The sequence below is a fragment of the Passer montanus genome, unplaced genomic scaffold (genome assembly GCF_014805655.1).
Source record: "Passer montanus isolate IOZ18808 unplaced genomic scaffold, ASM1480565v1 scaffold213, whole genome shotgun sequence".
NCBI classification, from domain to species: Eukaryota; Metazoa; Chordata; class Aves; order Passeriformes; family Passeridae; genus Passer; species Passer montanus.
In genome coordinates, this window is record NW_024366737.1 from 69,880 (window position 1) to 140,160 (window position 70,281).

Sequence of the window (70,281 nt, forward strand, 5' to 3'; positions counted from 1 at the left end):
TCAAAAATTTCTGCTGGGAACAAATCCCATCATGGACAAAATGGACTCAGGCTCAGGCTGATGTTTGGGGAGTCTAGAGAGAGCTTTAAATACAGCTGGAGGGGGAGATTCCCAAAAAGGGGGGGAGTTGTTCACATGGAGATGTGTATTTAGGGAGATTCCATGTGGAATGGAGTCAGAAGTGAGAATGAACAGAGACTGTAAATTCATATCCTATGGGGAATCCAATACTGGCATTTGAAAGCAGTGCTGGGAGGGCGACAGGGACAGGCATTGAAAGTTTCCTTTTCTTCTGCCAGAGGAATGTTTGAAGGAGGTAGAGCATTGGAAGAACTGGGAATTAAGAGCTCTCCCCACTCCTTTCTGCCCCTGGCCAAAATGTGACAGCTCCAAATGTGACAAAGAGAACATCATGGGTCACCTGTGGCTGCACAAGGAGCACCTGGAGGGTGGGAATGGCAGGGATACCTGGGCATTCCCACCTCACCTGGATTTCCTCCTGAGCTTGCCAGGCACATGTTCAGAATAACGAAGAAGCTCAGGCCAGACAACACTGTATTAGAAAACAGGGAAGCAAAGGAAAGGGAAGCAAACCCAGGGAGAGTTTGCATTGTGAACATCAACAGGCAGTAAATTCTCCCTGTCAGCTGCCTGGCAATTACTGCCTGAGCACGGTGGGCTGGGAGCTTGGGAATACCTGTAAACACTTCTGCACAGGCAATTTGTCTTGTAGCAGTACCCAAAACAGCTCCCAGGACTCGCACAGCCCTCATGCCTGGAGGGCACAGGATGAGTTGGGAACCACGGGGAGCTCACAGCTGCCTGAGATGAGGAAGGCCCACAGCAGCACCGGGGCTGGCTGAGCTGCAAGTCCCGCTGAAAAGCGCTGGGAGGAGTTTTCCACTTCCATTCCTGCCCTCAGGATCCGTGGCACCGACTGTGGCAGCCTCCCTGTGCAGGCAGAGCAGAAGAAAATGACCCTGGCTATGGAAAGGGCACAGCTGGGGCACCCAGGGAAGCGTTGAGGCCTCTCTGGGTGGGCTGGGGATGGGATTCCAGTGATATTTCATTAAGGCCTTTTAATCTTGAGATTTGTCGCTTTCTCTGCTTCCCCTTGGGCATGATGGGGCTGCTCAATCTGCAATGGGGCTGCAGGATCGAGCAGTGAGGGCTTCAACAGCTTGGGCAGAAACTTGTCTCTGCCCAAAGCCAGCTTGCTGGGCATCAGTGTGAGGGACAAGTCTGTGGACATGACAAAGAGCACTCAAACAAACCCCCAGGCCCCTCCAACACCTTCTTCAGCGGGAGCAAGTGGTTCAGCTTCCAGCACAGCCCGGCTGGACGCCGGTGTCGGATGTGCTGCAGCTGGAGGGATCCGTGTCGCCGACCTTGGCGGCTGCACGTGAGCACCAAGCGCGTGCCAGGCTGGGAAATGCACGTCCAGAGCCTCCCTCGCTGGGAGGACTCGGGCAGCAAGGCCAGACACACAGCTTTACCTCCATCCTGCTGCTCCTGGGGCCTCCACACCCCGGCACAGCCACCGACTGTGACTGCGGTGCTCTGAGAGTGGGAAAGGACCTCGGAGTGCTTTCAGAATGGGGAATGTCCTGACTGTGCATTGGGGAGTTCTGAGGATGGAGAAGTTCTGGGAGTGCTCTGAGGATGGGGAAGGTGCTGGACCTGCACCGGGGTGCTCTGAGGATGGGGAAGGACCTGGCTGTGCCCTGAAGGACTCTGCAAATGGAGAAAGTCCTGGCTGTGCACTGAGGAGCTCTGCGAACGGGCATGTCCTGTGGGTGCAGAGGTGCCCTGAGGATGAGGAAGGTTCTGGAAGTGAGAGCTGCTCACCCCACGGCTGTGACTGCGGTGCTCTGAGAGTGGGGAAGGACCTCGGAGTGCTTTCAGAATGGGGAATGTCCTGACTGTGCATTGGGGAGTTCTGAGGATGGAGAAGTTCTGGGAGTGCTCTGAGGATGGGGAAGGTGCTGGACCTGCACCGGAGTGCTCTGAGGATGGGGAAGGTGCTGGACCTGCACCGGGGTGCTCTGAGGATGGGGAAGGACCTGGCTGTGCCCTGAAGGACTCTGCAAATGGAGAAAGTCCTGGCTGTGCACTGAGGAGCTCTGCGAACGGGCACGTCCTGTGGGTGCAGAGGTGCCCTGAGGATGAGGAAGGTTCTGGAAGGAGCCAGGTTGGCTGGGATCGAAGCAACCTGGCGCGGTGGAAGGTGTCTGTGCCCACGGCAGCGGGTGGAGTGGGATGATTCCGCACGTCCTGTCCCACCTGAGCTTTTCAGAGCCCCAGTGACACAAGCAGGGTGTCACTGGATGGAGAAGTTCTGGGAGTGCTCTGAGGATGGGGAAGGTGCTGGACCTGCACCGGGGTGCTCTGAGGATGGGGAAGGACCTGGCTGTGCCCTGAAGGACTCTGCAAATGGAGAAAGTCCTGGCTGTGCACTGAGGAGCTCTGCGAACGGGCATGTCCTGTGGGTGCAGAGGTGCCCTGAGGATGAGGAAGGTTCTGGAAGGAGCCAGGTTGGCTGGGATCGAAGCAACCTGGCGCGGTGGAAGGTGTCTGTGCCCACGGCAGCGGGTGGAGTGGGATGATTCCGCACGTCCTGTCCCACCTGAGCTTTTCAGAGCCCCAGTGACACAAGCAGGGTGTCACACAGGCACAGGGTGTCCCTCACGAGCCGGGTGTCCAAGTGACATGCCCGAGGTGTCTCACACAGCTGGGGTGTCCCTCAGGAGCAGGGTGTCCCGCTGACACGCCCACGGTGTCCCTCAGGAGCAGGGTGTCCTGGTGACACACCCGGGGTGTCCCACATGAGCAGGGTGTCCCACATGAGCAAGGTGTCCCACACACCCAGGCTGTCCCACACACCTGCGGTGTCCCACACGAGCGGGGTGTCCCACACACCCCAGGTGTCCCACACGAGCGGGGTGTCCCGCTGACACGCCCGAGGTGTCCCACACGCGTGGGGTGTCCCACACACCTGGGGTGTCCCTCATGAGCAGGGTGTCCCACACACCCGGGCTGTCCCACACACCTGCGGTGTCCCACGCGAGCGGGGTGTTCCTCATGAGCAGTGTGTCCCACACACCTGGGGTGTCCTACATGAGCGGAGTGTCCCACACAAGCGCGGTGTCCCACATGAGCGGGGTGTCCCTCATGAGCAGGGTGTCCCACACCCGGGGTGTCCCACACACCCAGAGTGTCCCTCATGAGCAGGGTGTCCTGGTGACATGCCCGGTGTGTCCCACACGAGCAGGGTGTCCCACATGAGCGGGGTGTCCCTCATGAGCACGGTGACACACCCGGTGTGTCCCACACGAGCAGGGTGTCCATCATGAGCAGGGTGTGCCACACGAGCAGGGTGTCCCACACGAGTGGGGCGTCCCTCATGAGGAGGGTGTCCCACACCCGGGGTGTCCCACACGAGCGGGGTGTCTCGCTGACACGCCCGGGTGTCCCACACGAGTGGTGTGTCCCACACGCCCGGAGTGTCCCGCTGACATTCCCGGGTGTCCCACACGCCCGGGGTGTCCCGCTGACACGCCCGGGTGTCCCACACGCGCGGCGCCCGGCCCGGTCGAGCGTGCGCAGCTCCTGCGCCCTTTAAGCCGCGCCGCCCCTGCCCGTACGGGCGTCTGAGCCGCGGGAGCCGCGCGGGAAGGAGCCGCCACAGCGCCGGGGCGCGCCTTCCTCCACCTCCACCTCCTCCTGTCCCCCCTGCTCCTCCTCTCCGGCCTCGCCGCAGCCCCCTCCTCCCCACCCCGTGCCCCGCTCCTCCCGCCACTGCCAGCTCTAAGATGCCCCGCTATGAACTGGCTTTGATCCTGAAAGCCATGCAGAGGGTGAGTGAGGGAGAGGAGACGGGAGGAAGGGAGGGAGGCAGGTGGGACTGGCAGACCTTCCCCCCATCCTTTGCCCCGCGGTGTCCCCTCGGTGCCCGCTGTCCCCGCCGCACCGCGTGGCCCGGCCGGCCCTGTCGCCCGCAGTGTCGCAGCGTGTCCCGGGCTCCGCGGGGCTTCCCCCGCGCTCCGGCCCCTCGCCCATCGCCCCTTCCCCGCCCGCGCCCGCGGAGGCTTGGCTGAGCCGCTGCCCCCGAGCCGCAGCCCCCTCTCCCCCTCCCCTCCGGTCCGCAGGTAAGCAGATCCCACGCTCTCCGAGCGGCGGAGATGCGGTTTTCCTCGCCCATCCCCTCCCTCCGAGCCTGGAGCAGGTGAAGCCGGCCCTTCCCATGCCCCTGCCAGCGCATCCCCCTCTCCCTCTGCAGCACCAGCGCTCTGCATCCCCCTCCCCGCACCTGCGCTGGCACCTCCTCGGCTCCCCTGGGCTCCGGGAAGCCTCGGGGCGAGGGGAAAAGGGGGAACAGCGAGGATTCGCTCCAGCCAGCTGCCAGGCGCGGGGTGCCAGGGGAGGTGCCAAGGATGGGTTTTGCCCGCAGCAGTTGAGCGGGGCCGATAGGCCGGGCCGTATCGCCCCCGGGAAGGGCCGCTGGGGGTGGCAGCAGCCGTTGCCGCTGTTTTTTGGCAGCGCGGTGATAACGGAGCTCGGTTAGATGATGCTCTTCCCATTCGGCAGGAGCTGAGTCAATACGTGGGGGAAGGGGCGGGGGGGGTGGGAATGGGGGATGTGTGTGCGTAAAAATAATAATAATAAAATAAGGCCATCTCCGTGCGGATGGGAGGTTTATTTGGTAAATAACAGCTGATACCGGCCCTTCTCTAGTACCTTCTATAGCCTTTGTTTATCTGCTGCTTTCCAGCTTAATATGCGGTGCTGGTGTTGGAATGTAGCAGCACTTGCGCTGGGCTGGAGCCCTCCGATCCAGCCCGGCGGGGATACTGTGGGATTTACCCTTCATTCCCACCAGCACCTCTTCCCACCGAGCAGCAGCAGCTCAGCAGCGTGGCCGTGGTTTTTTGGGAATTACGGGAGCACGTCTGGTGTGCCGCATGCACTAGTACATTTCCATTCATTTTACATGGACCATCCACATGTCGGGGCTGGCTTTTCTTTTTTTTTTAATATATTTTTCCCCGTGGTTTAGCTGCAGAAGCTGTAGTAGAGACATCTCACCTGGGTCCTCTAGTGGAGAAACGCAGCAGCAGGGAGAAAGCCGGGTGACATTGCTGCACCAGCTCTCCCGGGCAGAAATACGCTGCTTTTCCACTTGCTTGTCAACATATAATTTTTGTCCGATTTTTTTTTTGTTCTTTTCTACACCTCTCCCCTTGGGTGGATGAGGCAGAGGTGCTTTTTGTAGCCGTGCTGTTGATGTGGGAGATGCTTTAAGCCAGCCAGGCACTCGGAATGCAGGGCAGGACAGCAAGCGTAGCAAATCTGCCGTAATATTGAGGCAGGAATAAACTGACTTCTCTGAAAGGATGCCATGGAGTGCTCTCTGCTGGAAAGGCTCTCTGGTTTCTAGGATCTGACCACGGAGATGCAGGGATAAGCTTTTAGCCGTAAGATGCTTCTAATGAACATCAGTGCACTCAGGATTTAACATCTGCAACCTTTGCCTCTTTGAAGTTGGACTCTCCAGCATGTTCTTTCCACATGGATGTATCTTTAAGGGGTTTTTTTAGCTCTGTGATTATGTCCAAACATTTCAGTTTGTGCTGGTGTTTTTAACCCACCCTTGTTGTAAGTCTAAAATTTAGAGTCTGTCTGCAGGTGCTGCTGTTTTCAGCACACCACATCTAGGTGGTTTCCCAATATTTTGCTGCTCCTGCCTTTCTTGTGCCATGAGAACACTTGGAAATATTTTCTCGAGTGGTTTTATGCTCTGTGGTGCTGCTGGATCTTTGCTGGGAGGTTTCTCTAATGACCCCTGTAATCTGTGCACAATCCTGGCTGTAATACTGAATTAAGTGAGGCAAAATGTGGGCATAATAAGCCGGTCTGAAATAGTGGAATGATTCCATAACTCCTTCCCAGAGGAGAATAAATGACATTGCTTTTCCACGCTGGTGACAGCACCTGGGCAGGTGTTCCCTGTCAGTCCCTCTGTGGTGGCTGCATGTCCTGGTGCTGTCTGAGCAAGTGCTGACTCTTCCTTTGGTGTCTGTGATGTCCTTCCTCACCTGTGGCAGCTCCCCTGTCCTCCAAAAAAACCCCAAACCCTTGTCACTTGGCTTTCCTGTGCTTTAGGGTTGTCCTGAACTTCTCGGGGCTCTCTGGCAGCTTGGTGCAAACCTCAGCCTGGAGACTTTGCTGCCTCTCTTCAGAGGCAAACTTGGTGCTTCTGTGGGGTTTTCCCCACCCACAACTTTCTTTTAATAATTCCCTTGGCATTCTCAGGGATCCAGGCAGAATAAGTCCCTCCAGTTCATTTTTGTTACTTTTAAGCCCTGTTGCTGCCCAGCCCTGCTCGTGTCCAAGTCAGGGATCCTTTCCTGTTCTTTCCCTGCATGTGGCTTCTGTTTGGGGTCTGTTGGGAGGGTCCCATCCATCCTGCCTGATGCTCTCCTCAGGCTTGGCAGGCTCCAGAGCCTCTTCAGCTCTCCTTTTGTGCCTTAAAAATGCAACACCCAAGAGCTTTGGGGATGGGAAAACTTTCACTTTGCGCTGGTTCCACTTACCAGCCTTTGTCTCTGCTTGTCTGCATGTACTTTCCACAAAAAGTCAGGATTTTATTCTGAATTCAAAGCTGAGCAGCTCTTCTCTGCCCTGATTTGTGAGAGGTAATGGACTAAAACCTCTGTATTTTTATATATTAAAACCCAGGATATTTTATATACTCTGTATATGTAGAGAATTTTTCATCAGCAGAGCCTCCAGTTAGTGACTCTTAGGAAAACAATAATAAAAGCCACCGCAAAATGAATAATTCTCCCTACTCTGTGGTGTATTTGGAGGTTGAGAGGTTTGTGTTGCTGCGTGAGTTTATGGAGGGGATGCTTTGGGCAGAGCAAGGTGTGAGCACATGGAGGTGGAATGAATCATTTTGCCCATTGTGTTGCTTTCCACACTGCAGCATGGAAAAAGCAAATGCTGGGGGGAGCTTGGTGGCAGATTTGTTATCTGTTAGCAGTGTCCAGGTGTTTGCAAACCAAACCTCACCTGCCCACAGCAGCCCCAGCCAAGCCCTGCAGCTGTGCTGGAGGGAAAGGTGCAAAATGAAGACACAGCTGTCCATGGCCTGAATTCCCTGTTCACAGCAAAAGCCGAGTTTCTAAGAATTCCTGATTTTTCTCCCATCTTTGGCTCTGAGTGGGGGGATTGTGGTGGAGCAGCACCTTCAGCAGGGAAGGGCAGTGAATCCCCAGGAGTGAATCTGCAGGAATTCTCACTGCCTGGAAGAGCAGGGCTCTGCAGGAGCTCTGAAACTCCCTGGGAAGGAAGGAAGAGCTGGAAATGGTTTCCTGCTCTGAGGCTGTTTGTCAGAGTGACTGAGGGTGGCAATGCCAGACCTCCAAGGGGACTGGGACACAGATGGGAGTCGCACAGTCCTTGAGCTTGGAGAAGACCTCCAGGATGGATCCAGCCTTTGACTGATCCCCACCTTGTCACCCAGAGCAGAGCACAGGGACATCCATCCCCAACAGCAGCCATTTGTATCTGGAACTGATGGGCACTTTGTAAATAACTCAGAGTATTTCACTACAAACGAGGAAATTCATCAATATTTTATTAGCAGTGTGCTCATCTTCACCTGTGACAGAGTTCAGACACACAGAGTCATAATCTAAAACCTAACCACTGTTTTTTTTTACAGCAAATACCTGGACTAGGAGACCTATCCACCCACTTCTGGAATCCCAGAGTGGTTTGGGTTGGAAGGGGTCTTAAAAATCACCTTGTTCCACATGGCAGGGACACCTTCCACTATCCCAGCTTGCTGCAAGCCCTGTCCAGCCTGGCCTTGGACACTTCCAAATAATAATAATAATAATAATCCTGCAGTGAATGTGTGCTCTCATTTCTCCAGCCATGTTCTCACAACACAACTTGTCTTCAGCAGCTGTTTGTTGCTTTTGGAGTGGGTTGCCGTGTTTCCAAAATTCCCTACCTGCCGTGTGGGGATTGTTGGCTATTTTGGGAAAGCCAAAGTAAATGGGCAGTAGTGTTGCTTGACATCTTGACTATTTCACTTAATTGCTGTGTAGGCAGCTGCAGCAACTGGGCTTTTGATGTCTCAGTTGCCAGGAAGGAGGGGGAGAGAATGAAGCAGGAAGATACTGGGTTTATTTATTTTATTTTATTTCCTTTCCGGTGAACCACCTGCTCTTCCAATGGAGTTGTGCATCTTCCCCACCCCTCTTCCCAGCTGAGCAGGTTAAAATTACACAGAAGTTTTTTCCTCTGTTCCCACTGGCATTTTCAGTAGGCTGGAACAGGCTCTTGAGCCTGGCAGGGAGGGATCCTGGAGCTGGGGGTGGTGCTGGGAAGGAGACCAAAGCCTTGGAACTAAAGACAGGATCAGAAAACAGCAAGATCCAGCCCTGACTCTGCTGGAGGAGTCACCTCTTTGTTTTCTGCCTTGAGCATTCCATAAGAAGAACTGGATTTTGGAGAGTGTGGTGCAGACAGCATTTGGGAACGATACCCTCTTGCCTGATATTTGACATTTTCAGTCTTGGAAGAGCTGGAATTTTTGCCAAGTGTGGCATACGTGCCTGGGTCTGAGGGGACATACAGGATTATTCTCTACTGCAGAATAGTTTAAGCCTAATTTCAGTTTCTTGCAGGCCCCTGGTGGGATTTCAGTGGGGTTTGGCCAGTGCCTCTGCAGGGGACAGCAGTGGGGGCTAAGCTTTGAGTTCAGACTTCCCTGGGCTGCCCCTGTTTCCTCCTCAGCAGTGAACTCTGTGCTCCTGGTTAGGTTTTGTTCCTGATGTGTTTTGGCTGCGAACAGGGAGGTGTTGGTAACTTCAGCGTGGAGCAGATTCTGTCCCTGAACTTTTGGGAGAACCCTTTGTGCTGAACAACATTAATGTCTGATTGTTGGAAAGCCCTGAAACGTGACTGACTCCTGTAAAAGTTGTCCACTGTAACACTGAGGGGAAGCTGCTCCTTCAGCTCATGTGTGTTTGTGTTTTCTGTCTCCTAATCTTCCTCAGTTCCATACTTTGGAATGATGGAAGCTCTGCTTTTCTCTGTGAGCTGATTTCTCCAGTTCCCTTGTCCCAGAACCATCGCTGCCACTCAAAAATTGCTTTGGCAGTTGTTAAGTTGTTGTCAAGTAATTTCTCTTCCCTTTTTGTTTCCTTTGCCCAGAGAAGCTGTGGCTGCCCCTGGCTCCCTGGAAGCGCCCAAGTCCAGGCTGGAGCAGCCTGGGACAGTGGAAGGTGTCCCTGCCCATGGCAGAGGTGGCACTGGATGGGCTTTAAGGTCTTTCCAACCCAAACCATTCCAGGATTTTATGATTTGTCAGCTCCATCCATGGCAGACTGATAATTCCTGGAGCCACAGCCACTCCCACCTCCCTGGCTGCAGATTTGGGATCAAGGAAGAGCTGTTTATGTGGAAGCAGTTGCTTGGTAGAGCTTTGTGTCCCACCCTCTGTGTCCCTTATCTGAGGGCAGCAGGAAACTCTGGGCACCAGGTTATTCCCTGGAAAAATTCCTGCCCTATGGAGCAGCAGGGATATCCCCAGTGTGCATTGAGGGGCTGATAAAAAGCTGAAAGCAGGGAAAAATAAAAACACAGAAAGAGGTGCAAAATAGAACTAATTATGGAGAAGTGGAACAGGAAAAATTGGAAGTAAATATGTGGAAAGTAAGGCAAGATGTGAAGACCTATCCTGTGGAGCACTGGTGCAAATGTTGGTGCTGAAAATGAGATTCTAGAGTAAAATTTGTCACCCCTGGTGAGGAGAAGGGCAGGAAGGAAGTGGATGTGTAAAGGGAGGGCCATGAACCCAAGAAATAGCATGGAGGAACTGCAGAAGAACTGTTCTGCTATTTTTTAATCCTGGTTTGTCCACTTACAAACCAATCCTTGTGTTCAGTCCTGCAAATATCTAAGGAATAATAAAAAGCCAGGTCCATGCAGAGGAAGGAATGTGTTCAGTAGAGTTGGTGTTTTAGGAAAATAAATTAATATTCAGTAGCTTTTAATAGAGATATTCTGCATCAAGCTTTGTAATTAGCATTAATTGTTTTAGAACCAACAGAATTTTATTGAACTTTGGCTTTGTTGTCTTTGAAATCTCCAAGAAGGATCACAAGTCTTGAAACAGCCCCCAACTGACTGGGAAGCTTGGAGAGCCTCAAATTCTTGGATTCTGTATGATCCTGAACTTCTGTCTCACTTTTCAATAATCCTGGGGGTGCTTTACATTCTTCCAAAGATTGTGGCAGCCAGAAATGTGATGGCAATTTGGGGAAGTCCTAAAGAAGCTTAATGAGCCTGGCTGGTTTTTTTTTTCTTTTTTTTTTTGTTCTTCCTAGAAATTTGAAGAAGAATTTCCTCCTGGTATCTTGCCCAGTTTCATGGGGACTGACACTTCTCCTTTCTCATTTCCCAAGTAATTTCTGCACTCTCCCAGCCAAAAGCCTCCTCAAATGGGATGAACCAGCACATTTTTTGGGCTGGGATAATCCAGTTCCTGCTGAGTGGTGATCACCACCAGCTGCATCACAGCACTGAACCTCCAGCTGAAGGAAAAGTCATCCTCAGCAGTGGCAGAGATTTTGCAGCATTTCTGATATTGCCTTCTAAAAAGGTGATAACCTTGTCCAGGGAACTGAAGTGTCCCAAATCCACTCCAGAAATCAGATTCTTGGCTGCTGAGGCTTGTTTAACCCCTTCTCTTGCTGCTGCTCTGGTAATCAACTCTTCACCTCCACCATCCCTGCCATGGCTGTGAAATTTTTGTGCTGCTGCCTTTTGGGCTGCCAGAAGAAGGGATTTGAGCCTTGGGACTCAGTGTCTTGCTGCACCTTCCAGTGCAGTGTGCCCTGGCAGGGAGATCTTTCCTGGTGCTGTGTGATGCCAGAACCTTCCAGTTTTTGCCAGCCCCTTGCCACTTCCTTGGAAATGTCTGGCATTTTGCCCTCTGGTGCCCTTGGTTTTGCTGTTGGCCACGTGGCTTCTGGGTTGTCTCTGCCCCTTTTGCTTTCAGTTCCTGTGGAAAAGAACTGTGTCCTGTGGAGGGGGGGATGTCACCTCTCTGTGGTTTCCGTGCTGGGCTGGGCTTTGTGGTGACAAACTGAGCTCAGGAGGGCCCTGCTGGAGCTGCAGCCGGGGCAGGAAAGGTTCTGCAAGGCCCAATTCCTTGGCAGGAATCCTTCACAGAATTCCAGAGCTTGGAAAAGTCCTCCTTGCCCATGGAGTCCCAGCTGTGCCCCATGGCCACCTTGTCCCCAGCCCAGAGCACTCAGTGCCACCTCCAGGCCATCCTTGGGGACTCCAAACCTCCCTGGGCAGCCCCTTCCAGGTCCTTTCCATGAAGAAATTCCTCCAGATAACATTTGTCACCCATGGAAACACTTTGGGCTGACAAGGGGAAAAGGAAGGTATTAACTCCTTTTTTTCTTTAAATTGATAATCGATGGATTAATCTCCTGGGTATGATGGGTGTCCTGTCTAGGTAGGCCTGGAAAAGACAGAATTTCTTTCTGGCATCTCTGTATTTAACAGATAAAAAAGGGACTTTCTGTCTCCTTCCCTCTGTCCCCAGCTTACCCCCCTTGCCCTGTAGGTGTTTGGAGTTTTGGGAAGAACAGTGGAAGCAAATCAGTTCCTTATTCCTGCTGGAGTGCTGGGGACTGGCTCTTGGCAAAGGGAACCAGCCAAGTGTGAATGTCACAGGCAGTGGCATGAAGTGGCTCGGGGAGAGTGTTGCAGATTCTGAAAAAATCCATCTTTTCTTGCTTTGCAAGGCTGGACTTCTCTTGTGTCCACTGACTGCTGCAGTGTCCTTCCTGTGCCTTCTGCCCTTCATTTGTGACTTGGTGGGACACTGGAATAGTTGTATTTGTTTGGGATGAGGGAGGAAAATGGTTAAAAAGCCCCAAAAATGACAGCTAAATGATGTCCTGTCAGTCCCAGTGCCCTTGAGCTCCAGCTGGCCTCACATCACTCCAGTCCCTGCTCTGTAATTGTCCACTGCACATCCCATTTCTGACTGGCACTGACTTCTCTGTGTCTCTTGCTCTGGGGTTACTTATTTCTCTCATGTCTCCCTCAGCAGTTGTGTAGAAAAGAATCCAGAAGAATTTATGCTGGAACAAGCTGCTTTTTTGTGCTGCTGCAGTAAAATGACGACCAGAGCTGGAGTGATTCCTGACCAAAACAAAAGTTCCTTACGTGTTCATAACAACTCCTTTGAGTGAGTGACTTGTTCCTTGCACCTCAAATTGGATTTTTTTTTGGTAGTGGTGGTTTTTCCTGAGCTGTCCAGACCAGCAGGAGGTGGATGTGGTGATGATGCAGAGTGTGACCAACAGGTTCAGCCAGGTGGGCTCAGGTACCCTGGAAATGTGGCCCTTTCCTGCTGCAGCCTCTGGAGCTCAGGGCTGGCCTGGCATCCCCAGCAGCTCCAGTTATTTATTGGGTGCTCCAGGTCAACTTCTGCCTTCCCTGTCTGTCCCAGGGGGGTTCCTGGCACGTTCCTCTGCCCCAGCTCCTGGTTTTCAGGGAAAAGCCTGGAACTGCTGCCCTGGATGCTGAGGGCTCTGTTGAGCAGCTGCCAAGGATAGCCCCTGCTTCCTCAAGGGCATGTGCTACATAATTTATGTATCACTTACTCCATGAAGAGCTTCAGTGCTCCTTTTTTGTGTTCTGGAGTGCTGCAGTAAATGGAACAAAGCTTTTCCTTTTTTTTTTTTTTTGCTTGTAGATTTTTTTCCTTGTGTTTACTGTGGAGCAGTGGACAGATAGGAACTCCCTGGTGTGTCCATGGCCAGGAGTGTGAGGGGTCTGGAAAACACACTCAGGGGGTGGCACATGGTACAGACTCCACTCAGGGCACGAGACTTCTGGTATTTATTAATTTTTTTCTGTGGCAGAGTTAATATTTTCCATGATCCTGGCAATCTGGAGAAATTTCTTCCACACAACAGAGCTGTTCAGTAGGTGAAGTGCTGCAGATCTGATTTCGAATACTCCTGCTTGAAGGTGGAGAGGGAAAATGTTGGTCCTAAGAAATAATCTAAAAACTGCTGTGAAATCTGTGAGCAAAGCACTTAATTTGCTAACAGTGGACCCTCCTATGGGATAGGTGGGCATCTACATCCCCAATTAACCCTTAAAACATCAGGATTGGGGAGGAGGAAAGGAAAGTCAGCTCAGACACTTCCCATCTGCCAAAAAGCCGACGGAGCTGAGAACAAATAGTGGCTTCAGAGCTGGAGCAGTTGGACTCTGGCATGTTTTAAACACCCATTTTATTAGAAAAGCACTGTGGAGAAAGTTTTCCTTTAGAACAGTCGTACAAATTTCTCCTCAAAATCCCACCCTGGGTCTGTTTCACATTATGAAATCTCTCTTCAGGGACTTGCTTGGGATTTTTTTTTTCCCTTAAGGAACAGGCTGGGTGTTGGAGAGACATATGCATTGTTTCACCAGAACTGCAGCCTCTATTTCCAGACAAGAGGGAAGCACATTGTTTTGTGTCTTTGATATGATCCAGCCAGAAAACAGCCTCAGGGAAGAAAATTCCCAGTCCTTGGCAGCAGCACTGTCTTTCTGCCTATTTTTTTTTCCTCCCTCTGTCAGTGCCACAATGTTCACTGTTCTAATAACTCAGGACTAAACTCACATGGGGCATCTCAAAAGTCCTTTGTAAGACTTGAGGTCAGAACTTGCTGAAAGTTCAGAGGAACGAGTCTCATTTTCCTAATGAAGAAAAGTTCCAGGGTTATTTTGGAATTAGGTCTAAGAAACTGGTACAAGAAGCTACTTCAGTGCTGTAATTTAGTGACAGTGCAGCAAATTTGTGGTGGCTGCTGAAAACTTTCCACCTTCCAGCTCAGGCAAACTGAGCCCTGCCAAAAAACCCTCAGGTGTTGGTGACAAAGGGCAGGGTTCAGCTCTCTGAAATTGGATTATTTCAGGTGCATGGTCTGGCTGTATCTTCCTGTTGAAGACACTCCAGGAACTTCACTTGTTTATTTTGGTTGGAATGAGCCCCCTGGAGCTGAAGTGACTTAATTGAGGAATGTCACAATTTATTTGAGGGCAGCTGCATCTAATACTGACACACTTGTCAGAGAGTCTGATCCTGGAATTACAGGAGGTTTGGATTCCCAGGGACCTCAGAGCCCACCCAGTGCCACCCCCAGGGCAGGGGGCACCTTCCATTATCCCATCCAGCCTGGCCTTGGACATTCCCAGGGATCCAGGGGCAGCCACAGCTTCTCTGTTAATATCCTTTTTATAGAAACATTCTGTATGCTTCTGGTATCAAATAGAATTGGTTTTACAGATATTTTTGTGATTTTTCCATATTGCTGTCTAGGATATTTGTGACAGGTCACTGATGAACTTACAGGGAAGATGGTGGGGGGTGAACTCAAGTTAAAATCAAATATTTTTTAGTAATGAGAAGGACAACAGAACATTAAAAATATTAATTATTACAATTTCCTTATCTGGCTGGTTTTCTGGTTTTCTGTACAGAAGATTTACAGGGTGTCATATCTCAGTAAAATCTCTTCTTCCCTTTCTCTTCAAATATTTATAGTTTTGGTATAAACATAATGTAGTTGAAAAATTAGCTGAATATAGCAAAAGACACAACACTATTAAAGTGTTGCTCCAAAGTGCTTAAAACTAAGAATAGTCCATTAAACTTGGCTCTGACTGCGTCATCTGATGTGAAGTGTTTATAATTTTGGGTTGGATTAAGCTATTAGACCATTTAACTACTCCTGTATTTGCGGGTGGGGAGAAATGTGAATTCTTCTGTGGAAGAATTGAAAATACATCTGTGGTTTGAGGCTTCTGAGGAATGATAAATTTAGCCCAGTGCTGTAATCAGTCCGTTTTGTGCCATTCTCCTTAGTCTCTCATTATTGGCTGTAATTCCAGCAGAAGGAATATCTCTATTCTCAAGTGGGTTTGTGGTACTGGGGGGGAACCCTTATTATTTTTATTTTTATTTTTTAAATTTTTCTCCTGAAAAACAGCTGGACCATACAAATGACACAGTGGTGGATTTCTCCTTAAGGCTGAAGTTGTGGCTTGCAGAGAGCTAATTTTAAAATCTATGAGGAGTTGCATGTTTTTACCTCAGCACCATTGCTGCCTTTAACACAACGTGTGCATTTTCAACCTTAACTCTCTTGGAATTTGAAATTATTTTATTGACCCTTTAAACAAACCCAATATATGGCAGGGATACTCAACAAGAAACCAACCAAATATTAGAATATGCTATCAGGCTGTTTGTATTAATGATTAAATAATGGGGAAATGGGAGCTTCAGCCTCGTGCCAGAGAAAGAGCTGGAAGGGGATGCCTGGAGCTGATGCTTGTAGGACTTGTGAGATTTTATGGCCAGAAAAAAGACCCAGAGTTGGTTTTCTTGTGCTTTTACCAGTGGGTGGGAAAGAGGAGTGGAGTCAGACCCTGTTCCTCACCTTCTGTAATAATCTCATTATTGCTACTGAAGGTTTGTGTTTTGATCTTTAGACTAAACCTGTTCTTTGCTTTGGTCTTTGGTGTAGGAAATGGAAGAATCCCGTGTCTAGCTCTCTCTAAACCCATTAGAAGCCTTTGGGCTGGTAGAGGGTGGGCAGGGCTGGCACAGGGTGCCCAGAGCAGCTGGGGCTGCCCCTGGATCCCTGGCAGTGCCCAAGGCCAGGCTGGGCACTGGGGCTGGAACAGCCTGGCACAGTGGAAGGTGTCCCTGCCCTGGCAGAGGTGGCACTGGGTGGGCTTTCAGATTCCTGCATCCCAAACCATTCCATGATTCCCTCCCAAGGCATAAATAGGAGATGGGAGCACATCCCAAATCCATGAGGGAGCCACCATGCAGCTCTTTAATGCCCCTTCTTCTGCCACCACGTCTTCATTGTCCTCTTCCCTCCACTTCCAGCGCTTCAGTCCTGCTTGCCAAAAAGGGTTTTGTTTCCTGACGTGTTTGGGAGCTGTCAGGTGGGATTGGGAATTTGGGAAAGCTTTGCCTCCCTACCTTCCAGCTCTCCATGCTGCGATGGGAATGGATGCTGGAAGGGCATTTCCTGGCATCCTTGCAGCTGTGACTGCTGCCAGAACCCGCCCGGTGTTCCCTCCTGTGCCTCTGGTGTTCCCAAAAAACCCCAGGTGAGGGTATCCAAAGGCACTGGCCCTAAAGTGGGATGTCAGGTGGAATTTTGTTTCTGCCACTTGCTGGAATGGGATGTTTTCTCCCCTTGGATGACGTGGATGTGTATGGAGAGCTTTCCCAGTGAAAAATAACCCTGTGATTATCTGACCCCAGACAGGAGCAAACTCACCTCAAAACCTGCGGAATAACCTTGATTCTCCAGCTGATGTGAAATGGATGTTGATTTTTGACAGCGCTGTGACCTCACTTTGATTTTTCTAGCAGCCAACTGGTGTCTCAGGTGCTTTCCTGTGGTGCCAGGATCTCCCAGGATTTGGAGGGGTGCAGTGCAGGAAATGCTGAGCCAGGTTTGGGCTCCTTAGCCATTGTTATTTGTTGGGCTATTTGAATTTTATTTTCCTAAGATTGCTTGGAAGAGGAAGATCTGGTTAGTGGCTTGAGAAGGAGACTTGTGAGACACCAGAGCAAAGAAAAAGAAAATGTATTTTTGTTGCTTGCTGTGTTCTGGGGAATTTGGGTCGCTCAGTCCTCTTGAATCGCTGCGTCTCTGAAGGTACCTGTAACCACTGAAGCTGACTTGTGAAAGGCTTTTACCACTTAGCCCTACAAATACTGAATGATGTCTGTTATGGATTGCAGAAAATATAAAGGGGGAAAAATCTGTGGTGTTCAGTGATTTGTTTTACTACACTTCAAATTTTTTCTCATTACTTCGTGAAATTCCTCTCTAATTCAATCTTTGTCTTTTGTCTTTGCTGCCTTGCAGGGTTGGTACAGTAGGCCTCACTAAACTTAGCTGCAACTAAGAATTTCTCCTACATCAACTGAGTTAAGGCTGATGCTCTTGTGGAATGTGGATTAAAAGTGCGTGCTAAGTTCCCAAATTTGAGAAGCGGAGAAAAGTAAATGTACCACTGCCACCAGCATCAGGACAGCAAACCAAGGGACAAAGAATTTGACCCGCTGTGTTGATTTTGGTTAAAACTGGTTCACGTGGTGCTTAAGAGACGTTGGCTGGGGGGCGAGAAGTGGACGTCAGCGAAGGCTTTTTGGTTACAAAATGAGGGCTTCTTTGGAGCCAGCAGACATTGCCATTGTGGCCCTGTACTTCGTGCTTGTAATGTGCATAGGTTTCTTTGCCATGTGGAAAAACAATCGGAGCACCGTGAGTGGCTACTTTTTGGCAGGGCGTTCTATGACCTGGGTAGCTATCGGGGCCTCGTTGTTTGTGAGCAATATTGGAAGTGAACATTTCATTGGGCTCGCAGGATCTGGAGCGGCGAGCGGATTCGCCGTAGGCGCGTGGGAGTTCAACGCCTTAATGCTTTTGCAGCTTTTGGGATGGGTCTTCGTGCCAGTCTACATCCGGTCGGGAGTGTACACCATGCCCGAATACTTGTCCAAGCGGTTCGGAGGGCATAGGATTCAAATCTATTTTGCAGCGTTGTCTCTACTTCTTTATATCTTCACCAAACTCTCGGTTGACTTGTATTCAGGGGCGCTTTTTATCCAAGAGTCCCTAGGGTGGAACCTCTACCTGTCGGTGATCCTGCTGATCGGAATGACGGCGCTGCTGACTGTGACCGGAGGGCTGGTGGCCGTCATCTACACGGACACCCTCCAGGCGCTGCTTATGATCATCGGGGCCCTCACACTCATGATCATAAGCCTCATGGAGGTCGGTGGGTTTGAAGAAGTGAAAAGGAGGTACATGTTGGCGTCACCAAACATCACCTCCATCCTCCTAACCTACAACATCTCCAACACCAACTCCTGCAACGTCAGTCCAAAGCCCGACTCTCTCAAAATGCTGCGCGAGCCGACGGATGAAGACATTCCCTGGCCTGGATTTCTGCTGGGACAGACCCCGGCCTCAGTGTGGTACTGGTGCGCTGACCAAGTCATAGTGCAGAGAGTTCTGGCCGCCAAAAACATCGCTCATGCCAAAGGTTCCACCCTCATGGCCGGCTTCTTGAAGCTGCTGCCCATGTTTATCATCGTGGTGCCGGGGATGATCTCCCGCATCCTGTTTGTGGATGACATCGCCTGCATCAACCCCGAGCACTGCTTCCAGGTGTGCGGGAGCAGGGCCGGCTGCTCCAACATCGCCTACCCGCGCCTGGTGATGAACCTGGTGCCCGTGGGGCTGCGTGGGCTCATGATGGCCGTGATGATCGCCGCCCTGATGAGCGACCTGGACTCCATCTTCAACAGCGCCAGCACCATCTTCACGCTCGACGTCTACAAGCTCATCCGGAAGAGCGCGACCTCCCGGGAGCTCATGATTGTGGGCAGAGTCTTTGTGGCCTTCATGGTGGTGATCAGCATCGCCTGGGTGCCCATCATTGTGGAGATGCAGGGTGGGCAGATGTACCTGTACATCCAGGAGGTCGCGGATTACCTGACCCCGCCGGTGGCCGCCCTGTTCCTCATGGCCATCTTCTGGAAGCGCTGCAACGAGCAGGGCGCTTTCTACGGCGGCATGGCCGGGTTTGTCCTGGGCGCCATCCGGCTGATCCTGGCCTTCTTCTACCGCGCTCCCGAGTGCGACCAGCCGGACACCAGGCCCAGCTTCATCAAGAACATCCATTACATGTACGTGGCCACGGCCCTGTTCTGGATCACCGGGGCCGTGACGGTCGTGGTGAGCCTGCTCACGCCGCCGCCCACCAAGGAGCAGGTCCGGACCACCACGTTCTGGGCCCTGTGGAAGCGCGGCGTGCCGGAGAGCGCCGGCAAGGGGGAGATGTACCAGGCGCAGGAGAAGAGCATCCTGAAGTGCAACGAGAACGCCAACCACATCATTCCCAACGGGAAGTCGGAGGAGAACATTAAAAACGTGAAGCCGGAGGACATCAACCTCCTGGTGACGTGCAGGGATGACAGCAACCCGGTGATCTCGGTGAGCCACTCCGAGGTGGAGACGCCCGTGGATTGTTATTCCAACGGACAGGCCGCCCTGATGGGGGAGAAAAAGCACGAGGAGGAGGAGGAGGGGACTGACAACAGGGCGAGACATTTGAAATTCATAGATTGGTTCTGTGGCTTTAAAAGTAAAAACGTAAACAAGAGAGTGGTTCGGGAGGTCGAGGAGGAGACTGTTTGTTTACAAATGCTGGAAGAGACTCCAAAAGTTAAACTATTACTAAATACTGGACTGGTCTGTGTCTGTTCGCTTGGAATCTTCATGTTTGTCTACTTCTCTTTGTGAGTGAATAGTGAACTTTTAAGGGTATGGCTTAAACATACAGAAGTTGATACAGGTCTCTGGAGATTTTTGGTTTTTCCTTTCTTTTCTTTTCAAACAACATAACCACAACCCAGGCATTGTTTACGCTATAATTGTAAGATCAACTCAGCTTTAGCCTATTTCGAGACCATTTGAGATGTGTTGTCCTCCCTCTGCTGAAAGCAGAACCTGTCCTGTGGTGGCTTTTTCTTTTTTCCCTTTTGTGGTTTTTTTTTCCATTTGCAGCACTAACCTTTTGTTTTTCTGTGTATAAATATACCAAAGGCAGGCAGGTGGCTGTGTTTGAAGTCAGGCAGTTACAGCTCAGTCAGCATTAAGTGAAGATAACAGGTAATCAGTTACCAGTGTGTAAAATCTGAGTGATTAAAGCTGTGTCAAAAGATTTTTAAACGCGGAGCTGTGATGCACATTTATAAAATAGCTGTATTACCTTGGCCAACTTAGCACTTTTTAATTGCACTCACTGCTTTTTTTTCTTTTTTCAGTTTCTCATTTTTCTTCTGGCAACAACAGGAAGCTGTTTTGTCTCATTTTATAGCACTTAAAACATGATGGCTCTTATCAGCTTTCTGCCTTTTTTTTTTACTCTTTGTAAGGAAATTCTTGTCTTTTGATTTTTATCCACTGTAAATTCCATTACTGAAAAGTTTCTGTATTAAAAAAAAGAAAAAAAGAGTAAAAACTAAAACAAAAATAAGCCTGGAGATGACAAACTGTCAATGGAGGAGGACAAAAAAGAAATTTTCTTTCTGTGGGATTTTGTAGTATATTGAAATCGAAGAATCACAGAATTCTTGGGGTGGGTTTAGGATGTCTCTGGGCAGATGTTCCAGGGTTCTGTGACCTCCATGGAAAGAAATTTTTCCTCAGGTTTGGGTGGAATTTCTTGAGTTTCAGTAAATGGCCAAAAAGATTCATTCAGCCTCTCCACAGTCTGAACCTTTAGGACATTGTTAGGATTGGCTTCCTTTTAGGGAAAAATCTGTTTGCAGGTTCTACCATGTGGGAAAAAGAGAACCATGAGGCTTTGCATGTCTTGAAATACTGTTCTTCACCCTGCAGAAAGGTTTTCCTCTGCTGTGTCTGGGAGGAATCCCAGAGGAGGAAGAGGAGGAAGCCCCGATACTGCAGGGGAGAACAACTGGGAAGGCAAGGAAGGGGAAATGGGAGAGAGAGGTGAAAGTGCTCCTTGTTTTCCAGAGTCCTTTTGCCCCACGTCTTCTCCCACTTCCCCTTTCACCCTGTCAAACTTCCTTTTTGTATTTTGAGGAATCCCAGAATCCCTGAGCTTGGAAAAGCCCTCCCTGGTCATTGAGTTCCGGCTGTGCCCAAGCCTCACCTCGTCACCCAGCCCGGAGCACCACATTCCTTGGACACCTCCAGGGGCTGGGCACTCCACCAGCTCCCTGGGCTGCCCCTTGCCATGAGTGACCTTTGTGTGAAGAAATTCCCTCCTTCCCTCCCTCCCTCCTCAGAAGGATCCTGAGGGATGCGGTGTCAGGAGACGGGGAGCGCGTGCAGCCACAAATCTGTGTCGGCAATTGAGGTCTGTCCTGTGCTCAGGATTTTTCCAAAAACCTGAATTCCTCCCAGGCAGTCACAGCTATTTGTAGGTCTCCAGAATCCAGAGGATGTTTCCTCCTGAAGGATGGGTGCCCAGGCAGGGATGAGCAGTTCCCAGGTGTGGAGGATGTGTGTGCGGCAGCTTGGTGCTCTCATCCTTCCCCAAGCCAAGCTGGGTGCTGCTTTTGGGAGCAGAGCCCACCAGTGTTGAACTCCTTCCCTCTCCAGGACAGAGTGGTCATATCCAGGCTTTCCATGGAAATAATTCCTCCAGATGTCTTTGCTCCTGAGCTCGTTCAGGAGAGCACGAACTGGCTGGGCCAAAATCAGGCTGAGGGACCATTGTGAGCGTTCACCAAAACCACTTCAGGGGTCCAGCACCATTTCCGTGGCACACAAAGAACCAATTCCTATGGGGAAAACCATTTTGTAGAGATGAGATTTGGGTCAATCCTGCCTTTGCCTGCTGGAAGAAGTTTGTTTTTCCAGTGGTGCCATCCACATGGCTTCTAGCAGATAATTCTCAACACGTATTTTCAGATAAAATGATTCACTTCTATTTTTGGGGTGGTTTTGTTTGTTTTGGTGGTGTTTTAATATCACTTGAATCTCATTCATTCCAAAACTTTGACCAGAGGCTGAGCTGTGCCCCACTTTTCTCCACATGGTTTAGTTGTTGCTGCTAGGAAGTAGAACTATTCCAAAGTGGAAAACTTGGAGTGTTGTTGCAATATTTGTAGAGAGGAGTCACCATACGTGGTGTTGATTTTGCTACCAATGGGACAAGACATGTTTTCTTATGATTTGTGTGACCACAGCTTGGGAAAACATTTTAAATCCTATTTAAGGGTGAAATCCAGGTGTGTGAAATTAATGGCATCTCAAGTTGCTTCATTAGTGGGCTGAGCTGTGAAGGATGCTTTGATGTAAGAACGGAGGGAATTGTTTCCATACAGGATAAAATCATTTAGGGCAATGTTTGATCGTATTGGGATGAAAAATAAATTGTAGAAGATAAAGATAATTCTCAGTCCAACACTCCTGAGAAGGCTGGGATGTGGCTCCAACACCTAGGTTGGCCCAGGGAAGGAGACTCGTGTCCGTTCGGAGCTTGGCACGATTTTAGAGCAGCTCTGGCACTGGATTTTCCAGGCTGCTCCTCGATGCCCGGCGCTTTGCCACCGCCTGGGATGCCAGGTTAGCTCAGGGACCCTCTGGCTGGGCTGCATCGCCCCCCTGTGCTGTCCCCAGGGTGCCTTACGCGGGCGGGCGGCCCCAGGCGCGGCTGGAGGAGGCGCTTCCCGCGCTCTTCCAACGGCTTCTCCCTGCTGCTTCCATCCCTCCGCCCCTCCCCGAGCCATTTGCTCCTCCAAGAGGACACTTGGAAGAGTCAGCAGGCACAATTCCAGTGTCCTGCTCGGTCAGATCCGTGAGGAGCTCCTCCTTGGCCGTGGAAGGGAGTCAAGTCCTTCAGGAGCCCGAGGTGCTCCATCTCCCACTTGGTTTGTTCTCCCTTTTGCTGCACTAACGAGCTGCCACATTAATCACACTGCTAATTGGCAGGCAGGATCATCATGGATTATTAATCTGTCTCCCCACCCCATCTTCTGGTATTGTGAAGCTTTTAAGCAGATTTTTTTCTCCAGTGCTTTTTCTCTTCAGGTGTTTCCCAGGTGTTTTGTGTGCTCCTCTTCAGCCTCATTGTGTCGTAGAGATCCTGGAAGTTGCTGATGCTCTTTGCTGCATAAAACCACTTAATAAAAGGCCTTTATTAATAAATAAAGATATTCCTAAGGTTCCAAGCAAGCTGCCTGCTGGCAAGAAGGGCCTTGTGTAGGAGAAGGGATTTTTTATAGCGTAAACAAGCCTTTACTGAGGGGGGAAGTTGATAAATTTGGGGTTAAAAACCCATTTTTTGGTCCAGCAGAACCACAGAGTGTTTCCCACAATGGAATTTTGTTGCCTGGCCCCCTCCCCCTGAGCGGGGCTGGTTGTGCTTCTGTCTTGCAGCAATGGGTTTATTTATTATTGCCTTGAGCTTAGGATGACAGGTCTTGGAAAACTGAGTTTGGAATGACAGCTTTTTTTCTTGTTTTTATTTCCCTTAACTTATTTTTTTTTCTGGTAAGATATTTGAATTTTACTCCTGGAAATGGTAGAAGCCTTTTATTTAAAAATAAAATAAATAAAATGAATTTAAAAAAGAGGCTTCTTGAGAGTTTAATAGTGCATTTTGGGAGACTGTTTCTATTTAAGTTTTTTTAAATGGCTGATTTGATGCTATTCTCTGCCAAAGTTTAGAGGCTTTTTTTGTTGTTTAATTTTTTTTAAATAATTTTTCCTGTTTAGCTTTTAGAGAAAGGAATCCGTGCGAGATTGTAAGAAATAAAAATGGCCTTCAGTATATTCCTTATATTGTGTATTTTTTACTTCTCCACTTGTGTTTTTCCTGATCCCAGAAGGGCCAGGATGAGACTTCTGATGAGAGTCATGAGCCCTGTAACCGAGGAGAGAAAAGGATTTATTTCCACGAGGTTACAGTGGAGGGGGCAGAGCCACCCAGGGAGCTCTGCCAGCACTTAAAAGATGCTTACAACTTTAAAACAGCTTTATTTTTTTTATATATCTATTTTTTTAAATCCTGAGATAGAGGAGGTGTTGGGAATTGCTCCCTTTCAGAGAACAGAGACATGGAAGAAGCTGGAGTTGCCAAGCTCCAGCTTTCTCAAGGAAATCTTTGGATTTAGCATGTACAGAGAAGCAAAATTACTCATCTGTTAATTTGGTATTCTGTATGTTCTGTGCCCTTAAATGTAATTGTTTTGAAAATAAAACTAACCTTGTTATGTGATGTTAAAAGCAGACTTCTGTGCAATGTTTTAATTTTTTTTGTTTTTTAAAGAAAATGTTTGTATATAATTAAATGGTTTAATGTGCTTTAATTGGCCTAAGGTAAAGAGTAGTCCTAGAATGTAAAACATATATAATTAGAATTTCTGATTTCACTGTGAGATCTCTGAACTCTTGGTTTTATTTGGTTCTTTTTGGTTTTTCTTGCAAAGTGGTTTTGTTTTGTTTACAAAACACTTTCTCTTTGATTTCTTTCCTGGTGTTGGTTTCAAGGCATTTGCTTCACTTCTGTTCCAATCTTGAACTCATGGTATAGTGACATCTGGTGACACTTGGCATTCTCAGTTCCACTGTGTAAAGTCAGACACTTTGAGCAAAACTGGCGGTGAAATGACAATTCTGTGTCTAGGAATTCACGCTTTTAAAATGAGGTGGTTATAAAAATAGTTGCTGTGCAAAATGTTAGTAGTCTTCTTCAAGAAGAAAGCAAAATTTTCTAATCTCACTCGAGCAGTCTCTTCATTCATCATCTTCTTTTTTAAAGCACAGTGTCAAAGTGATGCTGCTTTACCTTGTATCTCTGAGAAAAAATGTTTTTTTAGATATCTGTGAAGTATTTTTGGGTTTTGTTGCTGTTGTATTTTTCTGCAGATTTTATATAAAATACCAGTTAATGAACTGCCTTTTTTCTGTTGGTTTTTTTTAACTCTCTAAAATACATTTCAGACCAAAACCAAATGATATCATATAGCATTTGAAACCTGCCTTTTTCCTTGTCCCTTGGTTGTTTTTTTGGAAATAAGCCAAATGGGCATGTAGATAAGATCACTATAATGGATCCAGGTCTCTTTTGGTAAAGTGTTATTTAAAGGTCTGTTAAGATCTTATAAGACAATATACTGAAAAAAAAAAACCTTTACTGTAGTAGGAATATAGATTTAGAAGTGTTAATGAGATTAATACAGCTTAATTATATTGTAAGTTGCTACTGTCCTTAATGACAAGCTTTTTGTCATAGAAACGATGTATGATAAATTAATTTTGGTCTAGTGTATAGAATTATCATATTGCTATCAATCTTTGAAGTAAATCTGATGCAAAATTTTCATAGTTAGCATTGCTGGCCCTGTGTATACTGTTCTTTGTATACTGTATGCATTTTATTTTGCCTCCTGCATTAGTCTTCAAACTAAAACTCTTATTAGAGAGTATTTGGATACTTTCAGACTGTGTTTCTTGCAGTTTACATTCCTTTACCATGGCATTTTGTCCTGTCTCAAAGTATTGTATGGAAATGTTTCAAACTTCTGTACAAAGTTTCAATAAAAATAGAGGAAAAAAAAATCCAAAAAACCCAAACCGACCAACCCACCAGAACAGAGATTTTTGGAGTATTTTACTCTCAGTAAGCCTTGCGTCCCTGTAGGTAAAAATGATTCCTGCTTATTCCAAAGGCAAAGCCAAACTGGGTTCTTTGAAAGTGCCAGAACTCCAGGATCCCAAATCCTGACTTTGGGCTCTGGTTTTGGGAGGTGGGGCTGGGCTGGGCTGGGCTCAGGGCACAGAACAGGAGTGAACCCCTCCTTTAGCAGAGAAATCTGCTTGGATATTGTGCAAAATCCCTTTTTTTGTTGTTGTTTTATCTTTAAATATCCTGTTCAGTTGCTGCTTAAGCAGTTCTTGAGTGGGACCAGCACCTTCTTACTGATTCTGGAGTTAAAACATCAGCACATTCTGTGAGCAGAGCCCTGAATCTCCCATTTCCTTCTCCTCATCCCTGTTCCCCCCATAAGGACATGATGAGCTTGGGAATCATGGAGGGAATCATGAATTCCTTCTCCAGTGTTGGTGGTTCAGCAAGGGCAGGGCAGGCCTGGTGTTAAATTAGGGATTCAGGTTCCTCTGGAGATGGGAGCTTGGCAAAAAACATGACAAGGCTGTTAAACCCAGAATTTCAGCTGCAGACAAAGAAATTAACCCAAATTTTTCATTTATTCTCTTCTTTTGCTGCCATGATGTAAAAGAAAAATGGAAATTTTGCTGTTGTTTGTTTCAAGGGGTGGATAAGAAACATTTTTTGAGAGGAAACTTTGCATTTGGGATGAAAAACAAGCACTTTCCCGCCTTACAGACTTGGTTTGGATTTGTGTTTTCCAGGAGGGAGCGTTTTCATGAGTTAACTATTAATTAGCCAGTTCCATAATTAGTTTATTAGGTGTTTACTCAGTGAGCAGCTTTCCAGGTCAGTGATTCTCAAAGAGGTTCAAGCAGCCTCTTTGTCACCAGCTGGTTCTGTTTGTGTTGGCCGAGCCTCACTCCCCAGTTTCCTGCTCTTTGGGGTTCTGGGCAGGATTTGTGTGGAAAATCCCACAGAGATGGTGCCAATGAGGCCTTTTCCTGCAGGGATTTCTCTTCCTGGGATGGGGCTGCCTCACTTTCCCTGTGGATATTCTGTGCTGGGAAAGGGAATGAGCCAGGAGGTTTCACCTCTGGTCCTTCTCACTTTTAATCAGATTGTACTCATTAATTATTTTTTTTGTGTGTGTGTTTTTGGGCTTTATTTTTGAGGTGTTGGTGGAGTGATAAAAGTTAATTGAGTTTATGATGTTTACAACTCTTTGTCAGCAGTGATTTTTAATATTTACCTGACTCCTGTTGTGAGATAGTTTTGTGTATCCCAGGTTTTATCTGGCAGAATTTGAGCAAGGAATTGGCAACATTCCCTCTTCACATGGTGAAAACATTGTGACTTCCACCTTAAACCGTCTTCTGCTCCAGAGCCAAGGATGCTTGTGTTCTGCTAAAGCAGGAGGATTTAAAAATTACAGCTGTGGTCCTCAAAAAGTGCTGTGGCAGGTTTTTCACTCACCACGTTCAGCATTGTCTTTATCCCAGCTCTTTGTCCTGGGGCAGCAGTGAGGATGTGCAGGGTGGGAGGAAGAGCTGCATGTCCAGAGCCTGCTCTGATCCCTGACAATTCCTCTCCTGGAAGGGACAGACGGCTTCGACCAGTCTGGGTGGGGCAAGAGGCCACTGGCAGCTGGGCTGGCTGAGGAATTGTGTGTGCAGCAGGAGATGGCTGATTTTCCACTCCAGCTCTTTCCAGAGCTGGGACAGGGACCCCAGCTGACCATGGGGACATCCCAGCCCCTGTGGTATCCAGTCTGTAAAACTGGGGAAGAATGAGAAAGAAGGGGAGATATTCCCTCCATGTCTTTTTTTTTTGTTTGGATTTCATTATTTTTCCTTTCCACTCTTAATTAAGTTTAATGAACATACAAAGTAAACTGGATGAAATATATTCACATCAAAAGTCATGGCAGGAACACCATCCAGTCTGTAAAAATGGGGAAGAATGAGGAAGGGGAGATATTCCCTCCATGTCTTTTTTTTGGTTTGGATTTCATTATTTTTCCTTTCCACTCTTAATTAAGTTTAATGAACATACAAAGTAAACTGGATGAAATATATTCACATCAAAAGTCATGGCAGGAACACAACTTGGAGTTCCTGGGGAAATCTTTCTCAGCAAGTTCCTGATAAGGAGAACTTTGCAGTGTTACTCTGAAGCTCTTAGAATTTGTTGGAGTTGGAAGAGGAGTTGAAGTTTCTGGAATTTCAAGGAAGGTGTTTAATTAATTCTGAGGTTTAACTGATTCTGAATTGATTCTGCCTGGAAGGTTGAGGGTTCTCCATCCCTGGCAGTGCCCAAGGCCAGGCTGGACAGGGCTTGGAGCAGTCTGGAACAGTGGAAGGTGTCCCTGCCCTTGGCACTGGATAATCCCTAAAATCCCTTCCAACTCTTCTGTGATATTTTGGCCAATTGTTACTTTAACTGTTTCTAGTAATAAACCATTAAAATTACCCTAAATCATAGAGGATTTGGTTGCTGTTTATTTCAGATTTAAAAGGCACCTTTTTAGACTTCTTTTAGAAATTCTCAAGACTTTCCACTATCTAAAATGAATTAAATTCAGTGTTGGGATTGATGTTTTAATTTAACTGTGAGTTGGTATTTATAGAGTACTTTTATTCCTTAGATTTTAGTTTAATTTCTTCTCTAATTTCCTTTGATCTTAAAAAATGAGTTAAAAATTTAAAAAATCCTTCACAGAATTTAGATTCTTTGAAGAAGAAAGGTGGATTTGGGAACAGAAGAGTTCAGGCACCACTTTGAGTTTAAAAGTTGCTGCTTCCTCTGCATCCAGGTCCGTGGGCTTCGTATTCACATCTAGTTCTTTGCCTTACACAGCATCCAAATGCTAATTAAAATCTGGTTTGAGGATGGGGTGCTCATTTTAATTCAGAAGTCATTTTCATCACTTTCCCCCAAGTTATTTTTGGTGATGTGCCTGCTGTAACTTTCTATGTGGCATTTCTGGAATGGTCTCTCCTGTTCACTCAGTGTGGGGTGGGAGCATGGGAGGGTTGTCATGGTCAGGAGCACCTGGGGTTTCCAATTTGTCCTTTATTCTTGGGAAGATGGTTCTGTTGTAGATACAGAAACCTGCCCCTACATCCTGCTGTCCCTAAAATGATCCAGCTCTGGGGTTCCAAGAAAGGTGTGGGAATGTTGGGATGAGTCCAGGGTGGCTGGAGCCCCTGTGGAGCCAGTTTGGGAGAGCTGGGGATGCTCCCCTGGAGAGGAGAAGCACCAGGCAGAGCTCAGAGCCCCTGGCAGGGCCTGAAGGGGCTCCAGGAGAGCTGCAGAGGGACTGGGGACAAGGCCTGCAGGGACAGCACCCGGATGGGGCACTCCAGCTGTGCATGGAACAGCTTCTGCTCTTGGGTGGGGTTGTGCTGAGCTGACAGACCATGAGGAGAGAGGGAAAGGCCAGAATCACAGAATTGCTGAGGTTGGAGAAGACCCTGAACTTCCAGGCAGGTTTGGAGGTTTTCCCATTCCCACTGCTCCATTTCCAGCCTGCACATTTCCAGCACAGCCCATTTTCCCCAGGGGATCAGCCCAGCTCCCCCATCTGCTGTTTCCTTGGGATGCTTCATTTATCTGGATTTTGGCCTTTCCTGACTGCCCAGAGTGGTTGTACCCAACCTGGGGCTGCTGCTCTGGGTCGTTCATGCTCTTACAGTAATTACAGAGTTTTTAATCATTTTCACTAATAATTTCTAATGTTTTATTAAGTAGTAAATGACAGCAAGGAAATGGTTTTCCCCCTTAGTTTTGCTGCCTGGAAATGTAGTTTCCCTTCTAAACATGGATTTTTGCCTTCTTTGATTTCCACCTCAGTAAATAATTCCAGACCAGCCTTTTGTAACTGCTGAGCAACCAAAAAAAGACATAATTTTATCCTGCTGTTACTACATTGAAGGGATAATCAAGTAATTGGGATGGAGTTATTCCTGTTTATAATTTGGGATGTGCCCACTGACTTTAAATGCTTCCTGTTGGACTGAGCAAGTGGCCAGAAGAACTTGAGAACTGTCCTAGCCCTAGGACTACTGAGGATTTGGTGTTTGCTGCTTTTTCTCTTTCCAAAGACTCTTCTTGGAGGAGGTTTTGGTGGTTGACAAAGCTTTTTCGTAGCCAGTGCTGGATTTTCTGTCCTTTGGACTTTTCTGGGGGAAATGAGATGGAAAAAGGAGCAGTGGAGCCGAGTCCTTTCACACAGCTCTGGTTCCAGGCTGGTGACTCCTCATGTTTTAGGAGGTATCATCATTCCAAGGCTTTATTTCCACATTTGGTTTGTCTCCAGGCTGCTCTCTGAGCTTCATGGCTGATGGTCATGCCTGAAGCCACTTTGCCACCAGAGAATTCCCATTTTTTTCCCAGTTCCCTTTCCTTTATACCTTTCCTGGTTGCCAGGTGAGTCCTGTGGGACTGCTAGAACCCATGGGAGCATTTTTGTTCCCTCTGATACACAACATCCCCTCAGGACGAGGTGCTTGGTGCTGCTTTGATGGTTCTTCTGGGGCATTTGTGGCTTTAATCCTGGGGGGAAGGGATGGGGCACCCCAGCTGTGCATGGAACAGCCTCTGCTCTTGTGTGGGATTGTGCTGACACACTGTGAGGAAAGAGGGAAAGGCCAGAATCACAGAATTGCTGAGGTTGGAGAAGACCTTTAAGAAGATCCAGTCCAACCATGGACCAGCAGCAGTGGCTTTAAACCACATCCTCAGGGGCCACAACCCCACATTGCTGGGACACCTGTAGGGATGGGCACTGCCAAGCTCCCTGGGCAGCCCCTGCCAAGGCCTGAGCACCCTTTCCATGGGCAAATTCCTGCTGCTGGCCCAGCTGAGCCTGCCCTGGCCCAGCCTGAGGCCGTTCCCTCTGCTCCTGTCCCTGTTCCCTGGAGCAGAGCCCGACCTCCAGCCCCTCCAGGTCTCTCCTGCAGGACCAGAACTGGACACAGGTTTTGAGGTGGGGCCAACTGAGGACAGAGTGTTCAGGGTGTCCCTCACCTGTGGCTGCTGTGACACTTGGGGCTACATTTGACTCGGTGGGAGCTGTGGAGTTACCAGCTTTCTTCTGGGCAGCTCTAAAACGTGTGGGGGTGGAGGAGTGGGGAATTTGGATCTGTAGACACAAGTCCTTTGGTTCCTTCTTCCAGGAGCCCTCAGCCCTGGCTGTCCCTGTGTCTGTCCCTGGCTGTCCCTCTGTCTGTCCCTGTGCAGAGGTCAGAGCAGGCCCAGGCTCTGCCCCAGGCCCAGCAATGGCCCCAGAGCCACGGGCAGGGCCTGAGCCCAGCAATTCCCCTCCCAGGAGGCACAACTTCTGCCCTGGGCAGGGGCCGAGCTGGAGCAGAGCCCAGGCAGGGGCTGCAGTCTCCTCCCTGGGACATTGCAGAGCCTCCTGGAGCCAGCCCTGTGCCCTGGCTCTGGGTGACCCAGAGGTGGCTCCAGGTGAGCACTGGGGGCCCTCCCACCATGACCCTGCAGGATTCTGCACCTTTCTAGAGCAATGTGACAACTTGTGACTGACTGCTGTGGCCCCAGGTCGCTGCCAAAGCTCCCCAGGGATGGTGACAGCAGTTGGGAATGGCTCTGGTTTGCCCTGGGGATGTCCAGAGCTGGAATTCCAAACCAGGCCATCCTGCTCTTGAGAGCTCTTCCTCATCCCCTCTGGAGCAGCAGCTCCCATTGTCTCCTCTTCCCTCCCCACCTCTGTAGGACTGGAATTAGAGCTGGGCTGTGGGACTGGAATTAGAGCTGGGCTGTAAGGACTGGAATTAGTTCTGGCTGTTCAGGAAAAAATGTTGTGGCTCCCAAGCTGCGAGCCAGGCAGGCCCATTTCCTCTGTCCCCAAGTGGGCTGGCCCTGAGGCAAACCAAGGAACCTGTGTCTGTGGATCTCTTGGTTAGCAGAGTTCAGCTTATTTTTAGTTTGGGTGATGGCTTTAGGCAAGCCAGGATAAACCATAGCAATTTTGGGAGATGGAGAATGAGAGGGATTACAGTGACAAGCTTTCCAACCCAACAATTAGTTGATGTTTTCAGAGTATGGCCACAAAGTGGGGAAGGTTGCAAATTTTACAATCCTGAATGTAGAAATCTGTGGCTTTCTTTTCTTGTTCTTTCTCTCTGGTTTTGTTTTTAAATACATGGGGCTCAAATCTTTGGCTTCGTTGTGTTAAGAAACTGCACCTCATGTTGGCCTTGCAGCCACTCAGGGAATGTGCTGATCCCTGGGCATGTGGAAAAGAGACAAAAAGCCTCTCTGTCACTTGGGGGATGAGGGATGGAGGGCAGGGAGTTTACCCAGCAATATTTTATTGAATTTCATTTAAATCTGCATGGAGGTTAAGCAGGGTTTGTCATTGCTCTCCACAACTCCCTGAAATGAGGTTGTGGAAAGGCTGCCAGAGCTGCAGGAGCCTTTGGAGAACGCTGCCAGGGACAGAATGGGGTTGTTGGGGTTGCTGGGGTTGCTGCAGCAGTGATCCCTGTGGGCTCCTTCCAGCCCAGGATGTCCCATGGTTCTCAAAGAGTTACCCACATACAGTGCAAATAAGGATGTAAATGATTTACATAATTTATATATAATGGTGCTAATTGCTGTCTCCATATCAAGCCATGGATTTGTGTTTTCCCCACACTGATCACTTGAAATATTAAGGAACAACAACGATGTAAAGACCCCAAAGCTGTTCCCAATCCATCATTTTCCTTTGCTAGGAACATTGACTTGTGCAAGGCTCAGACCAAGTGATTCAAGGTGAGTCAAATCCACAAACTCATCTTCTTTTTGCTGGGGTCTGACTTGGAAATGGCAGGAAATTTTCCTGAGGAATTACCTGCTCCTAAAAATTCTGTCCCCCAGTGCTTCCACTTTTCAGGTTGCAGCACCCCCTCTCCAAGTGCTGAGCTGTGCAAGTGCAGGTGTCCTTTCCACCACAGAAAGCACCCAGATTTCCATGAATTCCTCACTTTTCTTTCTTTCTCTTCAAGCCTGAGACAGCTGCCGTGCTCAAACGCACCGTGGAGGCTCTGATGGAGAGAGGAGCCATCGTGAGGAACCTGGAGAATCTGGGGGAGAGGTCTCTGCCCTACAAAATCTCCAAGCACAAGGAGCGCCACAAGAGAGGAGGGTACGTGGTGATGCCTTCTCCTGAAGTCCTGGCAGTGCTGCTCCTGGAAAATGGACACCAGGACCAGCCCTTTGGTCTTCTGGGGATTTTTGGGGTGCAGGTGGGGCCTGGGAGGGCTCTCAGCAAGGTGCTGGGTGGTTGTTGGGGGTTGTGTGTCCTGCTTGGAGTTTTGTGTGGTTTGTTCTGAGTGCTGTGAGTTTTGTGGTGGTTTTCAGTGGTGTTTGCACTGCAGAACTTTCCCCAACATAAACAATATTATTATTTTTTAAATAACTATTTTTAGGGTGTTTTCTGATAAAAGCTCAACCTAATCTCTCTGAGTTGGCAGGATGGGTTACTTTCCTTCTGTGTTAATAATTAACAAGTAAGACTTGGTTGTGTTTCTAATACAGCTTTGGGGTTTGATAAAGTCCAGAATCATGGAATGGTTTGGGTTGGGAGGCATTTCAGGGATCATCCCATCCCACCCCTGCCATGGCAGGGACACCTTCCACTGCTCCAGCCCCAGTGGCCTTGGGCACTGCCAGGGATTGAGGGGCAGCCCCAGCTGCTCTGGGCACCCTGTGCCAGCCCTGCCCACCCTGCCAGGGAACAATTCCTCATTGCCAAGATCCCATCAAATCCTACTTTGAAGCCATTCCCTGGGTGCTGTCCCTGCAGGCCTTGTCCCCAGTCCCTCTGCAGCTCTCCTGGAGCCCCTTCAGGCCCTGCCAGGGGCTCTGAGCTCTCCCTGGAGCTTCTCCTCTCCTGGTGAGCTCTGCCAGCCCCTCACTTAAGGGTGTTTAAGGTAATCCTGTGTTTCATGGAAACACAATAAATGGGAATTAACACTGGGCTGCCCCACAGTGCATTGGGAGGTGCTGCAGCTTCCATCCCCTGCCCAGGGTGGTTTTGCTCCTGGAGGCCACCTCTGAAATGGCTGCTGCCTCTCCCAAGGCCTGGGAGATGTTGCTAAGCAACCCCCACTGCTGGGGCTGCCTAATCCAAAGAACAATTAACGAGCTCCTCCTCATCCTTCAGCGTGCAACAGGAGCTTGGCCAACCCTGCCTTCCTTGAGGGGCTCTGGAGCAGCTCAGGGGACTCCAGAGCTGCAAAGTCCTCCTTGGATCCGCTCTCTAGGGCTGGCTCCTGGTTTCATTCCCTCCTCTGAGCACCTTGTGGTGCTCCTGCCAGATGGGAGTGGTGAGAGCTGCCAGGGGAAAGGGGGATCTCCACCACACTCTGTTCCATCAGCCTGGGGAAGAGGAACTTCAGGGAGACCTCAGAGCCCTTCCAGAGCCTTGAGGGATGCTGTAAAAAGGAGGAAAGGGGACTTTCTCCAAGGACATGTAGTGACAAATGGGGGAATGGCTTCCCACTGCCAGAGGGCAGGGTTGGGTGGGTTATGGTTTGAGGTTGGCATAATGTCAGTGCTCCCATGAAAATATACTTAGTGGCTTCTGTGAGATGTGATCAGGAACAGACCAAAGCAGGCTCCACCTTAGGAATAAAGGGAAAAAAACCCTTTATTAACTACAATATCTAAAAAGGAACAGACACAAAACTGAGAATGAAAACCTTTCAAATACATTTCTCCTCCTCCCCCCTGTATCCTCTACAGCATGAAATAACATCTTAGACTTCTACTCCATCACCATCTCTTTGATAATTAACTTTCAGTCCATCACTGCTTCTCAAATAATCAACTCTCAGTCCATCAGGGGGAGAGGAGTCCCCTCCTTGCACCATAGGCTTCCCCCAGAAACACAACTGAAACCTCTTGTGTTTCCATGTTATTTGTGGCACCGTTTGGAGAACATTTGCTTTTGTGATTTCTTCCTTCCATGTCCAGTGCTCTCACCACTGCACATGGGCCAAGACTGCTTTTAGGGTTCCCCTTTTAAGGATGCTTTGCCCAGTTTCAAGAAAGCAGCAGCCTTTCAGTTTCGGGACACCAGTCCCCCCCAAATTTACCCCCTGGGGCCAAGGGGCCTTGTGAACAGAGATCTTCTTCTCCACTGAAGACACAGGGTATCTTACACCCTCTTCAGCTGTCTTTATTCATGCTACTGCTTCACCACACTCTCTTGGCTCCAAGGCATTGCCTCCCTCTAAATGCAGTCTTTGCATCACAGGAAAAACACGGGTTTGTCCATGGCCATACAGGGGAAGAGTCCAGCCCAAGGCCACTCCATCATCTCCTAACCTAGGATTCTTCCCACCTCTTTGGACATCTCTCACTTGCACCAGCTTTCTTCACACTTGCCCATTTCCTCCTGCTTCATCTCTCTCTCCTCATTCAGACTCAGGAGGATCAGAATTTTTAAGGTTTCCATTATTCTAGAAAGGGGTTAAAATCTTCTGTTCTGTCTGCCCAGAACTCCCATGGAAGGTGCTGCATCCCCCACTCCTGGCCGGCCGTGCTGCCAGCACCGTATCAAACCTCACGGCAGCACAGGCACTGGCTCTCTCTCTCTCTAGCTCTCTCTCATTCTCTCTCTATCTCTCTCCAGGGGGGTAGGAGTGGGACCCGATGCTTCTCAGGCTCCTCCACCCTTCCATCTTGCCAGTCCTTCACCCCCTCCTCTGCCTGAGGCTCTAGCCTACCTCACCCTGGCTGCATGGCTTCCCCTCCCACAGCCAGCTCTGCTGATTTCCTCCCCTGACCAGGACCAAGGAAAAGAGTTCTCCTGGGAGTTCTCTGCTCTTTTAACCCCCTGTGTTCTCAGAGGCAGTCCATACCTTCAGTGGCCAAACCAGGTGCCAATATTCAAATCCAAGCACTGATTGGTTTGATCACAACCTCCCAAAAACCTCGCTTCCTTCTTAACCTACAACATTGGGATACTGGGGTGGATTCCTCCCTGTGGAGGTGAAGAGGACCTAGCACAGATCCCCTGGAGAAATGGCTTCTCTTCATCTCTTCTCCAAAGTTCTGGAGATGTTCCTGTCTTCTGTTGAAGAACCCAAAACCTGACCTGCAGAAGTGCTGCCACCCAAGCCAAAAACTGTCATCCAACCTCTCCACTTCAGCACCCAAAATCAGTGGAATTTCATTCCTCTGCCTTAGCTCCCCACTGGCACAAGGAGAGCAACACCAGCTCCTTGTTCTGCCCTTGGAAGAGGCTTTAATGTTTATAAAATGCTTCTGCTCAACAGCAGGATGAGGTAATCACTAATTCTGTCCTGAGACAAGAATTTCTCAGCTCCCATGGGCATGCAACAGGATTTCATCCTATATTGCAAAACTGGCAGGGTCAAGCCATAGTTTAGAAAAAAACCCACATGGAGCAGGAGAGAAAAACGGGCATAGGCACAATGGCAGTGCCTGGAGTGAGTCAGGGACTGGTTTGGGTTGGGAGGGACCTCAAATCCCACCCAGTGCCAGCCCTGCCATGGCAGGGACACCTTCCACTGTGCCAGGCTGCTCCAGCCCCAGTGCCCAGCCTGGCCTTGGGCACTGCCAGGGATCCAGGGGCAGCCCCAGCTGCTCTGGCAATTCCATCCCAGCCCCTGCCCACCCTGCCAGGGAGGAAATTGTTCCTAATATCTGATCTAAAGCTGTAATTTTTCAGTGGGAAGCCATTCCCTGTGTGCTGCCCCTACATCCCCTGGAAATTGTCTCTCTCCAGCTTTCCTGGGGCTCCTGCAGGCCCTGCAAGGCCACCCTGAGCTCAGCCCAAAGCTTCTCCTGTGCAGGTGAACAATGCCAGCTGTGCCAGCCTTTGCTGCCAGCAGAGCTGCTCCATCCCTCTGCTCATCCTGGAGCCTCCTCTGGGCTCTCTGCAGCAGCTCCAGCTCCTCCTGGGCTGGGACAGGGCTGGGGCAGCTCTCAGGTGGGCTCTCACCTGTGGGGCACAATCCCAACCCCAATCCCCATCCCAATCCCAACCCCAATCCCAGTCCCTCTCCTGATCCCAGCTGGGCTCATGGGGCTCTGGGATGGAGCAGATCCAGCTCTCACCCCCCAGCACTTGCAAATCCTCCCAGAGACCTTTGAGCAAACCCCTCCTGTCTGCAGAGCCCCCAGAGCAGGAGGATTTCATGTGCTGAGTAAAACCAGGCTTTAGTAAGGAATAATTGCAACCTTCAAGCAGGAAACCATCAGATCAAAGCCTCCTCCTCCTCCTCCTCCTTCCAGGTCAGATGTCCCCAAATATTTCTCAGTCCCTGTTGCTGCCCTCCCCGGATGTGACAGGAGCCTCCCCCAGATGCCTGGTTTATGAGAGAGGAGCTGCAGGACATGGTTTGTGTGCCTTTCTTTGGGATCTCAGCCTCCAGAGCCACGGGATGGGGAGGCAGCTGCCACTGGCAGTGCTGGGAATTCCTGAGGATTGGATTCCTGGGGATTTTCCTGTGGAATTTGCAGCTCCACGGACAGGCAGGGTGGATTCCTGCTGGACCATCCTGTATTTTATACTGGAAAATAAAACGTTCAGGAAGTCAAACATTATCCATCAATAGGAAGGGATAAGTCAGTTTTTGAGCCACCTTATAAAATCAGCCAGTTCTACTTTACAGCAGCTATACATTTATTTTTTTTTATTCATAAGACCAAGTCAAAAAGAAAACAAACAACTTTTCCAGATACCTCCCTAAGCTCCTGGACTTCCCATGAAATCCTGGAATCTTTTCTCCCTCCCAGCCAATTTCTAATTCTCCTGTGTCCCTTTTAGAGCAGGTTGGTGTGGAGTGGGACATTGAATAATCCAGAATATTCCACCTTTCCTTAGTCTTGATTTATTCTGAATCAATTTAAGTGTCTGGAGGGAAGCATCTTGAATCTTCCAAAGCTTTTAATTTTTTGCTTGTTTGAGGTTTTTAATATTTTTAAGTTTACTTTTTTTAATTTTCCTGACTCTTAGAGCTTTAACTGATTTATTTTCCTATAGCATATAGTAGTTAGTTGCAGATTTGGGATGAACACTCAATCCATTATTTCATTGGACCTCCTGGCTGGTGAATTATATGCAAAAGAATCTAATATAATTATATTAAAATTAAAGGAATGGGACTTGGACTCAGCTGGGCTGCTGGAAGTTTCCCTGCCCATGGAATGATCTTTAACTTCCCTCCCAACCCAAACCATTCCCTGATTTTCAGGGCAAAGTTTGTGCAGGTTTTGGTGAGGATTTTAGAGACAGGGAAAGAGTTGAAGTAGGAAATGGAAATTGATAAATCAGCAGGAGGGATGGTTTATCCTTAAAAAAGGGCTTTTTTCCCTGAGCCCTGGAGTGCTCCAGCATCATCTGGGATATTGGGGATATAAAGTGAATACAGGCATGTTACAAATTTAACAATATCCAGGAGACTTCACAGAGAAAAGGAATTCTCTGGCAATTCTGTGTAAAGCAGATTTCTCCAAGCCTGCCAAGGGGATTGTGGCCCTCAGCTGTCACTGGCAGGAGCAGTCTGACTCTCCTGAAGCCCTCAGATCCTACAAACAATGGGATTATCCTACAAACAATGGGATTGAACTACAAACAATGGGATTATTCCCTCTCAGGAGATCCTGCTCATTGAGGGTGAGGTGTTAAAATTTAGGTTTTTCTCTTAAATGCATCTCTTTGGGCATCCTCCTCCTTTTCTTTTATTTTTTTGGAAGACCTAATATTGACAGTTTTTGCCTGTAGGTCGTTATGAAAATTGAGTTTTGAGAATTTTGTGAATGGGTCCATTAAGGAATCAAATTGATCAATCCCTGATTTACTGATCTTTAAACTGAATTAGCCACCCATTCACATTCATTTTATTCACAGTAGAACACGAATATTTTGGTTTTTAAGTATTTCAGAGAATGATTTGAAATTGTAACACTTCATCTTGTGGCTGAATAAAATGTGCCAAGGACCAGGTTCCAGGTATGGAAATTCAGGTGAGACTTTGAGCCTGACTTGCCCAGAATGTGAAAAACCATGGGAGGAATGTATTTAAATAAAGATTCCCAACCTTTCCCTCCTGCTGGGCAAACAGATTTGTGCCAAGCATTTCTTTTACTCGCCACTACTTGTTATTAATGAGCTGCATTTCAATTGCTTTTAAGGTGCTTGGTTGTTTTTTTTGGTCCCAGAGGTGTTTCTGTCTGGCACAAACAAAACCAAACCGATTTAAATAAGGTGTGTGCCAGCCTTTGAATGGAAGGAATGTTCAACTCGGGCTCTGTTTGCTCTTTGAGAAGCTCTGAATCCCTCTCTAGGGCTGGCTGAGGACAGCAGGGCAGATTCCAGCTGGTTGTAAAGTGATAGTGGCACACTGGGGGTGGCACTTGGTGTGTCCCTGTTTGCTCTGGCCCTGCCCCAACCCCACCTTTGTGCCTCTGCATGGATCAGGGCAGGGCTCGGGGTGTTTGGGGTCAGCCTTGGGCTGGGGGGGGTTTGACTTTGGGCATGATCCAAATGCTCCAGGAGCTCTGAATCCCTCTCCAGGCTGGGGCTGGCTGAGGACAGCAGGGCAGATTCCAGCTGGTTGTAAAGTGATAGTGGCACACTGGGGGTGGCACTTGGTGTGTCCCTGTTTGCTCTGGCCCTGCCCCAACCCCACCTTTGTGCCTCTGCATGGATCAGGGCAGGGCTCAGGGGGTGTTTGGGGTCAGCCTTGGGCTGGGGGGGTTTGACTTTGGGCATGATCCAAAGGCAGCTCCAAAACAACCTGGAAAAAAACCAAAATAAGATTCCCACATTCCTTTGGGAAGGTGATGGCTCCAAGGGTTTGCAGGGCAGGAATCTGTGAAGGTGCAGGAGTTGGGATGGGGGATTGAGGAGGAACTTGGAACACTGGGGGCTGGAATTTCAGAGTTTTTGGTGGTTTTTAGCCCCACTCCAGTGTTGTTTCCATTCTTAACTCTGAAGCAAAGGTGGTGGAGCTCAGCCTGCTCAGGGTTTGGGAGCTGATGGAGCACCTTTCCTTCTCCTTGGTTTTGGGAAGTGTGGGATTCCCTCTGTTAAATCTGCCTGGGACACAGGAATGTTTTCACCTCGCCGCATTTTCATCATTTCATTAATTTTATTTTATTGATTTGCACATTTATTTCTGTGGCAGTGCCCAAGGCCAGGTTGGACAGGGCTTGGAGCAGCCTGGGACAGTGGAAGGTGTTACTACCACGGCAGGGGTGGCACTGGATGAGTTTAAATTCCCTTCCAACCCAAACCATGCCATGACTTATGAGCTCTCCATCAAAAATCCGATTATTCATAACAATTTCCATGTTCTATTTGCCAGTTTTTCATTGCCTTGTTGTTTCTTTTTTTCTTGCTTTCAAATTTGATTTTGAAAAGATGGCAATTTTCTTTTGTTATTTGCTTGCTTTTGCTCTTCATCTTTTTGTTTTGCTCTTCACTCACAGTTGTCTCCTCAGCCCCCGTGTTCTCTGAAATAGCAAACCCAGGGCTTGCTTTTGTTCTTGCTGAACTGCATTTTGGGAATTTATCAGGAATTCTCACCCAGGAACTGCATTTTGGAGAGTTTAGCAGGAATTATCATCCAATTTGGGGAGTTCATCAGGAATTATCATCCAAAAATTGCATTTTGGGGAGTTCATCAGGAATTCTCATCCAGGAATTGCATTTTGGGGAGTTCATCAGGAATTATCATCCAAAAATTGCATTTTGGGGAATTCATCAGGAATTCTCACCCAGGAATTGCATTTTGGGAGTTGATCAGGAATTATCATCCCAAAATTGCATTTTAGGGAGTTGATCAGGAATTCTGACCCAGGAATTGCATTTTGGGGAGTTTATCAGGAATTATCATCCAGTTTGGGGAGTTCATCAGGAGTGCTCACCCAGGAATTGCATTTGGAGAGTTAGTCAGGAATTCTTATCCAGGAATTGCATTATGGGGAGTTTGTCAGGAATTGCATTTTGGGGAGTTTATCAGGAATTATCATCCAAAAATTGCATTTTAGGGAGTTCATCAGGAGTTCTCACCCAGGAATTGCATTTTGGGGAGTTTAGCAGGAATTATCATCCAAAAATTGCATTTTAGGGAGTTGATCAGGAATTCTCATCCAAAAATTGCATTTTGGGGAGTTTAGCAGGAATTATCATCCAATTTGGGGAGTTTATCAGGAATTCTCACCCAGGAATTGCATTTGGAGAGCTGATCAGGAATTCCAATCCAGAAAAAGCATTTTGGGGAGTTTATCAGGAATTTAATTTTGGGAGTTGATCAGTAATTATCATCCAAAAATTGCATTTTAGGGAGTTGATGAGGAATTCTCACCCAGAATTGCATTTTGGGGAGTTCTTCCCCCGTGCCTGGGAGATTTTCTGCAGGAAGTGAATTCCAGGGTCCCTGAGGATCCAGGGATACACAACAGCATCCAAGGGGTCAGGAGGCAGAAATTCCAGGTGGCTTTGCCAAAGCACCTGCCCAGGAAAGGCTCTTGTTCCCAGAACCTAAACCAGCAGGAATGAATGGTTATGGAGAGGAACAATTCCATATTCCATGGAACCACGGGATGGGTGGGGCTGGAAGGGATCCTGAAGATCTTTCCATTCCAGCCCAACACCTTCCACTCTCCCAGGCTGCTCCAAGCCCCATCCAGCCTCACATTTCCAGGCACGAGGAATCCACAACCTCTCTGGACACCCTCTGTTTTTTTGACTCCTGTGGAAACATTTCCATGTAAATTTTCTTACATGTTCAGGCTTTGCCTCTCCCCGCAAAGCAGCTGAGCTTTGGAAGTTGCACAATTCATGTTTAAACCTCCTGCTTGTGGCAGGGTGAAATTTTCCACGTGGATGGGAGAGGTTGAAGTGCCCTCTGATCATCCCCACTGCCTGGGCATAATTTGATTTGTGAGAGTGAAATAATGGTTACCTGTCAGAAATGTTCTCTGGAGCGTTCACAGGTTTGAACAACCCTCTCCCCACCCTTTGCTGAACCCAAATTATTCAGAGTTAATATTTTTTCTTTATTCTCCAAACGTGTTTGGCCTCGCTCAAGTTGAGCCTCTTGATGCTTTTCATGGCTCTTGAAGACCAAAGAGGGCAAAACAAAAACAGATGAAAGGAGCTGCAATTTTTCCTTACTTAACCTCCCCCCAAAATAAATTTAAACTTAATGCCCAACCCAGCTTGTTGTTGCTGTTTGGATTTTAGAACATCTTGAGCTGTTTGGGCAAAAAGGTGTCCTGGCTCTGCAGTGCACTTGGAGGAGAACAAAAGCAGCTGGAATATTTGTGGATTTATGCACATTTGGAGTATTTTCTGCTCAACTGATTGTCTTCTTCCACTAGATGGGGCTTTCTTCATTGATGAGTTGAACCATTACTGAGCCTTCAAATTCTTTTCCCCATCTAAGTGTGGCTGTGCCTCAAGGATCAAAGCCCTGAAATGTCTGGGATGTTTTTTCCTTTCCACCTCAGCCGTGGAAGTGCCCTTTGGCATTTTGGTGCTTTTTAGAGGCCTTGAGCAGAGTTGGTGATGTGGAGGCACCCGAATCCACCAAATCCTGTGGCACCCTTGTGCAAGCTCCTTGAGTGTGATGGCCCTGGCCTTGGTGGGGTGGCACCAGCCACCATTTGAGGGGGTTGACTTTAATTTAAATTATTTTTCTTAATGATTTTTAAATTAATGAAGCATCTTTCCACGGTTCAATCAGCTGAACACAGGTGCCTGTGGATGGAGTTTGGGAAATGCCATTCCTGGGGCTGTGGATGTATCTCCCCCCAGGCTCTCTGTGGATCATTCCCATCATTGCTGTGGCACAGTTTTGGTCATTAAAGTCCAATTTTTGGGTTGGATCTGGTCCTTCCCAGATTCCCAAGGAACTCCCACTGCCATATTTGTAAAAGCTAAAGGCAGCCCTTGTCCTTGTCCTGGCCCTTCTGACAATCCTGATCATGAACTTGCCCTGCTGAGGAGGGGCAAAGCAAATTCCCCCATTTCCATGATCCTAAAAATGAACATTCAAGTAGGAAAAAAAAATAAAAAAATTTTGTGGACTTACCTTAATGAGGACACCGTGGAGCTCCTCCTGCACCTGCTGTGGGTTCCTCCAGGTGTTTTCTGCTCCTTTCACCTCTGCTGTTCCTCAGAACATTTTCTTGCCCTTGGATCTTCCACCTTCACACAAGGGAGATGTTTTGGGGCCAAAACCTTGGGACCCCACAGCCTCTTCCATATCTTCACTGTTCCCCTTGGCTCAGAGTTGTATTCCAGGAGGATTTCAAAGGGAATTTTCATCCAGGATCCTTGAAGTCCTCCTACCCTGGCCATCTGCAAGCCACAGATTTGAGCATCCTTAGGACTGAAGGTTCAAACAATTTCTGGCCTGAATGTAGTAAAATTGAGAAATGAAACCTGGCTCTTTTTTTTTTTTTTTTTTATTTCCCTCATATACAAAGGCACGTCCTCCTTTATTTGAGACCATCTTACATTTAAATTTTTTTGGGTGTTAATGCATAGTTTTAATGTGTTCCAGTCTGCTCCCCTGCATTTAAATCATCCTTGTGTTTGCAGTCAAGCAGGAGGACAAAAATAACTGTGGGCTCATGGTGAATCAGTGGAATTTTCCTGCATTTCTCCCCTGGTGACTCCTAGAGAGCACAAATGCTTTTTGCATTTCTGTTTGCAGGAACGAGGTGGTTTCCCTGCTGCATTCCTGTATTTTTCCCTGGCTTTGTCTCGCTGGGATTTGGGGTTGTTTACTCCACAAACAGCAGCGTTGTGGGGTCATAGATCGCTGCCTGCAAGGAAGGTTGGAGGGTTTAAAAACCCCCGTGGCCTCCTGGAGGCTGATTTCAGTGGGGGGATTTGAGGGGAAGGGGTTCACATCTCCTCAGGGATGTCATTGTCCATTGTGCTACTCATTGTTTTTCCAGCCCTTCTTTCTTTCCTGAAGAAATCCAATTTATTTTTTTTTTACGCTGCTTCTTTCTCCCTTCTCTCTCCTCCTTTGTTTTGTTGTGGCAGAGGGAAGCAATCTTGCTCACGTTGGAGAGAGGTGGTTGTTTTTGAAACCCCACGTTTTTCCCAGTGCCTGCAATTTTGATAAAATACCTTTTCCTGAGAGGAGTCAGAAAGATCTGCTGGAACAGCTCATCCTCCCTTCCCCCCCTCTTCTCCTTGGCTTATCAACAGTGCGTCAGTGGAAATTTCCACCCTTTGCTAATGGCAGAGAAAGCACAAAGTTGCAAAGCAGCCTTTGGAGGGAAGGAGGGAAAAAAAGAAACAAAACAAAACAAAACAAAACAAAAAAATCCCAAAACAAAAAACAACCATCTTGCCCGTTTTAGGAGCACAATGAAAAGCAGCAGATGAGAGCTGGGCAGAAATGGAATTAAATTCTGGGGATCAGTGCGAGGGAAGGGCAGGAAGCACCAGCTGGAATTGCTCCCCATCCTCCCTGCTGCTAGGTGAGAGGGTTTGGAAGGCTGCTCACAGGGAGGAGGTTCAGGTGTCATCTGCTGAATTCACCACTGGCTTGGAATGCCTTTCCCAGAGAATCAACCCCACGTTCCCAGATTTCAGGGGGGTGCATCCTTAGATCCTGCTGGGCTGCACATCCACAAAATTGGCCAGGCTGGAAAATGGTTCCTAAACTCCAGCCCTGGTGGCATCTCTGCATTCTGGAGCCCACAGAGCAGTGGGCAGCCCAGGTGCCCAAAAGCCACGTTTTGTTGCTGTGGGGGTTTGTGATGAGGAGGGAGCCCAGCAGAATTCCTCCAAATCCCTGGGCCAATTCCTGCAGCTCAGGCACCCTGGAATGCTGGCTGGCATGGGCTGGCACTGCTCCCTTGGCTTCAGGGACACCCATTGCAGCTGGGCACCTCTCCTGCCTCAGGACTGGGGGTGTCAAGTGGGATTTTTACCATCCTACCCCTCCCATAAAGAATTCTGGACTTTCTGGGAAGGATTTGGGGATGAGTTGAGGCTGTTCCGTGGCTGCTGGTGTGAGAGCAGGGTGGTGGCTGAGGAGAAGTGTTGTTCCCATGTTTTCCAGGGGTGGATTCTGCAATCCAGCAGTGCTGCCTGAGTCATTCCTGGCCCCATGGGGCTCTTGGGGTGCAAATATTTGGGATGTGATGCAAAAAAATGAACCCAGGCTTGTTCACAGCCCCACCCCCTGTATTTCCCCTTCAGATTCCCAGTTCCCTTGTGGTCTTGGGGACTTCCCCTCCAGGATCACCTCCTGCTGTAGTTGATTTAGGAGAATCCAAAATTCCTGCAGAGCACAGTCCTCTCTGTCAGGGGCAGTTTTGAGATGAAGCTGGGATGTCTGATCCTGCTTGGACAACGTGTCCTCATTTAAGGGATGTCACTTTTGGCTTGTGAGGTGCTCCATGGGGAGGTGAGCTGGGAAATTGTGGGATTCTGGAATGGTTTGGGTTGGAAGGGACCTCAGAACCCATCCATGTCCCATCTCAAACTTAGTCAAAACTCCTTCAAAAATCCCCATAAATCTCCTTGGTCAGCAGTGCTGGACAGAGCTCCAGGAGTGTTGGGACAACATTCCCAGGGAAAAACTGGGATTGCTGGGGGGTCTGGGCAGGGCCTGGATGATCCTGTGGGACATCTTCCAGCTCAGGATATTCCATGATTCCAACAGAGTTCAACTGAACTTCTCATCATTTAAATCAAGCTAACCCTGAGCTTTTATTTCAAACAATCCGAGTGCCAAAATGTGAGAAAAAAATGAGGAATTCTCATTTAAAAAAAAAAAAACAACAACCACAGGAGCAGAAAAACTTAGGAATCCTCATTAAAAAAAACCAAAAACCAAAAAAAAAAAAACAAACAAAAAAACAAAAAAAAACAAACAAAAAAACAAAAAAAAACAAACAAAAAAACAAAAAAAAACAAACAAAAAAACAAAAAAAAACAAACAAAAAAACAAAAAAAAACAAACAAAAAAACAAAAAAAAACAAACAAAAAAACAAAAAAAAAAAAAACCAAACCAAAAATAAAAACACAAACAAACAAACAAACAAAAAACCACAGGAGCAGAAAAAACTTTGGAGTTCCCATTTTAAAAAAACCCAGAAGAATCCCTGGAATTGCAACCCAGGTATTTTGGTGGATTTGGTTCCAGCCCAGCTATTTTGGTTAATTTAATTTTGTCCCAGCACAGGTATTTTGGTGGATTTTGTCCCAGCTCAGGGATTTTGGTTGATTTTGTTCCAGCCAGGGGATTTTGGCTGATTTTATCCCAGCCCAGGTATTTTGATAGATTTTGTTCCAGCCCAGGTATTTTGTTTAATTTAATTTTGTCCCAGCCCAGGTATTTTGGTGGGTTTTGTTCCAGCCCAGATATTTTGGCTGATTTTATTCCAGCCCAGGTATTTTGGTGGATTTGGCCCAGGTATTTTGGTTAATTTAATTTTGTTCCAGCCCAGGTATTTTCATGGATTTTGTCCCAGCTCAGGGATTTTGCCTGATTTTGTTCCAGCCAAGGGATTTTGGTGGATTTTGTCCCAGCCAAGGGATTTTGGTTAATTTTGTCCCAGCCCAGGTATTTTGTTGGATTTGGTTCCAGCCCAGGTATTTTCATGGATTTTGTCCCAGGCCAGGTATTTTGGTGGATTTGGCCCAGGTATTTTGGTTAATTTAATTGTGTCCCAGCCCAGGTATTTTGGTTAATTTGTGTCCCATCCCAGGTATTCTGCCTGATTTGCTGTGTTTCTCACTGCAGGTATTTTCTGATAGACTTGGAGGCCCCCCCTTCCCTGGTGTCCCCCATGATGGATCATTTGGGACGGGACATTGATGTCATCAGGAGAGCTTTTATCAAACACCCCGTGGCCAAGGCAGAAGAATGCAGTGGCATCCTCCCAGTCAGCCCTGAGGAGAAACTCTCTGCCAAGAAAAACTGAAAATCCCAAATGGTTGAAACCTTTTTTAACCCATTTTTTATTGCTGCTGTGGCAAAGATTTATGATAACTCCATCACAAAAAAAAAAAATCACTTTTGGCCATGGGATGTGTGTGGTCTGTCACAGGATCTTCATTACTGTAACAATGGAGGTTTCTTTTTGTTTAGAATAATTGGGATAGTTTTAATCTGGGTGCTTATCTTGCTGTTTGACAACTCTGCAAATTGATTTGCTTTTCTCTCGGAGCATTACATTGATAATGAAGATTTCTCCAGCAGCAGGATGCTATAAATAGCATTTTTTTTTCCAGAGATTACTCCAGAATATGGATATTTACAGGAGAGATTAAGAAGTCTGCAGTGTAAATATAGAAATCTAGGATGTGATTTGGTGAGGGTTTGTTTGGGGGAAAAAAAAGGCAATAAAAGTGTGGTTAAAAGCAAAACCTGACTCTTTTTTAAAATACATATTTTAAAATCTCAAAATTTTCACTGCCAAAAGCCACCTCATGGTTCTCAAGGTAAATAATGTTCAAAGCACAGGTAAAAATTCCTTTTAAGGTGAGGCCAGAAAATTCCAGGTGGGAATTAGTGACTCCCCAAGCTTTTGTAGGAGCTGGGGAATCAAAGATGCTTCATTTTGCCATCAAGTGGACATTTCAAACTGGGAAAAAAACATCAGAATAAAGTGTTCATGTGTCTTTTTTGCCTTTCTTTTGTGGAAAACAGGAGGAAAATCCATAATATTATTGTTATATATAAGGACCTTCTGCTCTCTGATGTAAATCCAGTGGTTGGATCATTCCTGAGGGCGTTTTGTGCTTTTTTTTTTTTTCCCTTGGATGTGGAATTTTGGGGAGGAAAAGAAACCAGTTCTTCTGAATATCTTATTACTTTTTAAATGCATCAGGAAAAAGAATAACATTTTCTTTTTCTCTACATATTCCTTAAAGAATTATGAATATCTGGATTTGTGGGGTTTATTTGTTTGGGGGTATTTTCATCATGTTTTTTCTTTAATTTATATTTGATTTTCTTTTTTCTTTTAATTATCTTTTTCCCCCCTCTGTTTTATTTTTTCTCTTTCTTTTAATTTCCTTTTTTTTCCTGGAAAAATCTTTGGAAGAACAGAGGGAACACACTACACACTCCCTGAAGCTGAATCTGTATCAGAGGTGCTTTTATTGTTCTGGTTGCTGCCTGCTCCAGGCAGAGCTTTCCTTTTCCATGATTTTTCCTTGTGGGACAGAGCTGGCTCCCAGCCAGGGATGAGCTCAGCCAGGAGGAGCCCTGGATTTGGGAATCTGTGCCCCAGCTTTGGCTCCCTGAGCTGCCCTCGCTGCTGAAAATTCTCACTTTGGATCTAAAAAGTGACAACTGCAAGAATGTGTCTCACTCAGGGGTTTCTCCAAAAGTTTTCTGAAACAGAAAGTGGACAGAAAAATTTGGGTTAAAGGGATTTTGCCTCAGACCTGGAATTTGCATTCAAGGGGAATAACTAAGATTTCAACTCCACTCCATGGAGCTCAGCAGAGGCTGCAAATGTAAAAATGTTGCTTATTTGTCCTTTTTCTGTTTCTTTGGTGTAGTTTTAATTTTTCCATTAATTTGTCCCAGTTTCAAGGTTGATCCCCAAATCCCTGGGGCTGGCACAGCCCTCCCAGCCCAGGCAGTGCCAGCTGTGCCCCATGGCCACCTTGTCCCCAGCCCAGAGCACTCAGTGCCACCTGCAGGGGACACCTGCAGGGATGGGCACTGCCAAGCTCCCTGGGCAGCCCCTGCCAAGGCCTGAGCACCCTTTCCATGGGCAAATTCCTGCTGCTGGCCCAGCTGAGCCTGCCCTGGCCCAGCCTGAGGCCGTTCCCTCTGCTCCTGTCCCTGTTCCCTGGGTGTTAATAAGAAATACTCAATTTCCTCCCAAGAAAACATTCTGTCACATCCTACATTAACATGGTGCTAGTTTTCAGTGGAGGACTGCACATTTTTTAATATTTTTTTTTAACTTCAACTCTTTGCAATTCAGTTAAAGCAACAAGGTTCTCAATGATGATACAAGTAAAAGTCTCACCAAGTCCACATTACCCTTCAATACAAGGCTTTAAAATTGCTACATTCCAATAATTTTTTATGGTGATCTGCATGTGTGAAATGATTTTTCTGTATGGGACCACTGGTGGTTGACTCCACAATTCAATGCTGTGTATCTCTTAAATTTGCATGCTGTTAAATTTGAAGAATGCACAGCAGCAAGCCAGACTTCACACATGTTTAATGCTCCATTTGTAGTCAGGAGTCCTGACATTACTGATCATATTCCATACATTTTCTATAAATGACTGTCTCTAGGGCTTTTAAATTCTTGTCCCATTTTTTGGGGGGTGGCAGGAGTGGGGCTGGAGCGGGGTTGTCCCAGCACTGGAGCTGCCTCAGCACCTGGATTTATTTATAAACCTCTCAACTGCAGGTGCTACTTTCCTCATAATTGATAGTTTCTAATAGGAACTTCTTAAAAAAATTGTTGTTGTTTTAATAGGTGGAGGTGGAGTGAGGGGTTGCAATTTGTTGAGCCCAATCAGCTCCCAGACCAAGAGTTGGATATTTTGGGAAGTGAGTAACAGCAAACACCAGAATGGAGGTGAGGGGATCAAACTGGAGCAAAGAGTTGTGCCAGGGGAAAAAAAGGGATATCTGTGCCCTGAGGGACCATAAATCCCTGTGGGGGGAAGAGAAACCCACAGGATAAAGAATTCCTAATTCCCAATATCCCATCTAAATCTCCTCCCTGTCAATTTGAATCCATTCCACTTTTAGGTTCCTTTCAGCTTCTGGAAAGCTGCAATTTTGAGACAATCCTCCCCAGCTATTTTCAACTTACAGCCTGGAAGCACAAGCTTAAAACTCATCAACATTGTTTAAAATATGAGGGGTTTTAACGTGAGATTTTATGATTCACTTCTCTCCAGCTTGGGTGCTGGCAGGATTTTCCTGGAACATCCCACTGAAGAGCCCTTGGAAAAACACAAACTCCAGCAAAGGAGATGCTTGAGAAGGAGGCAGCACTCCTGGAAGAGGGGGAGCTTGGCACTGACAGATCCCGCTCGGAAGCATTCCAGGTTAAAGGAAGTTTTCCTGGGAGGGCTTTAATCCCTGCTGGGGTTGGGCTGTGCTGGGGCTGCCAAGCTGGGTGTGTGTGGAGGGTGCTGCTGGCTTAGGAAAATCCTGAGGGGAGTTTTGTGGGATGGTGAGATTCCACTGAATCTGTAAGAGGCCCCTGGCTGAGTTTTGTAGGAACAGAGGAGTTGTGGATGCTCAGGGAAGCTGTGGCAGCTCCCTGGAAGTGTCCAAGGTCGGGCTGGATGGGGCTTGGAGCAGCCTGGGGTAGTGGAAGGTGTCAGGGATGGGATGGGCTGATTTAAATTCCCTCCCGACCCAAACCATTCCCTAATTCCATGTATCTTGACAGTACAATGCCCTTTATCCCAGGAGGAATCCCTCAGCCACCTCAGCAGGGTTTCAGAGTTGGGAATTCTGCTGGTGAAGACACACAAATCTCCTCGTGGTGGAGACATCCATCATTCCCTAGGGAATGCCCAACTCCTGCAGGGCTCTCCGGAGCTGCTGCCTCAGTCTGGTGCTGAGGGCAGATGTGAAGGTCACAGGTAGGGAGGAGAAGGCTTTCAGCTGGATTTTCCCCTCCTCAGTTCCCCTAGGAAGCAGTGGAGGAGGCTCGTGGCACACTCAGGGTCTTTGCAGCCTGGTGATGCTTTGGGAAGGCTGAGCTGGAACAGAGACTGGACAGAGTTAAAGAATAAATTAGGGATTTATTAAGAGGCTTTGATAGATCCACCTTGGGCAGCACCAGAACCCAGCCAGGGCTGCACCCAGGATGAACCCAGTCCCTAAAATCCCTCCCAACCCAAAACAATCTGGGATTCTGGGATTCTGTAATCCCACGTGATGGCTCCTAGCTCCCAGAGATCAGGGCAGAGCTCTGGGTTAGTCCCACCACCAGGAATCTTCTCCCCTCACAAACCTGTGTTCCTCAGCCCAGAGAAGTGAGAACCTGCACCCAGCCCTCAGAGGGGACAAACAGGGGACAACCACAGCCAGGGAAGTGCCACCTGGAGCAGGTCTGGGAATGCCACAGCTCTGAGAGGAAATAAATCAAATAAACAACAACCAATAAACACCACAGCTCTGAGCACAAATAAATCACCGTTGTGACCAGAGACTGTGAAACTGATGCAAAAAAATGCTCTTAATAAATCTGTTTTAACACATTCCAGTCAGATTTTTGATGTATTTCCAGTGGCACCAGTGATAGGACAAGGAGCAGTGGCCATGAAACTAAAACACAACAAATTCCACCCCAAACAGAGGAGGAACCTCTTTCCATGGAGCCCTGGAAGAGCTGCCCAGGGAGGTGATGGATTCTCCCTCTCTGGAGCCATCCCAAGCCCACCTGGATGTGTCCCTGTGTCACCTGCTCAGGGTGACCCTGCCTGGGCAGGGGCTTGGACTGGGTGATCTCCAGAAGGCCCTTCCAACCACAGCAATCTGGGATTCTGGGATTCTGTGAGCTCAACCCCTGGGGCACCAAAAAGGAGCTCCAAGGTTTAAGCTCCAGTGGTTGAAGCTGGCAGCCAAAGCCCAGCCAGGCACAGGGACACTCCCAGGGGATGGGGAGACAACTGGAAAAAAAAGGGAAAACATGTGGGCTGAGATAAAGACAGATGACAGGACACAAAAAGAAAGGAAAGTCATGGAATCATGGAATGGTTTGGTCAGGGAGGAGAAATGGGTTGGAGTTCCACCTCAACCTGAGGAGAGATGTTTTTCCATGGAGCCCTGGAAGAGCTGCCCAGGGAGGTGATGGATTCTCCCTCTCTGGAGCCATCCCAAGCCCACCTGGATGTGTCCCTGTGTCACCTGCTCAGGGTGACCCTGCCTGGGCAGGGGCTTGGACTGGGTGATCTCCAGAAGGCCCTTCCAACCACAGCAATCTGGGATTCTGGGATTCTGTGAGCTCAACCCCTGGGGCACCAAAAAGGAGCTCCAAGGTTTAAGCTCCAGTGGTTGAAGCTGGCAGCCAAAGCCCAGCCAGGCACAGGGACACTCCCAGGGGATGGGGAGACAACTGGAAAAAAAAGGGAAAACATGTGGGCTGAGATAAAGACAGATGACAGGACACAAAAAGAAAGGAAAGTCATGGAATCATGGAATGGTTTGGTCTGGAAGAAACCTCAAACTGATCTTGTTCCACCCCTGCCATGGCAGTGACACCTTCCCCTGTGCCAGGTGCTCCAGCCCCAGTGCCCAGCCTGGCCTTGGGCACTGCCAGGGATCCAGGGGCAGCCCCAGCTGCTCTGGGCACCCTGTGCCAGCCCTGCCCACCCTGCCAGGGAACAATTCCTCATTGCCAAGATCCCATCCATTGCTGCCCTCTGGCACTGGCAGCCATTCCCTGGGTGCTGTCCCTGCAGCCCTTGTCCCCAGTCCCTCTGCAGCTCTCCTGGATCCCTTCAGGTGCTGATTTCCCTGATCCCCCTATGCTGGGGGGTGAATCACTGCTGAGAATTCCAGCATTTCTCCCTGTGTAGGATTTTCTGCTCCTCAGCCTATGCTGACTCTGAGCAATCAGTGACTGGGAGAGGGCTGTAAACCCCAGCATCCCAATCCCTGCTGCCCAGGACATTCCTGCCAACCTCGGGGAGCTCTAAAAACAGCTGTGGGCTAAACCCCCTCCCTAATTGCACTGTGAGGAGCACGAGCCCCCTCCCAGAGTTATTCTGGGGGGAATTGCACAGTCCCTAAAGGCTGGCATTTAGGGAAGGACAATAGTGGTGTTCCTCATGTGAGAATCCACAGAAATGTGCTGGTTTCTTTCTGGGAGAGCTGTGGCCAAACCACAGGGCCCAGCCGGAGTCCCGTGGCAGGGGGGGTGACCAGAACTATTTGCTGAGGGATTTTTGGGAGGATGAAATCCAGTCCAGGGGTTTACCAAGGTGCCTCGCTCCTGCAGACACGTGCAAGGCTTTGTTTTCACAGAATCCCCAAATCCCCGGGGCTGGCACACCTGTGCTCACTTGGCTTTTCTATGATTTTCACTCCAACTCAACGCCTCACTTGATTCCAACCAGCTCCAACAATCAGAGCTTTTTGCAGAGTTCTCCTGAAAGATTCCAAACAAACATTCCTTAGAAAACAATAAAAAAGCAACCCTTGGCAGAGTGAAGACTTTCCAGGTGGCCAATTAACTTTAATGAGCTTTCTGCTCTTTTTGTGTCCCTTATTTGAAAATACCTCGTGGGGTTGTGTGGGAGCCTGCTGGAGATTTGGGAAGGCTTCTCCAGGCTGCCATGGATTAGGGAAGCTTAGGGGGAGATGAAGGCTTTCTCTGAGCTCAGACATACAGATTCCATTTGTTGGTGACATCTCCCAAAGTGCTGGCCCTGCCTGGGAGCTCAGGACTGAGAAAGAAATGCCTGGATCCTCTTTTGTCCTTTGGAAAAAAAAAATACAAAAAAAAACCAAAACCAAAAAACAAAAACCCAAAACTTCAGGTTTTTCTCTGGTGCTTTTTTCCCCCTTTTATTTATTTTTTAATTTTTATTTTTTTTAATTATTGGTACAAAGAAGTCCAATTTTAGTTCTTGAGCTTCATTGTCAGTAACCAAACGAATCCTCTTCCTCTGACAGGAAAAACTGCACTTTGTTTGCTTTCAAGCTGCATCAGGTGTCTCCTATCATTAAATTAATTTCCCTCTATTCTTCACTTCTCTCCTCTCTGCTTCAGTGCATTCCTGAGGCAATTGCAGCTCTTTGGAATTCTTCTCGTGGAAGGATCTGTAATTGTTTCTGTCATTGGCAATGGCTGGGGAGCTGCTTGAGGAATGTTCTGTCCCTGGATTTCAGGGATGAGCCCAGGGGTGCCCAGGTGGCCAAGAAGGCCAAGAACATCCTGGGCTGGATGAGGAATTGTGTGTGCAGCAGGAGCCGGGGAGGGATTGTCCCTCTGTGCTGAGGCCCCTCCAGGGCTGTGCCCAGTGCTGGTCCTGAAGGAGAGACCTGGAGGGGCTGGAGCGTGTCCAGGGCAGGGAACGGAGCTGGGAAGGGGCTGAGGCTGGAGCAAAGGAGGCTCAGGGGCCCTTGTGGCTCTGCACAAGTCCCTGGCAGGAGGGCACAGCCGGGGGGGTCGGGCTCTGCTGCCAGGGAACAGGGACAGGAGCAGAGGGAACGACCTCAAATTGCACCAAAAGAGGTTCAAATTAGAGTCTGGAATGTTTTTCTTTTCTCTGGAGGAGTGCTCAGGCCTTGGGCTGAGCTGCCCAGGGAGGTTTGGAGTCACTGTCTCTGGGAGTGTCCCAGAGGAGTCTGGATGTGGCCTTGGGGACAGGGTTTGAGGTGATGCTTGTGGTTTTTGGGTGATCCTCAAGGGCTCTTCCCACCTCAGTCTTTCTGGGATTCTGGGATATTCCCTGAAGAGATTATTGAGCAGATCAGGTGCCCCTCAGTTCCCAGTAACCACCATTTTTATTGGAATGTTTTCCTGTGAAATCAGCAATATTAAGATACAAATCAGGCATCCTGCAGCCTCCAACATTTGTTTCCCTCCTGAGACTTTGTGGGGTTCTGCTGTCCCTGATCCCATCCCACCCTGGAATCTGCCTGGAGCAGGTTCTCCAAATCGAGCTGCTCCTGGAGATTGGAGCTCTCTTCTCTTCTCTTCTCTTCTCTTCTCTTCTCTTCTCTTCTCTTCTCTTCTCTTCTCTTCTCTTCTCTTCTCTTCTCTTCTCTTCTCTTCTCTTCTCTTCTCTTCTCTTCTCTTCTCTTCTCTTCTCTTCTCTTCTCTTCTCTTCTCTTCTCTTCTCTCTTCTCTTCTCTTCAGGGTTTTAAGTTATTTCTCAAATTGTTGGGGAAATAACCTTATTTTATATAATTGTAATGGGGGGTTTTGATTTTAAAATATTTTTTATTGATTTTAAAATATGTTTTATTTTGTATTTTTCAGGGTTTTAAGTTATTTCTCAAATTGTTGGGGAAATAACCTTATTTTATATAATTGTAGTGAGGGGTATATAATTGTAGTGGGGGGGTTTGGTTTAAAAATATTTTTTATTGTGTTTTATTTTGTATTTTTCAGGGTTTTCAGCTATTTCTCAAATTGTTGGGGAAATAACCTTATTTTATATAATTGTAATGGGGGGGTTTTGATTTTAAAATATTTTTAACGTGTTTTATTTTGTATTTTTCAGGGTTTTCAGCTATTTCTCAAATTGTTGGGGAAATAACCTTATTTTATATAATTGTAGTGGGGGGTTTTGGTTTAAAAATATTTTTTATTGTGTTTTATTTTGTATTTTTCACAGTTTTCAGCTGTTTCTGGGTATTTTATGTGGTGTTGTACACACAGAGTGACACCCAGTTCAAACATCCCATCACTTCCATTTGATTTTTTTATTTGATTCTAAATAATTTGGAGTAATTCTGCTGAGAGCTGACTGAAGTATTTCATCTTCCTTTCTTTTCTGTGTCAAAGCACCAAACTACCCTATGAGGGGAAAAAAAGATGTTTTGATCAGTGCCAGGCAGCAACTGCCCTTAATGCTGTTAAAAATAGCATTTTTGGGTAAAAGAGCAGGAGATTTAAATGATGCTGTGTCATGTTATGACATGCTGGTATTAGTCAGTGCATAATTCCATTGATTAGTCATGAGATGACAGGAAAATAGGAAGTAAGAGAATTTCTATAAGATAGGATACAGTTTAAAATGAAGATTGAAAGGTTTATAATGGACTCTGGGAACAACTGAAGCAGTTAAAACCAGGTTTGATTCTTGTTTTCTTCCAGATTGGGCATTTCTGGGGAAATTGCTGAAAAACTTTGATGGAATTATGGAAAATCCTGAGCTGCAGGGACCCCCAGGGATCCCCCAGTGCCACCCTGCCCTGCCCAGACCCCCCAGCCCCAGCCTGGGCACCCCTGGCAGCGCTGGCCAAAGGCTCCTGGAGCTCTGGCAGCCTCGGGGCCGTGCCCATTCCCTGGGCAGTGCCAGCAGCCTCTGGGGAAAAACCTTTCCCTAAAATCCAACCTGAATCCCTCCTGGCACAGCTCCAGTTCCTTCTGCTTTAATACTTGGATTGATCCCAAAACTAAAAATGTCAGAACTTGGATGAGAAAAGAAGTTTGGAGTTTTGGTCGGCTCTGAAATGAAGGTTTGTGGTTGGAACTTCAGAGATCAAAAAATGATCTCAGGTAATTTTCTATTTCTTTTCCATATTTTATGATTTCAAAAAAAAGAAGTTTGGAGTTTTGGTCGGCCCTGAAATGAAGGTTCGTGGTTGGAACTTCAGAGATCAAAAAATGATCTCAGGTAATTTTCTATTTCTTTTCCATATTTTATGATTTCATCATGCCCCCCTCACAGGAAAGGATTTTTGCAGGACTCAAATCATTTGAGTGAAGTTCTGGGATGATCTTGTTCTCTTTTTCAAACTGGTTTAACTCCGAGCTCTGGTGGTGTTTGACTTGGTTCAGCTTACTGAAAAAGCTCCAGAACTCTGCAGCCTCCCAGGCATTGAAACAGGGCCTGGGTTTAATGGATTTATTTATTTCTGTAAGGACCTGATGTGATTTCACCCAGGCTCAGCAACGTAAACCTGAAAAGTGATTTAAACTCAGTGCTGGGCTGGAGCCTGACCACAGAATCCTGGGATGGGTGAGGCTGGAAGGGCCGGGATCATCTCAGAGCCCAGGGATTGTGGAATTATATCCTGGAATGTCCCAGGGAGGAGACTGCAGCCCCTGCCTGGGCTCTGCTCCAGCTCAGCCCCTGCCCAGGGCAGAAGTTGTGCCTCCTGGGAGGGGAATTGCTGGGCTCAGGCCCTGCCCGTGGCTCTGGGGCCATTGCTGGGCCTGGGGCAGAGCCTGGGCCTGCTCTGACCTCTGCACAGGGACAGACACAGGGACAGACACAGGGACACCAGGGACAGACACAGGGACAGACACAGGTACAGCCAGGGCTTGGAACTGGGCAGGATTTCCACCATTGCTCCAAGCCTGGAGCAGAGCACACCAAGTGAAGATGAAGAAGAAGTGAAGTTGCTCCAAACCCTTCTGCTGACCTGAGCAGGGCACAAATGGAGACAAACCCTGCCCAGACCTCGAGCTGATTTGTTTGAATACTTTGGGCTATTTAATTTTCAAGCTCCAGCTCGGCTCTTCTCTGATCTCCCTCCTCTCTCTTGCTCCCAGTCATTTATCATTCCCTTCATCAGGAGTGGTTTCCCAAACATGCCACTGCCTGCTAGGGCAGCCTGAATCCCCTCCTGGAGTTCCCCGTGGAGCCATCTGCTCTTTCCTCAGGCCTTTCCTTGATGAGCTCCCCTCGGTGATGATGGGGTGGCCCCAGGTGCTGTTTCTGCTCCCTAATTCCCCAGATTTGTCAGTCTGAACACAGAGTCCCTGTGCAGCTCCCCTCCCTCCCCCGGGGACAGTTGGACATTTCGGGCTGTCTTTGTCACAGTTGATTATTTAAGCCTTGTTCCACAAGTGTCATTTCTCCTCTATTGTTCCCTGCTCCTCGTTCTCCTTGGCTGGGAAGCAAAGCAGGACAAGGAATTACTGTCAGCTGCTTCCTGGCTGCAATGAGGGCATGGAAGGGGCTCCTGAAGTGTTCCAGGAGTGGAGCAGGGCTGGGACACTTCACCTGCAGGGAGAACCTTGCTCAGGTTCCTATCTACCTGCCCTCAGTGTAGGGAGGGCAGCTCAGCAGCCAGGAAAAGTCACCTCAGAGGGAATCCCAGAATGGTTTACAGCCAAGGGCACTCTCTCCCGCCCATGGGGCGGTTGTCTCTTTTATAGTGAAAACTACGTATAAGATATTTACCTTCTATTTCCAATACTTTTAATCCTTGTTAACAAGTGCACCTTCACCATGAACCAATCCACACGTGCCAACATCATCCTGAACATGGATGCCAAGGAGAAGAAAGAAGAAGGACAGGGCACGCCCAAATCCCTCCATCTTGGGACTCCTGACCCCCATGTACAGGATTCCAAACCCCCCTGTACAACATACAAAACCCCCCTGTACAGTGCATTAAAGTCTATGTTTCACCCTGTGAAGATCATCCCCTCACCATTCAAACTTGAAGATCTCTCATCTCCTCACACTCAGGTGTCATTTCTTTAGAAGGATCAAAGTCAAGCCACCAGACACTTTTGGCAACATTCCAGGGCTCCCGAGCCCCCCAAGGGTTGTCTTGGTAGCTCTGGACACCCGGAGTGATGTACTGAGGTCCCACACCAGGTGTCTCCAAGTCCCATCCAACCTGGCCTTGGAAATGAGACCTTATCCAAGTGCCTTTATTTTCAGTCTAAGGTTGTAGGAGACATTTGGGATTTGCCCTCCTTGGCCACCCCTCAGCTCAGATCTTGTCAAGTTCCCTTTGCAGAGGGCACAGATCCCTTTGGAGGTGGATTTGTATATCCCAGCCTGGCATTTGCGCTGCACAATCCCATGGATGCTTATCTGGGAGCAGTTCTGGTTGGTGCTCAGCAGCTGGGAGTCCTGGGAAGGGCTGGATTCCTTCTGGAAAATTCTGCTTGTTCTGGCATCTTCCTGATCAGCCTTTGCAGCCTCATATCCAGAATGTGGCAGGTGGATAAAGCTGGGATCTCAAATTCTAATATCAAATCAAAATTGCCTAATTTTCCCCACAGGAAAGATCTGGAGCTCTTGGAACAAATCCAGCGGAGCCACGGAGCTGCCCCAGGACTGGAGCCCCTCTGGAGCCAGGCTGGGAGAGCTGGGGGTGCTCACCTGGAGAGGAGAAGCTCCAGGCAGAGCTCAGAGCCCCTGGCAGGGCCTGAAGGGGCTCCAGGAGAGCTGCAGAGGGACTGGGGACAAGGCCTGCAGGGACAGCACCCAGGGAATGGCTTCAGAGTAGGATTTGATGGGATATTGGGAATGAATATCCATTGGGATGGAATTCCCAGAGCAGCTGGGGCTGCCCCTGGGTCCCTGACAGTGCCCAAGGCCAGGCTGGACACTGGAACGTGTCCCTGTCCATGGATCTGGATGAGCTTTGAGGTCCCTCCCAACCCAAACCATTCCATGATTCCGTAAGTTTAGGCCTGCCTAAACAGCAGCTTAACTAAAGCCCTGGTTGTGCTCATGGGCATGGCTGGGAGTTTATGGCTGGAAGGCAGCAAAAAGACATTCCATGGAATCCTGGGTTTTACCTGACTTTAATTCCATTTAAATAAAAACCCTGTGGCTGGGAACAAAAATGTCCTGGCAGCTCCTGGTCCTGGTGAGTGTGCCTGGGGTGGGACTTCAGAATGAGGTGATTCCTCAGGCGCTCTCCCACTTGTGCATGTTTGCCCTGGCTGCAGGGTGAAGGGGTTTGGGATTTTGGGAGCTCCAAGGCAGAGGGGAACTCTGCTCCTGGGGGATTCTTTGGGGCTCCCAGCAGGCCAAGGTGGGGATTTGGGCTCCTGCTCTTCCTGCTTGGCCCTCTGAAGGTGCCAGTGTGTGTTTGGTCCAATTCCTGGGAATGCTGAGACAATCCATCCTGATTTTCTCGAGCTGGGCTCTAATTAAGGCTGAGCAGACCAGATGTGATTGTTTGCTCCTTACCCAGCTGGGTGTTCTAAAGGAGCTGGGGGTGCTCACCTGGAGAGGAGAAGCTCCAGGCAGAGCTCAGAGCCCCTAGCAGGGCCTGAAGGGGCTCCAGGAGAGCTGCAGAGGGACTGGGGACAAGGCCTGCAGGGACAGCACCCAGGGAATGGCTTCAGAGTAGGATTTGATGGGATATTGGGAATGAATATCCATTGGGATGGAATTCCCAGAGCAGCTGGGGCTGCCCCTGGGTCCCTGACAGTGCCCAAGGCCAGGCTGGACACTGGAACGTGTCCCTGTCCATGGATCTGGATGAGCTTTGAGGTCCCTCCCAACCCAAACCATTCCATGATTCCGTAAGTTTAGGCCTGCCTAAACAGCAGCTTAACTAAAGCCCTGGTTGTGCTCATGGGCATGGCTGGGAGTTTATGGCTGGAAGGCAGCAAAAAGACATTCCATGGAATCCTGGGTTTTACCTGACTTTAATTCCATTTAAATAAAAACCCTGTGGCTGGGAACAAAAATGTCCTGGCAGCTCCTGGTCCTGGTGAGTGTGCCTGGGGTGGGACTTCAGAATGAGGTGATTCCTCAGGCGCTCTCCCACTTGTGCATGTTTGCCCTGGCTGCAGGGTGAAGGGGTTTGGGATTTTGGGAGCTCCAAGGCAGAGGGGAACTCTGCTCCTGGGGGATTCTTTGGGGCTCCCAGCAGGCCAAGGTGGGGATTTGGGCTCCTGCTCTTCCTGCTTGGCCCTCTGAAGGTGCCAGTGTGTGTTTGGTCCAATTCCTGGGAATGCTGAGACAATCCATCCTGATTTTCTCGAGCTGGGCTCTAATTAAGGCTGAGCAGACCAGATGTGATTGTTTGCTCCTTACCCAGCTGGGTGTTCTAAAGGGAATTGCTGCTGCTCCAGGTGCTGCCAGCTCCTCCTCTGATCCCAGGCATTCCACATCTTCCATCTTGGCTGGACTTTCCCTGTTGTTCATCTGGAAAACTGCAACAAGCTCAGGTTTCCCTTCCAGCTGAGCCTTTACTGAGGCAAAATTGAATTATTGTGTTCATTGCTCCTTTATGGGCTGATAAAGAGCTGTCACAGTGCTTGGATTACGCCTTGGACTGCTGGATTTTCCCCCTTTTTTATATTTCCTGAGGAATCTCAAGCTTCACATCCCCTCTTGGGTTTTTTTTCCCCCTAAATGAATGAGGTATCACTTGAGGTTGAAACCTAAACTGCTGCTCCCCTCCCTTGCCCCCGAGGAGAGGCTGGATTCAGCTCATCCTCTTGCCTCCAAACCTCAGTGCCTTGGATATTCAATGACATTCCAGCCTGGACCACACCAGGAGCTCTGTGCTGGGCATCTCCATTCCAGAGCTGGCCACTTCTCCCTCCAGTTCCTCCTGTCATGTGGGCTCTGCGGTGCTGGAGGGCAATGTTTGACCTAAAAAAATGAAGGAATTATTTTCAGATGTCCCCCAAGAGTGGCACTTCCAGCCCTGGAGAAGTGGTGGCATCTCAGAACAATTGATTGGAAGAAGTGGTGGCAGCTTTCCCAGAAACTGCACTCCCTGGCACAGAGCTGGGGGAGGTTTCCTTGCTGAGGAGGAGACTCCATGTGGGAACTGCCAGGGGACAGTGGGAAGTGGAGCTTGGATGGTTTTCAGCCCCTGATCCCAGGAAATGAGAATCCCAGGAACTTTCTGGCTCAGATAGGGAGGAGGAATCAATGGAGGAGGACTGGGAGCTTGCTGAGCTTCCATCATTTGCGGTTGAAGCCCTTTTCTGAGCTCTCCTCACCATGTGCTCCACCAGCCAGGGCTTCTCCTGACCCAAGTGCTTTTTATTTCCATTTTAAGGTGGTAGAAGATAGGTGGAACTTGCCCTCCTTGGCTGCCCAGCAGCTCAGGACTCTCCAAGTTCCCTTTCCAGAGTGATTTGGAGGTGGATTTGAAAATTCCAGCCTGCACAGTTTGACAACTGATTATCTGGGGACAAGAGTAGTTGTTGTTTTTGTTGTTGTTGTTGTTGTTGTTGTTGTTATTATTATTATTATTATTATTATTACCAGCAGCTCAGGACTCTCCAAGTTCCCTTTCCAGAGTGATTTGGAGGTGGATTTGAAAATTCCAGCCTGCACAGTTTGACAGCTGGTTATCTGGGGACAAGAGTAGTTGTTGCTTTTGTTGTTGTTGTTGTTATTATTATTATTATTATTACTACTACTACTACTACTCTCTTTATTGTCTTTATTTCTGTTATGATTATTGTTATTATGGTTATTTTATTATTGAGTTATTATTGAATTGTTAAGAAAGAGGAGAAAGAGAAGGAAGAAGAAGAAGAAGAAGAAGAAGAAGAAGAAGAAGAAGAAGAAGAAGAAGAAGAAGAAAGAAGAAGAAGAAGAAGAAGAAAGAAATTGTTATTACCTCACTGGTGCTCAACAACTGGGAGCCTGCAGGCGGTTCCTGACAAGAACTGGAAAGGACTGGGAGGGTTTCAGCTCAGGAGTTTGGGCTTTTCCCTGTGGCCTGGGCCAAACTCCACAGGAATATGAGGCAGGAAAAGTGCTCTGGGCATGAGGGATGGAGATCTGGAGCTCCTGGGGTTGAAATTGGGGTTGTGCTGCCTCATTATGGGAATTTGCTGAATCCCAAAGTTCTCTCTGGCTTCCTGGTGGCAGGGGAATGATGCAGGTGAGGCTGGGAATGGTGGAAAACTCTGCAGAGCCACAGGGGCCCCCTGAGCCTCCTTTGCTCCAGCCTCAGCCCCTTCCCAGCTCCTTCAGCAATTCTCCAGCCCCTTCCCAGCTCCTCAGCAATTCTCCAGCCCCTTCCCAGCTCCCTCAGGGATTCTCCAGCCCCTTCCCAGCTCCGTTGTCTGCCCTGGACACGCTCCAGCCCCTCCAGATCTCTCCTGCAGGAGCAGAACTGGACATGGCCACAGTGGGAATTGCTGCCAGTGGATCTCCTGGTCAGGAGGCTGTTCCTGGCTGGGACAATGCAGGTGTGGAATCTCACTTTAGGATTTGCTCTGCCAGACACTGAAATTCCCTCACTGGGACAATGAGGAAAACAGAAGCTCCATCTTCAGGGAAGTGCAGCATTCCTCACCTTTTCTGTGTTCTTGTTTCTGTACTGTCTCTTCCCTTGTCTGTCCCAAAATCCCACATTGGGAGGGGAAGTGGAGCTGTCAGTGCATGGAGCCAGGCTGGGAAAGGCTGGGAATGAGCCTGGTGCTGCTCAGGAAGGTGTGGAAATCTCCCTGTGATGGGACAGAAATCCTGCCTGAGGTGGCAATGGAGCCACCAGGGCTGTCCCTCCCTGGCTCTGGCTGCTGGATTGCAGCAGGTCAGGAAATCCAGGAATGGAGAGAGGATATCCAGGCTGGAAGAACAGGGACAGGAGCAGAGGGAACGGCCTCAGGCTGGGCCAGGGCAGGCTCAGCTGGGCCAGCAGCAGGAATTTGCCCATGGAAAGGGTGCTCAGGCCTTGGCAGGGGCTGCCCAGGGAGCTTGGCAGTGCCCATCCCTGCAGGTGTCCCCTGCAGGTGGCACTGAGTGCTCTGGGCTGGGGACAAGGTGCCCATGGGGCACAGCTGGCACTGCCTGGGCTGGCAGGGCTGTGCCAGCCCCGGGGATTTGGGGATTCACTGGAATTTCACATTTTTAACGTCTTTTCTCTGTGTGGGCAGAGAAGGGCCCTGGCCTTGCCTGGCAGCAGGGCTGGCTCAGCCTGGTCCTGCTGTCCCTGTTTGTTATTAGCTCATTATCAATTCTCTTGTTGATAACAGCTCCTACACCAGCCTTGGCTCTCTGGGCTTTGGGTTGCACCAGAAATCTTCTATTAAAGAGTTTTTCACACGCCATGAGAACCCCAGAGGGCACCAAGTTCCTAAGCCAGACTGTCCCTCAAGATTTAGCATTTCCATGAACCCTCCTCTGCTGCTTCTGGGATTTGCAGTGTTTGAACTCCATAAACATTTTACCTCCAGTTCATGCTTGACCTGGAACTTCTCCAGAGACTCAATCCTGCCCTGGGCTGACTCTGCCAGGCTCAGTGGAAATTTTAAAGTAGGTTGTTGCAGTTGTGCGTTTAAATTCACCAAGTGCTGGATTTCTGGAGCTGCCTCATTTCATGGAAGGCCCCAACAGGACAGGAAAAAATGTGTGTAATTCCCTCTTCCTTATCTCCAGGAATATCCAGAAAATTATCTTGGTTTTTGCAAAATATGGTCGTGCTCTTTGCCCTAATGAGTTTCTGTGGCAGAAAATTCCCTAGGCTGGTTCTGGACCTCTTTGGGAAGGATTTCCTTTCACTAGCTCCCAATGGATGGAGCTGGAATGTCCTAGAGGATGTGCCTGGGGCTCCTCAGGGGTCTAATATATGGGGTATTTTATATATATATAAAAAATATATTTCCTTTCACTAGCTCCCAATGGATGGAGCTGGAATGTCCTACAGGATGTGCCTGGGGCTCCTCAGGGGTCCAATATATGGGGTATTTTATATATATATATATAAAATATATATATATTAGGTATATAATACATAACATTATATATTCTATATGTATAACATTATATATATATAATATATAAGATATGCATTATGTATATGATACCTCAGGGGTGTGTGTTTATGGATATATACACACACATAAAATATGTACATATATAAAATATATAAAATATTTTATATAAAAATATAGACTATAAACATATCTATAATAAATATAAAATATAAACATATATAAAATATATAAATATATATATAAATATATGTATAAAATATATACATATATAAAAATATACAAAATATAAAAATAAATATTAAATATTTTGTCAATATATAAAAATACATATATTTTTATATATTTTAATATATATACATATTTGTTACATATAAAATATAAAATATAAAATATAAAATATAATATATAATATACATTATATATTATAATTTTATTATTTATTATTTTATATTTATTATTTTATACTTATTATTTATTATTTATGTGGGATTAATGTGGGTATTATCATCTGAGCAGCAAAGCACAAATCTGGAGAGGAGTGAGTGATTTTCTCCAACAGAATGGGGTTTTTCAATCTTGCTGTAATCCTGCTCTTAAATCTCATCAGCCAGGATAACTTTTTAATATCATTTGTGTCCAGAAAATTGAAATCCAGAAAATAGCAGGGTTTTTTTGGGTTGTTTTTTTTTTTCTTTTTTTTTTTTCTTTTTTTTTTCCCCGGGGGAGAGGAATGAGTTAGAGAAAAGCCATTAGTCTGCAACCTGAATTGTGGCTCTCATCCCACACACTTGTGCACAGTCATGCTGCAGCTGGAAACCCAAACATCAGGATGGGAGGCCCTTTACTGAGTCACTCATCAGGTTTAAACTTGGAATTAAATCCATTTCTGGCCAATCTGTGACAGTGTGACACCACGGGGACTTCATGGGCTGCACTTCAGGTGCAAATCCCAATTTGTGCTGCATTTGGCTACAAAGTTTGGTGCAATTCAGGTCTTGTTCCAGTGTCACTTGGATGTCACTTGCTCTTTTCCCTTTGTGCTTCAGAACTGTTGGCTCCGATGGGAAAGAGCTGTGGCATCCAGGTGAACTGTGCACAGATTCCCTGCTGGCCGTTAGCAAATCCCAGGGGAATTTCAGTGGTGGGGAAATGTCAGCTGGGGAGAATCCCAGAATGGAGTCCATGGAGAGTTTGGGATGGAAGGGTCTGGAAAGGGCATCCAATCCCATCTGCCACAAGTGGGGATGCCTCTCACTATGCCAGGTTGCCTTGGGCACTGCCAGGGATCCAGGGGCAGCCCCAGCTGCTCTGGCAATTCCATCCCAGCCCCTGCCCACCCTGCCAGGGAGGAAATTGTTCCATGCCAAGGCTGTCCCAATCCACGTTCAGCACCAGCACTTGGATTTTCCCAAAGGATTCACGGGCCAGGGGATCCTGTGGGAGCCAGGAGGAGCTGCTGCCAGTGCAGGGCCAAGGGAGCCATTCCTGCCCCTCTCCAGCTCTGCCCAGACACTTTCATCGCTCCAATTTCCTAACCAGGAAACGATATTGTCTGCCCTGCCCTGAGGGAAGTGTTGTGAAAATAAAGGGATGGGAATTGTGAAAATAAAGGAATTGGAGTTGTGCAAGGCCAGAGAAGCAGCTTTTCAAAGGTGTTTATTCAAATACAGACAAATATGTAGGGCAGTAGAAGCAAACACTCCCAGCGATGCTGGGCCTCGTTATTCCCAACTCCATTTAAAGCCCTGGCTGCATTTCTGGGCTCCTGAAGAAACTGAGGAGCCTTTAGGCCTTGGGAAAGCCTTGGAATGACACCCAAAGAGGAATCAGTAAGGAAGTGAACAAGTGTACATTTAAGGGTATAAGGAAGTTTAATGTGGGAGATAAGAACTTTGTTTGGAGGCAGTCAGAACTGTGTGCTGTAAATAATGTTTGCTAACACGGGATGGTTGTGGGAAAACAAACTGTGGAAAAGTTTTTGGGAGAGTCTGGCTGGTGCCACGTGTGGAGGGAGCATGGGCTGGAGGAAAAGCCTCCCAGGGCTGTGTCATTAAAAGCTCTTATCTGAGGGTGTTGATAGGAGAGAGGGAAATGAGGCTTCTGCAACCCCACTGGGGGTTTGGAGGGAGCCACTCCCTGTGCAGATTCCTGGGTTTTTTTGGGAAATAATAGGAAAGGGATTGTGTGGCAAGATGGAGCCAGGTGGGGTCGGGCTCTGCTCCAGGGAACAGGGACAGGAGCAGAGGGAACGGCCTCAGGCTGGGCCAGGGCAGGCTCAGCTGGGCCAGCAGCAGGAATTTGCCCATGGAAAGGGTGCTCAGGCCTTGGCAGGGGCTGCCCAGGGAGCTTGGCAGTGCCCATCCCTGCAGGTGTCCCCTGCAGGTGGCACTGAGTGCTCTGGGCTGGGGACAAGGTGCCCATGGGGCACAGCTGGCACTGCATGTCCTTAGAAATCTCTTCCACTCCCTGGGATTTTGGGATTCCATGAACATTTCACTGCTGAATTTGAGGAAGTCTCCTAAGGATGTGTGTTTTCCCTAAGATTTATAACAAAATTCACTTGGACTTTGATGGCAGAAGGTAAAACCATGACACAGATAAACCGAATTTCATGTTTCTGCTAGATTTTAGGATCCTGGGAATAGCAAAGCTCTCCAGAGGGAACCTTGGAAATCTTTTCCAACCCCAGGGATTTTGGGATTTCATGAACATTTCACTGCTGAATTTGAATGTTTTCCCTAAGATTTATAACAAAATGCACTTTGATGGCATAAGAAAAAACCATGGCACAGATAAACCGAATTTCAGGTTTCTGCTAGATTTTGGGATCCTGGGAATAGCAAAGCTCTCCAGAGGGAAATTCCTTCTAGTGATACAATAATTCACCAACTCCAACCCTCCTCCTGGGAAACAGCACAATGAAATCAGCTGAACCTTTCAGAACAAACAAGAAAGAGAATTTTACCTTTGCAAACAAGAAAGAGAATTTTACCTGAGTTCGGTGCCTGTCACGTCAAATTTCATCCCAAATTGTTGAAGTTTGCTGAGGTGACAGATCCAGAAAATCACGTTGTGCTGTTTCCCTCCTTGGCAGCTCCTCCTGGCAGTCCCAGTTGGACTTGGTGGATGTTGCTTTCTTTTCCAGCTTCCCCCTTTGCAGAACCCTTGGGATTTGAGATGCATTTCAGAATTTGGCCCTCCAAACTCAGGGCACCAAGTGGGCCTGGCTGCCTCCCAGGCCATGTCTGTGAGAATTGCTTTTTTATTCCTCTTTGGAATGTGGTCAATTTATAAGATGTCCCCACACCCTTTCTCTGCAGGAGTCACTTCATTTCTTTGTGAGCTTTGCTGTTAAACTGTGCATAATTTGGGGTTTTTACTGTTCTCCCCCTGCTTTTGGGGCCGCTTTGTGAGTTTTGAAAAGATGTTAATTTTCCTTTTGTTGTTTTCTGTTGACCACTTAATCCTTTCCCATTCCAATTGTTTTTCTTATTGCTCTCCTCCAACTTTTCAGTTGTTTGAAATGCCTGTCATCCCAAACTCGCCTTTGTTCTCCCAACAATGATTTTGGGAGCCTCCCTGCTGAGGAACATTCCAAATGTGTGTGTGGCTGTGGATGGGGGATTTTGGCCTCTTTGACGCCTCTCCTTCCTTCTTCTGGTCTATCAGCAGATCCCAGCAGCTCCAGTCCTTCCCTCGGAATCTCGCTGCCAGGTAGAGTCACCAGCAGCTGGATGTCCCTCAGACTCCACCAGGGTGGGTTTATTTTATCAGTTTTGGGCTGGCCACGACTCCACTTTAGCTCAGAAAATGAATTGAAGTCTCCCAGACCTGCCAGCAGCTCTGCACATTCAGGAGCTGTGTCCTTATCCTTCTTAGCAAGTGGAAGCAATCCAAAATCGTGACTCATTCCCTCAAAAAGAATGGAGAATGGGCTGAAATCCCTGGGGGTATTTTCTGATCAGAGGGGAAGTCCAGATATTTATCAGGTACTAAAATATTTTCGTTTCAGCGCAAAGAATTTCACCTCAAAAGACCTTGGTCCCTCATAACCATCTCCAAAGGTGTGGGAATCACAGCTGGGGGGAATTTTGAGAATTTTGAGGTGGCAAAAGGTGGATCTTAAAGATATTTGGGTGCCCAGGATTAGGTAACAGCAATATTATCTCCCTGAGCTTAGAGCGGAGATCCTTAACTCAATTCCAACCCAGGCCCTGCAGGAATTCAGTAACTAAAGAGCCACTGGATGGAAATGGGACAGGGCTGCTCCATTGTTGTCTCCAGTGGGATGAGTGGAAGTGCCAGACAGGAGGAGAAGACTTAGGACTGTGGCTTCTGCAGGCACAGAGAAGCCTCTGCAAAGAGATGGGGTTTTTTTGGGATGGGTGGAATTCAAGGAACCTGTTTGGAATTTCTTGGAATCTTCTGGGAAACTTCTTGATGTTGGTTTCCTTTCCATGGATATTGAAGCAGCAGGATTTGAAAGTCTTGGTAGCCACACCAAAATTACAGCTTCTGTTCACTGCTGTAACAGCTCAGCATTTCCAGGTGGATTTTATCCTGAGTGGATGTGGCTTAGGAATGGGAATCACTGAGCTGCTCCAAAAAATGGGCTCCTTTAGGAGAATTCATCACCCACATTTGCCATTCCCACCCAAAATGGTTTCATTCCTTTTAAAAACAAATTTGGGATTGGCCATGAGGCTTTTAAATGTGTGACCTTCCACCAAACCATCCTGGACAGGAATTCCTGAAGGAATGCTGCAGGACACCAACCATTCCATTCAGGATCTGGCTCTAGGGATTGGAACTGGATTACAGAGGGCAAATTCTCACTCTCACCATGGAAAACTGGAAATCCTGGGAGAAATCCAATTTTTCTGGGTCATTTAAGTCAACAGTTGGGCTGAAGTTGGGTGGTTGTAGTGACATCTCCTCGCTGGCCCAGTGCAAGGCTGCAGTGTCACAGAATCATGGAATGGTTTGGAAAGACCTTAAAAATCATCCCATCTCATCTCTGTCATGGCAGGGACGCCTTCCACTGTCCCAGGCTGCTCCAAGCCCTGGGCTTGGACACCTCCAGCTTCTCCTACCCCACTACCACACCCTCTACACAACTGGAGAAATTCCATCTGGCAGGGAATCCCATCTGTCTTCTTCCCTGAAATTGTCAATTCCCTAAGGATCCTCCCAGCCCTGGTTTGGAGAACTCTGAGTCCCAGGTGAGAAGAAACAACTTTGCCTGGAGTAAACTTTTAACCTTGGGGGTGTCTCTGAGCTGGTGAAAAACTGAGCTTTCAGGAAAGCCAGGCAGCAATTTCTCTGGGATTCTGGCCCCATGGGAAGGGATTTTGCCCAGGACAGGGTCACAGAATCATGGAATGGTTTGGAAGTACCTTAAGGATCATCTCATTCCATCCCTCCCATGGAAGGGACACCTTTCAGTGATCCAGACTGCTCCAAGCCCCAGTGTCCAGCCTGGCCTTGGGCACCTCCAGCTTCTCCTGCTTCACCACCACACCCTCTACACAACTGGAGACCTCCCACCTGCAGGGAAAGACTTTTCTCCTTCCCTGAAATTGTGCCAGTTCCTTAAGGATCCTCCAGCCCTGGTATGGAGAAGTCTGAGTCCCAGGTGAGGAGAAACAACTTTGCCTGGAGGAAGCTTTTAACCTTGGGGGTGTCTCTGAGCTGGTGACAAACTGAGCTTTAGGAGAACTGAGCAGCAATTTCTCTGGGATTCTGGCCCCATGGGAAGGGATTTTTCCAGGACACCAGCTTGGGAATCACTCCCTGCTGCAGCTCAGGAGTTGTCCCGTGGCAGATACGATCTTCCCTCAGTAAATTCATTAAGTGCACAAACACAAAGACTCCCTTTGGACAATTAGGACCATGAGGGAGGGGTTGGGAAGATGATTGCTCCCTCCTGGGAAGAGATGAAAGCCTCCAGTGGGGAAGAGAAGAGATTTTTCCTGATAGATCTTCAGATTAAACCCGTGGGGCTGCTTGAGCTGGAAGGCTGCCTTCTGTTTTGTATCAATAACTGGAATTCAAATGCTTGGCTCCCACTCCTGTTTGTAGGTAATGATTCTCTGTTGAGCTCCCTCTGCTTTCTTGGAGGTGGATTAGGACATAATTAAATATGAGGAACTCTAACGAAAACCATGGGTCTATCAAAGCAAATTAATTGCTGGGTCTGGTTTGGAGCTTGGGAGAATCACTGCAAACAATGGATTTGTTCCATCTTCCCTGGGTACTTCACTTCTGCCCTGTCTATTTGCAGCAGAATCCTGGGATTTGCTGCAAGCAAAGAGAAAAATCATAATTTTCTTGTGCAAACACAAAGGAGAGGGAGCTCCTCATGTTTATTCATGCCTCTGTGGCAACTACTTGGTGTAAAATCGACTTAAGCCCCTCTTTCACTACTGGAGATGGAAAAAGGAGCCTTTTTGGAAATGAAAGCCAGGGAATTTCTCTCCTGTTGCAGCTGCAATCAGAGTTTGTTCAATGGCAAAGAATTCGTGCCAGGCTAGGGGGGCATCACTAAAGATTCCCTGAGTTCATGCAGAGACAGAAATTCAGGAAGAATCAGAGCCAGGGCTGGGTTTGGTCCATAGCTCCAGGGGCAAGTCCAGCTGCTGGCACTTCCCAAGGCTGCCCATGGAAGGGCAGAGCTGCTCTGTGGGACAGGGCAGGGAGAAGTTCCTGCCAAAGACAAACGTTTAAATGTAAGAAAACCTGAAAATTCAGGTGATGCTGGGAAAATTCTTTGTGTTTTGAGATGAATTTGAAGGTGAAAGAGTTTCCATCTGTCCCATCTTTCCCTGTCCTCAGGCTCAGCCCATCCTTTGGTGGTTGCTACATCTGAAGAGGCTGAAGGGCAGCTGGAA

At 48.0% G+C, this 70,281-nt stretch overlaps 2 protein-coding genes across 2 annotated transcripts; both read left to right on the forward strand.

Moving 5' to 3' along the window:
• Positions 1 to 3,648: 3,648 nt before the first annotated feature.
• Positions 3,649 to 46,685, forward strand: MRPS6 (mitochondrial ribosomal protein S6). The gene is made up of 3 exons (XM_039709535.1): positions 3,649 to 3,857; positions 32,304 to 32,443; positions 46,060 to 46,685. Exons 1-3 carry the CDS (start codon positions 3,813 to 3,815, stop codon positions 46,238 to 46,240), a joined length of 366 nt encoding a protein of 121 aa, XP_039565469.1. The 5' UTR covers positions 3,649 to 3,812; the 3' UTR covers positions 46,241 to 46,685.
• Positions 3,722 to 25,268, forward strand: SLC5A3 (solute carrier family 5 member 3). Its single transcript, XM_039709534.1, has 2 exons — positions 3,722 to 3,857; positions 16,998 to 25,268. Exon 2 carries the CDS (start codon positions 17,292 to 17,294, stop codon positions 19,440 to 19,442), a length of 2,151 nt encoding a protein of 716 aa, XP_039565468.1. The 5' UTR covers positions 3,722 to 3,857; positions 16,998 to 17,291; the 3' UTR covers positions 19,443 to 25,268.
• Positions 46,686 to 70,281: the final 23,596 nt, after the last annotated feature.

Bases quoted from the DNA above. Each gene is read 5' to 3' on its own strand.
- SLC5A3 (XM_039709534.1), top strand. From the start codon at position 17,292: ATGAGGGCTTCTTTGGAGCCAGCAGACATTGCCATTGTGGCCCTGTAC.
- MRPS6 (XM_039709535.1), top strand. From the start codon at position 3,813: ATGCCCCGCTATGAACTGGCTTTGATCCTGAAAGCCATGCAGAGG. The intron at 3,858-32,303 runs GTGAGTGAGGGA...TTTCTCTTCAAG, and splicing joins TCCTGAAAGCCATGCAGAGG to CCTGAGACAGCTGCCGTGCT. The intron at 32,444-46,059 runs GTACGTGGTGAT...TTCTCACTGCAG, and splicing joins GAGCGCCACAAGAGAGGAGG to GTATTTTCTGATAGACTTGG.